This window comes from Triticum urartu, chromosome 7A (genome assembly GCF_056163025.1).
Source record: "Triticum urartu cultivar PI428250 chromosome 7A, HENAU_Tu73, whole genome shotgun sequence".
NCBI classification, from domain to species: domain Eukaryota; kingdom Viridiplantae; phylum Streptophyta; class Magnoliopsida; order Poales; family Poaceae; genus Triticum; species Triticum urartu.
In genome coordinates this window covers 225,902,840-225,974,928 of record NC_141879.1, presented here as the reverse complement: position 1 = coordinate 225,974,928, position 72,089 = coordinate 225,902,840, and positions in this window count along the sequence as shown.

Sequence of the window (72,089 nt, the reverse complement as noted above, 5' to 3'; positions counted from 1 at the left end):
AACACACACGCACCTCCTTTTCTTTCCTTCAGAGTGCGAGCTGCACGAGGTCAACCCCCAGCCACGTGTGAGCACTGCCTCCGTGATAGAGGCAAAGATGTCCCGATGTTTCGATGAGATAGATATTGTTTTCTGTGGTAGTCGACTTTGACGATCCGACTATGAACGTGCAAAGACGTCGCGCCTTAGCAATCGCTAAACCGACTTCCGAGGGTTATTGACCACGCCAGAGCACGATCAACCTGACCACGAGGGTCTATTTCCTGCGAGCAAAAGAAGAACAAGCGAGAAACTGAGATTGCAATCTGGATATTGCAAATAAAAGAGGAAAGCTTTCTTAATGAAGGTGGGGTTCTGTGACGTCTTGGTCTGGTCGTTGGACACAAACGAAGTACGCGAAGTTGCAGCAATGGCAAACTTTTAATCTAAACAAAATCCAAAGTCTAAACGACGCCCTAAGGGATGTATATATGGAGGAAGAGGGGAGGAATTTCGTGGCCCTTGGAGGAGGGGTCCGAAACCAACCCTAACTCTTGTTTCCCCACACATACGGACTCTAAAAAGAATCTATACTTAAGTATTTCGAAAATACATGGGCATGGCTTAATAATAAGGTGACGCAGCACCTCGAATAGCCTCTGGATGAAATTTATGAAGTGACATCTTGTATATTTTGTTCAAGGCTTCACGCACTCCTTATGGTGGCTTCAAAGTCCTGAAATCATCACTTGTAACTCCGTTCTGAATCCCCTTACGCATGCCATCATATCCATGCTTAGTCTTGCTCTAGTGTTCATCCCTCTTATCCATGCCAGGCCCTTCATTTGTAAGCAAAACGGATGTATCCAATTTAGGCAGCATCATATTCTCATGAACATTAGAATCATTACCAAGAAACGAAAGTACCTGATAATTTAATTGGCGCGCGCGAGCTCTAGTAATTGGTCCAGTATGTATAGCAGCAGGGGCTGTGGGTGTAACAATGGTATTGATGTCCTCGTCACCCCGCTCTTGATTAGTTGTCGTAGTGCCACGCATCTACGCCAACAAAGATGGGGAAACAAATGCAAATGTTACACCGAGTCAAAATCAACCATCCCATAGTCGTAACAATAGAAAAAATAATAACCAAAATTTAACAGAAGAACTGCTACTTGGCTCCAAGATCCATGTTGATAGCCCTTGATCTGGCTACTGAGGTTCTCCTAGCCGCCTCAACATCATGTCATTACCAAACATGCAGTGGATGCCTAGTGGGACAAGGATTAAGAAATAATATGAGGTGAGATGTGCAAGGGGGGTAGGAAGCTCACCACGCCGACGTGAGGGGGGTAGGGTAGGAGGAAGCAGAGCCATGAGGGAGGGAGGGAGGGCCGTGCGTTCGGTCGTCCAGCTGCTGCAGCAGCTGCAGGTTGTGCGTCCAGATCTGGGGCAGTCATCCTGCACACAAAAGAAAAGAAACCAAGGAAGGAATCACGAGCAGGGGGAGATGATGAATCTGAGGAAGAACATCCGCAGGTACACACTCTCCATGGCCATCACCGTAGATCCGCGGTCGCTGGCGCGCGTCCTTGAAGATTGAGGCGTCGTCCTTGAGGGTAGGGTTTGGGGCGTCTCCGTCCGTCCATGGCTGCTGCTGGGCCAGGTCGGACCTCCATGGCTGACCTCCCTCGAGGACGGACGCGAATCAGGTCGACGACAGTGCGCTGATGCTGCCGTGGATCTGGGCACTCCCTCTCCCTTCCCTTCCCTTGCCTTCCCTTCCCTTCCCTTCCCTTGGGAGAGGAATAGAAGGTTGGGGGCGGCGGCGTAGGGGGGCGAGGAGATCGCCGGCGGCGGGGTTGGATTGGGGTGCGGCGGTGGCTGCGACTGGATACGGGAGACGAGGTAGGGCTAGTGAGGGATTGGTTCTGTCGCGACGGTAAAACCAGTGGATGGGAGGCGGTGGACGGAACAAAAAAACCTACGAAAAAACCCAGACGAAAGTGGTAGGACGAAAGTTGACCAGCGGAGACTACCAACTACTCCATTAGGAGTAGAGATTTTTGTTTCTTGTTTTAATTAGTGTTTGTGCCAAGTAAAGCCTTTAGGATCTTCTTAGATGATTGTTGTTTGATCTTGCCATAAAAAACAAAAAGTATGCGCTCACGAGAATAATTTCATTTTTTAGCAGAGAGCGATAAAATACCAATTCCAACTGCAGTAGATCAATATACAAATTATTTAGGACGTCCTAATTTCTCATGATTTTTGGAGTTACAGAAGTATTCGAAACCTACAGATTTCTACAGACTATTCTGTTTTTGACAGATTCTGTTTTTCGTGTGTTGTTTGCTTATTTTGATGAATCTATGGCTAGTATTGGGGGGTATGAACCATAGAGAAGTTGTAATACAGTAGGTTTAGCACCAATATAAACAAAGAATGAGTTCATTACAGTACTTTAATGTGGTAATTTGTTTTCTTATACTAACGGAGCTCATGAGATTTTCTGTTGAGATTTGTGTTGTGAAGTTTTCAAGTTTTTGGGTAAAGATTTGATGGATTATGGAATAAGGAGTGGCAAGAGCCTAATCTTGGGGATGCCAAAGGCACCCCAAGGTAAAATTCAAGGACAACCAAAAGCCTAAGCTTGGGGATGCCCCGGAAGGCATCCCCTCTTTCGTCTTCGTCCATCGGTAACTTTACTTGAGGCTATATTTTTATTCACCACATGATATGTGTTTTGCTTGGAGCGTCTTTTATGATTTGAGTCTTTTCTTTTTAGTTTACCACAATCATGCTTGCTGCACACACCTTTTGGAGAGACACACATGAATCGGAATTTATTAGAATACTCTTTGCGCTTCATTTATATCTTTTGAGCTAGATAATTTTGCTCTAGTGCTTCACTTATATCTTTTAGAGCACGGTGGTGGTTTTATTTTATAGAAATTATTGATCTCTCATGCTTCACTTATATTATTTTGAGAGTCCTTTAGAACAGCATGGTAATTTTCTTTGGCTATAAAATTAGTCTTAAGATGATAGGCATCCAAGATGGGTATAATAAAAACTTTCATATAAAGTGCATTGAATACTATGAGAAGTTTGATACTTGATGATTGTTTTGAGATGTGAAGATGGTAATATTAGAGTCATGCTAGTTGAGTAGTTGTGAATTTAAGAAATACTTGTGTTAGAGTTTGCAAGTCCCGTAGCATGCACGTATGGTAAACGTTGTGTGACAAATTCGAAGCATGAGGTGTTTCTTTGATTGTCCTCCTTGTGAGTGGCGGTAGGGGACGAGCGATGGTCTTTTCCTACCAATCTATCCCCCTAGGAGCATGCGCGTAATGCTTAGTTTTTGATGACTTGTAGATTTTTGTAATAAGTATGTGAGTTCTTTATGACTAATGTTGAGTCCATGGATTATACGCACTCTCACCTTCCCATCATTGCTAGCCTCTTCGGTATCGTGCATTGCCCTTTCTCACCTTGAGAGTTGGTGCAAACTTCGCCGGTGCATCCAACCCCCGTGATATGATACGCTCTATCACACATAAACCTCCTCATATATTCCTCAAAACAGCCACCATACCTACCTATTATGGCATTTCCATAGCCATTCCGAGATATATTGCCATGCAACTTTCCACCGTTATGTTTATTATGACATGCTTCATCATTGTCATATTGCCTTGCATGATCATGTAGTTGACATCGTAATTTGTGGCAAAGCCACCATGCATAATTTCATACATGTTACTCTTGATTCATTGCCCATCCCGGTACACCGCCGGAGGCATTCATATAGAGTCGTACTTTGTCCTAGTATCGATTCGTAATCTTTGAGTTGTAAATAAATAGAAGTGTGATGATCATCGTTAATAGGGCATTGTCCCAAAAAAAGGGGGAAGGCCAAATGTAAAAAAAGGCCAAATAAAAAAAAGAAAATAAAAGGGACAATGCTACTATCCTTTTTCCACACTTGTGCTTCAAAGTAGCACCATGATCTTCATGATAGAGAGTCTCTTATATTGTCACTTTCATATACTAGTGGGAATTTTCCATTATAGAACTTGTCTTGTATATTCCAACAATGGGCTTCCTCAAATGCCCTAGGTCTTCGTGAGCAAGCAAGTTGGATGCACACCCACTTAGTTTCTTTTGCTGAGCTTTCATACATTTATAGCTCTAGTGCATCTGTTGCATGGAAATCCCTACTCCTCGCATTGACATCAATTGATGGGCATCTCCATAGCCCGTTGATTAGTCGTGTCAATGTGAGTCTTTCTCTTTTTTTGTCTTCTCCACACAACCCCCATCATTATATTCTATTCCACCCATAGTGCTATGTCCATGGCTCACGCTCATGTATTGCGTGAAAGTTGAAATAAGTTTGAGATTACTAAAGTATGAAACAATTGCTTGGCTTGTCATCGGGGTTGTGCATGATGAGAGCATTTTTGTGTGACGAAAATGAAGCATAGCCAAACTATATGATTTTGTAGGGATAAGCTTTCTTTGGCCATGTTATTTTGAGAAGACATAATTGCTTAGTTAGTATGCTTGAAGTATTATTATTTTTATGTCAATATTAAACTTTTTTCTTGAATCATTCGGATCTGAACATTCATGCCACAATAAAGAAAATTACATTGAAAATTATGTTAGGTAGAATTCCACATCAATTTTTTTATCATTTACCTACTCGAGGACGAGTAGGAATTAAGCTTGGGGATGCTTGATACGTCTCCAACGTATCTATAATTTTTGATTGTTCCATGCTATTATATTATCTGTTTTGGATGTTTAATGGGCTTTACTATGCACTTTTATATTATTTTTGGGACTAACCTATTAACCGAAGGCCCAGTGCAAATAGATGTTTTTTGCCTATTTCAATGTTTTGCAGAAAAGGAATATCAAACGGAATCCAAACGGAATGAATCCAAACGGAATCCAAACGGAATCCAAACGGAATGGACGCCAAGGAAGCAGCGAGGAAGCCACGAGGCAGGAGGGCGCGACCCCACCCTCGTGGGCCCCACGCAACTCCACCAACCTACTTCTTTCGCCTATATATACTCTTATACCATAAAACCATCAGAGAGAGCCACGAAACAACCTTTCCACCGCCGCAACCTTCTGTACCGTGAGATACCATCTTGGGGCCTTTTCCGGCGCTCCGCGGGAGGGGGATTCGATCACGGAGGGCTTCTACATCAACACCATAGCCTCTTCGATGATGTGTGAGTAGTTTACCATAGACCTTCGGGTCCATAGTTATTAGCTAGATGGCTTCTTCTCTCTCTTTGGATCTCAATACAAAGTTCTCCTCGATCTTCTTGGAGATCTATTCGATGTAATTCTTTTTGCGGTGTGTTTGTCGAGATCCGATGAATTGTGGATTTATAATCAAGATTATCTATGAACAATATTTGATTCTTCTCTAAATTCTTATATGCATGATTTAATATCTTTGCAAGTCTCTTTGAATTATCAGTTTGGTTTGGCCTACTAGATTGACCTTTCTTGCAATGGGAGAAGTGCTTAGCTTTGGGTTCAATCTTGAGGTGTCCTTTCCCAGTGACAGCAGGGGAAACAAGGCACGTATTGTATTGTTGCCATCGAGGGTAAAAATATGGGGTTTATATCATATTTCTTGAGTTTATCCCTCTACATCATGTCATCATGCCTAACGCGTTACTCTGTTCTTACGAACTTAATACTCTAGATGCATGGTGGATAGCAGTCGGTGTGTGGAATAATAGTAGTAGATGCAAAATAGTTTCGGTCTACTTGTCACAGACGTGATGGCTATGTTTATGATCATGCCTAGATATTCTCATAACTATGTGCTTTTCTATCAATTGCTCAATAATAATTTGTTCACCCACCGTAATATTTGCTGAGAGAAGCCACTAGTGAAACCTATGGCCCCCGAGTCCATTTTACATCATATTAGTCTCCTGTCAACTAGCTATATCTATCGCCGTTTACTTTGCAATCTTTACTTTCCAATATATACAAAAAAATACCAAAAATATTTATCTTATTATCTTTATCAGATCTCACTTTTGCAAGTGGCCGTGAAGGGATTGATAACCCCTTTATCGCGTTGGTTGCATGGTTCTTGATTGTTTGTGCAGGCACTAGGCGACTTGCGTGTAGTCTCCTATGGGATTGATACCTTGGTTCTCAAAGACTAAGGGAAATACTTATGCTACTTTGCTGCATCACCCTTTCCTCTTCAAGGGAAAACCAACGCATGCTCAAGAGGTAGCAGCTTATCAGGTTGAAGCTTTTTCACATAAGCATCGCAGCCCCAAACTTTCAGAAACGACAACTTAGATTTCTTGCCAAACCACAGTTCATATGGTGTCGTCTCAACAGATTTAGATGGTGCCCTGTTTAACGTGAATGCAGTTGTCTCTAATGCATAACCCCAGAATGATAGTGGTAAATCGGTAATAGACATCGTAGATCGCACCATATCCAATATAGAACGGTTACGACATTGGGACACACCATTACGCTGTGGTGTTCTAGGTGGCATGAGTTGTGAAACTATTCCACATTGTTTTAAATGAAGGCCAAAACTCGTAACTCAAATATTCGCCTCTACGATCAGATCACAGAAACTTTATTTTCTTGTTACGATGATTCTCCACTTCACTCTGAAATTCTTTCAACTTTTCAAAATGATCCAGACTTGTGTTTCATTAACTAGATATACCTATATCTGCTCAAATCAACTGTGAAGGTTAGAAAATGACGATACCCGCCATGAGCCTCAACACTCATCGGACCACATACATCGGTATGTATTATTTCCAATAAGTCAGTGGCTCGCTCCGTTGTTTCGGAGAACGGAGTTTTAGTCATCTTGCCCATGAGGCATGGTTCGCAAGTATCAAGTGATTCCAAAAGCCCATCTGCATGGAGTTTCTTCGTGCACTTTAACCCAATATGATCAAAACGGCAGTGCCACAAATATGTTGCACTATCATTATCAACTTTGCATCTTTTGGCATCAATATTATGAATATGTGTATCACTACGATCGAGATTCAATAAACCATTTACATTGGGTGTATGAACATAGAAGGTTTTATTCATGTAAACAAAACAACAATTATTCTCTGACTTAAGTGAATAATCGTATCACAATAAACATGATCCAATCATATTCATGCTCAACGCAAACACCAAATAACATTTATTTAGGTCCAACACTAATCCCGAAGATAGAGGGAGTGTGTGATGGTGATCTTATCAACCTTGGAATCACTTCCAACACACATCGTCACCTCGCCCTTAACTAGTCTCTGTTCATTTTGCAACTCCTATTTCGAGTTACTAATCTTAGCAACTGAATTGGTATCAAATACCCTGGGGTTACTATGAACACTAGTAAACTACACATCAATAACATGTATATCAAATATACCTTTCACTTTGCCATCCTTATTATCCACTAAGTATTTGGGGTAGTTCCACTTCCAGTGACCATTCCCTTTGCAGTAGAAGCACTCAGTTTCAGGCTCAGGTCTAGCTTTGGGTTTCTTCACGTGAGTGGCAACTTGCTTGCCATTCTTTCTTGAAGTTCCCTTTCTTTTCCTTTGCCCCTTTTCTTGAAACTAGTGGTCTTGTTAACCATCAACACTTGATGCTCTTTCTTGATTTCTACCTTCGCCGATTTTAGCACCGCAAAGAGCTCGGGAATCGTTTTTGTCATCCCTTGCATATTATAGTTCATCACAAAGTTCCAGTAACTTGGTGATAGTGACTAGAGAACTCTATCAATCACTATCTTATCTGGAAGATTAACTCCCACTTGATTGAAGTGATTGTAATACTCAGACATTCTGAGCACATGCTCACTGGTTGAGCTATTCTACTCCATCTTGTAGGCAAAGTACTTGTCAGAGGTCTCATACCTCTCGACTCGGGCATGAGTCTGAAATACCAATTTCAGCTCTTGGAACATCTTATATGATCCATGGCATTCAAAACATTTCTGAAGTCCCGGTTCTAAGCCGTAAAGCATGGTGCACTAAACTATCGAGTAGTCATCATACCGAGCTTGCCAAACGTTCATAATGTCTGCATCTGCTCCTGCAATAGGTCCGTCACCTAGCAGTGCATCAAGGACATAATTCTTCTGTGCAGAAATTAGGATAATCCTCAGATCACGGATCCAGTCCGCATCATTGCTACTATCATCTTTCAACTTATTTTTCTCTAGGAACATATCAAAAATAAACGGAGAGCTATAACGTGAGCTATTGATCTACCACATAATTTGCAAATACTATTAGGACTAAGTTCATGATAAATTAAAGTTTAATTAATCATATTACTTAAGAACCCCCACTTAGATAGACATCCCTCTAGTCATCTAAATGATCACGTGATCCATATCAACTAAACCATGTCTGATCATCACGTGAGATGGAGTAGTTTTCAATGGTGAACACCTCTATGTTGATCATATCTACTATATGATTCACGTTCGACCTTTCGCTCTCACTGTTCCGAGGCCATATCTGCATATGCTAGGCTCGTCAAGTTTAACCCGAGTATTCCACATGTGCAAAACTGGCTTGCACCCATTGTATGTGAACATAGAGCTTATCACACCCGATCATCACGTGGTGTCTTGACACGACAAACTGTATCAACGGTGCATACTCAGGGAGAACACTTATACCTTAAAATTTAGTGAGGGGTCATCTTATAATGCTACCGTCGTACTAAGCAAAATAAGATGCATAAAGGATAAACATCACATGCAATCAAAATATGTGACATGATATGGCCATCATCATCTTGTGCCTTCGATCTCCATCTCCAAAGCACCGTCATGATCTCCATCGTCACCGACATGACACCATGATCTCCATCATCTTGATCTCTATCAACGTGTCGTCACATGGTTGTCTCGCCAACTATTGCTTTTGCAACTATTGCTATCGCATAGCAATAAAGCAAAGCAATTATATGGTGCTTGCATCTTACGCAATAAAGAGACAACCATTGAAGGAAATATGCCCTAGAGGCAATAATAAAGTTATTATTTATTTCCTTATATCATGATAAATGTTTATTATTCATTCTAGAATTGTATTAACCGGAAACTTAGTACATGTGTGAATACATAGACAAACAGAGTGTCACTAGTTTTCCTCTACTTGACTAGCTCGTTGAATCAATGATGGTTATGTTTCCTAACCATAGACATGAGTTGTCATTTGATTAATGGGATCACATCATTAGAGAATGATGTGATTGACTTGACCCATTCGTTAGCTTAGCACGATGATCGTTTAGTTTGTTGCTATTACTTTCTCCATAACTTATACATGTTCCTATGACTATGAGATCATGCAACTCCCGAATACCGGAGGAACACTTTGTGTGCTACCAAACATGACAACGTAACTGGGTGATTATAAAGGTGCTCTACAGATGTCTCCAATGGTGTTTGCTGAGTTGGCATAGATCGAGATTAGGATTTGTCACTCCGAGTATCGGAGAGGTATCTCTGGGCCCTCTCGATAATGCACATCACTATAAGCCTTGCAAGCATTATGACTAATGAGTTAGTTGCGGAATGATGCATTACGGAACAAGTAAAGAGACTTGCCGGTAACGATATTGAACTAGGTATTGAGATACCGACGATCGAATCTCGGGCAAGTAACATACCGAAGACAAAGGGAACAACTTATGTTGTTATGCGGTTTGACCGATAAAGATCTTCGTAGAATATGTAGGAACCAATATGAGCATCTAGGTTCCGCTATTGGTTATTGACCGGAAGTGAGTCTCGGTCATGTCTACATAGTTCTCGAACCCGTAGGGTCCGCATGCTTAACGTTCGGTGACGATCAGTATTATGAGTTTATGTGTTTTGATGAACCGAAGGTTGTTCGAACTCCTGGATGTGATCACGGGCATGATGAGGAGTCTCGAAATGGTCGAGACATAAAGATCGATGTATTGGAAGCCTATGTTTGGACATCGGGATGGTTCCGAGTGGTTCGGGCATTTTTCCGGAGTACCGGGAGGTTACCGGAACCCCCCGGGAGAAGTTATGGGCCTTATGGGCCATAAGAAGGAAGCACACCAGCCCACAAGGGGCTGGTGCGCCCCCCTTAGGCAGGAGGCCAAATTGGAATAGGTTTGGGGAGGCGACCCCCTTTCCTTCTCTCCTACACCTCCTTCCCTTCCTCTCCTACTCCAACTAGGGAAGGGGGGAATCCTATTCCCGGTAGGAGTAGGACTCCCCTAGGGCGCGCCATAGAGAGGGCCGGCCCCTCCCCTCCTCCACTTCTTTATATACAGGGAGGGGGCACCCCATAGACACACAAGTTGATTGTTTCCAACCGTGTGTGGTGCCCCCCTCCACGATAATCCACCTCGGTTATATCGTAGCAGTGCTTAGGCGAAGCCCTGTTCCGATAGCATCATCATCACCATCATCACGCCATCGTGCTGACAAAGCTCTCCCTCGACACTCTACTAGATCGTGAGTTCATGGGACGTCACCGAGCCGAATGTGTGCAGATCGCAGAGGTGCCGTACCTTCGGTGCTAGGATCGGTCGATCGTGAAGACGTACGACTACATCAACCGCGTTGTCATAACGCTTCCGCTTACGGTCTACAAGGGTACATAGACAACACTCTTCCCTCCCGTTGCTATGCATCACCATGATCTTGTGTGTGCGTAGGATTTTTTTTTTTGAAATTACTATGTTCTCCAACAGTGGCATCAGAGCCAGGTTTATGAGTAGATGTTATATGCATGAGTATAACACAATGGAGTTGTGGGCGTGGGTATATACATATTTCTTGCCGTCACTAGTTGATTCTTGATTCAGCGGCATTACAGGATGAAGCGGCCCAGACCGACATTACGCGTACTCTTACGCGAGACTGGTTCTACCGACGTGCTTCACACACAGGTGGCTACTGGGTGTCTATTATTCCAACTTTAGTTGAATCGGTTTCATTGAACAGGGTTCTTTCTGAAGATCAAAAAGCAATCACTATACTATGTTGTGGTTTTTGATGCGTAGGTAAGTGCTCAGCCCGTAGCAGCCACATAAAACTTGCAACAACAAAGTAGAGGACGTCTAACTTGTTTTTGCAGGGCATGTTGTGATGTGATAAGGTCATGACATGATGAGATATAAATTGTTGTATGAGATGATCATGTTTTGTTGAAGTTACCAGCAAATGGCAGAAGCCTTATGGTTATCTCTTTATTGCATAAGATGCAAGCGCCGAATAATTGCTTTACTTTATGGCTATGCGATAGCAATAGTTGCAAGAGCAATAGTTGGCGAGACGACCATGTGATGACACGTTGATAGAGATCAAGATGATGGAGATCATGGTGTCATGTTGGTGACAATAGAGATCATGATGGTACTTTGGAGATGGAGATCAAAGGCGCAAGATGATCATGGCCATATCATGTCACGTATTTTGATTGCATGTGATGTTTATCCTTTATGCATCTTATTTTGCTTAGTGATACGTCTCCGTCGTATCTACTTTTCCAAACACTTTTTCCCTTGTTTTGGACTCTAACTTGCATGATTTGAATGGAACTAACCCGGACTGACGTTGTTTTCAACAGAATTGCCATGGTGTTATTTATGTGCAGAAACAAAAGTTCTCGGAATGACCTGAAACTTCACGGAACATATTTTCAGAAATAATAAAAAATCCTTGCAAAAGATGAAGACCAGGGGGGCCACCACCTATCCACGAGGGGGGGCTGCCCCCTAGGGCGCACCCCTACCTTGTGGGCCCCCTGGAGCTCCTCCGACCTCAACTCCAACTCTATATATTTGGGTTCGGGGAGAAAAAAATCAGAGAAGAATTCATCGCGTTTTATGATACGGAGCCGCCGCCAAGCCCTAAAACCTCTCGGGAGGGCTGATCTGGAGTTCGTTCGGGGCTCCAGAGAGGGGAATCCATCGCCATCGTCATCATCAACCATCCTCCATCACCAATTTCATGATGCTCACCGCCGTGCATGAGTAATTCCATCATAGGCTTGCTAGACGGTGATGGGTTGGATGGGATCTATCATGTAATCGAGTTAGTTTTGTTAGGGTTTGATCCCTAGTATCCACTATGTTCTGAGATTGATGTTGCTATGACTTTGCTATGCTTAATGCTTGTCACTAGGGCCCGAGTGCCATGATTTCAGATCTGAACCTATTATGTTTTCATCAATATATGAGAGTTCTTGATCCTATCTTGCAAGTCTATAGTCACCTATTATGTGTTATGATCCGTTAACCCCAAAGTGACAATAATCGGGATACTTACCGGTGATGACCATAGTTTGAGGAGTTCATGTATTCACTATGTGTTAATGCTTTGTTCTGGTACTCTATTAAAAGGAGGCCTTAATATCCCTTAGTTTTCATAAGGACCCCGCTACCACGGGAGGGTAGGACAAAAGATGTCATGCAAGTTCTTTTCCATAAGCACGTATGACTATATTTGGAATACATGCCTACATTATATCAATGAACTGGAGATAGTTCTGTGTCACGCTAGGTTATGACTGTTACATGATGAACCGTATCCGGCATAATTCTCCATCACTGATCCATTGCCTACGAGCTTTCCGTATATTGTTCTTCGCTTATTTACTTTTCCGTTGCTATTGCTATCATCACTACAAAATACCAAAAACACTACTTTTGCTACCGTTACCACTACTATCATACTACTTCGCTACTAAAAACTTTGCTGCAGATATTAAGTTTCCAGGTGTGGTTGAATTGACAACTCAGCTGCTAATACTTGAGAATATTATTTGGCTCCCCTTGTGTCGAATCAATAAATTTGGGTTGAATACTCTACCCTCAAAAACTGTTGCGAGCCCCTATACTTGTGGGTTAGCACTTAGTTCAGCGGTAGCATTATAAGATGATCTCTCACTAAATTTCAAGGTATAAGTGTTCTCCCTGAGTATGCACCGTTGCGACAGTTCGTCGTGCCGAGACACCATGTGATGATCGGGTGTGATAAGCTCTACGTTCACATACAACGGGTGCAAGCCAGTTTTGCACATGCGGAATACTCGTGTTAAACTTGACGAGCCTAGCATATGCAGATATGGCCTGGAACACTGGAGACCGAAAGGTCGAGCGTGAATAATAGAGTAGATATGATCAACATAGTGATGTTCACCATTGAAAACTACTCCATCTCACGTGATGATCAGACATGGTTTAGTTGATTTGGATCACGTGATCATTTAGATGACTAGAGGTATGTCTATCTAAGTGGGAGTTCTTAAGTAATATGATTAATTGAACTTTAATTTATCATGAACTTAGTCCTAATAGTATTTGCATAACTATGTTGTAGATCAATAGCTCGCGATGTAGCTCCCCATTTATTTTTGATATGTTCCTAGAGATAAAAATAAGTTGAAAAAATGTTAGTAGCATTGATGCGGAATAGCTCCGTGATCTGAGGATTATCCTCATTGTTGCATAGAAATATTATGTCCTTGATGCACCTCTAGGTGACAGACCTATTGCAGGAACAGATGCAGACGTTATGAACGTTTGACAATGCTCAGTATGATGACTACTTGATAGTTTAGTGCACCATGCTTTACGGCTTAGAACCGGGACTTCAAAAGCATTTTGAACGCCACGGAACATATAAGATGTTCCAAGAGTTGACACTAGTATTTTAGACTCATGCCCGTGTCGAGAGGTATGAGACCTCTGATAGTACTTTTCCTACAAGATGGAGGAGAATAGCTCAACCAATGAGCATGTGCTCAGATTGTCTGAGTACTACAATTTCTTGAATCAAGTGGGTGTTAATCTTCTAGATAAGATAGTAATTGATAAAGTTCTTTAGTCACTATCACCAAGTTACTAGAACTTAGTGATGAACTATAATATGCAAGGGATGAAGAAAATGATTCCTGAGCTCTTCGTGATGCTGAAATCGACGAAGTTAGAAATCAAGAAAAGCATCAAATGTTGATGGTTGACAAAACCACTAGTTTCAAGGGCAAGGGAAAGAAAGGGAACTTCAAGAAGAATGGCAAGCAAGTTTCCACTCCCGTGAAGAAGCCCAAAGCTAGACCCAAGCCCGAAACTGAGTGCTTCTACTGCAAAGGAAATGGTCACTGGAAGTGGAACTGCCCTAGATACTTGGCGGATAAGAAGGATGACAAAGTGAACAAAGGTATATTTGATATACATGTTATCGATGTGTACTTTGCTAGTGTTTATAGCAAACCCCTCAGTATTTGATACTACTTCAGTTGCTAAGAGTAGTAACTCGAAACGGGAGTTGCAAAATAAACAAAGACTAGTTGAGGACGAGGTGACGATGTGTGTTGGAAATGATTCCAATCTTGATAAGATGTAACACCCCGGACACACCCACCGGTGGTTGTTACTCCTGGCGAGATCTAGACTGGCCCCACAGATCAATACTAGTCTTTTCTGTGCACTTTGCACCCAGGAGCAACTTCCCGGTCGGTCACCCATCCCGACTACTCCAAGCCGAGCACGCTTAACTTTGGAGTTCTGTCCGAATGGGCTCCTAGAAAAGAAGGAATTCCTTATTGATATGAATGGGCTCCCAGATTGTCTGAGTACTACAATTGCTTGAATCAAGTGGGAGCTAATCTTCTAGATAAGATAGTAATTGATAAAGTTCTCTATTCACTATCACCAAGTTACTAGAACTTAGTGATGAACTATAATATGCAAGGGATGAAGAAAACGATTCCTGAGCTCTTCGTGATGCTGAAATCGACGAAGTTAGAAATCAACAAAAGCATCAAATGTTGATGGTTGACAAAACCACTAGTTTCAAGGGCAAGGGAAAGAAAGGGAACTTCAAGAAGAATGGCAAGCAAGTTGCCACTCCCGTGAAGAAGCCCAAAGCTAGACCCAAGCCCGAAACTGAGTGCTTCTACTGCAAAGGAAATGGTCACTGGAAGTGGAACTGCCCTAGATACTTGGCGGATAAGAAGGATGGCAAAGTGAACAAAGGTATATTTGATATACATGTTATCGATGTGTACTTTGCTAGTGTTTATAGCAAACCCCTCGGTATTTGATACTACTTCAGTTGCTAAGAGTAGTAACTCGAAACGGGAGTTGCAAAATAAACAAAGACTAGTTGAGGACGAGGTGACGATGTGTGTTGGAAATGATTCCAATGTTGATAAGATGTAGCAAACCCCTCGGTATTTGATACTACTTCAGTTGCTAAGAGTAGTAACTCGAAACGGGAGTTGCAAAATAAACAAATACTAGTTGAGGACGAGGTGACGATGTGTGTTGGAAATGATTCCAATCTTGATAAGATGTAGCAAACCCCTCGGTATTTGATACTACTTCAGTTGCTAAGAGTAGTAACTCGAAACGGGAGTTGCAAAATAAACAAAGACTAGTTGAGGACGAGGTGATGATGTGTGTTGGAAATGATTCCAATGTTGATAAAATGTAACACCCCAGACACACCCACCGGTGGTCGTTACTCCTGGCGAGATCTAGACTGGCCCCACAGATCAATACTAGTCTTTTCTGTGCACTTTGCACCCGGGAGCAACTTCCCGGTCGGTCACCCATCCTGACTACTCCAAGCTGAGCATGCTTAACTTTGGAGTTCTGTCCAAATGGGCTCCCAGAAAAGAAGGAATTCCTTATTGATATGAGTTGTCTATCATCCCTAATAAGCCAGGCTATCACACACACCCCCACTTGGAGGAACCGACGTCTTCGTCGGGCCACAGGAATGTTCCCTCTTGGCACAAACGTCTGTGCATCCAGCCCGGTACATGTGCCATGCCGTGTGCCACGACGGGTCACAAACGTCATGAACAACATGACCGCATACCTATCTGCAAACATCCGTGTAACCGCGAGGGTCGGCTCTGATACCAACTTGCAACGCCCCGGACACACCCGCCGGTGGTCGTTACTCCTGGCTAGATCTAGACTGGCCCCACAGATCAATACTAGTCTTTTTCGCACTTTGTCCTCACTCGTGTGCACCCGGGAGAAACTTCCCGGTTGGTCACCCATCCTGACTACTCCAAGCTGAGCACGCTTAACTTTGGAGTTCTGTCCGAATGGGCTCCCAGAAAAGAAGGAATTCCTTATTGATATGAGTAGTCTATCATCCCTAATAAGCCAGACTATCACATAAGATCACCATCGCACACTCCCTTTACCTTCGGGATTAGTGTTGAACCTAAAATAAATGTTATTTGGTGTTTGCGTTAAGCATAATATGATAGGATCATGTTTATTGCAATACGGTTATTCATTTAAGTCAAAGAATAATTGTTATTCTGTTTACATGAATAAAACCTTCTGTGGTCCAAGGTGAATGGTTTATTGAATATCGATCATAGTGATACACATATTCATAATATTGAAGCCAAAAGATGCAAAGTTAATAATGATAGTGCAACCTATTTGTGGCACTGTCGTTCAGGTCATATTGGTGTAAAGCGCATGAAGAAACTCCATGTTGATGGGCTTTTGGAATCACTTGATTATGAATCACTTGATGCTTGCGAACCATGCCTCATGGGCAAGATGACTAAGACTTCGTTCTCTGGAACGATGGAGCGAGCAACTGACTTATTGGAAATAATACATATTGATGTATGCGGTCCGATGAGTGTTGAGGCTCGCGACGGGTATCATTATTTTCTAACCTTCACAGATGATTTGAGCAGATATGGGAATATCTACTTGATGAAACATAAGTCTGAAACATTTGAAAAGTTCAAAGAATTTCAGAGTGAAGTGGAAAATCATCGTAAACAGAAAATAAAGTTTCTACGATCTGATCATGGAGACGAATATTTGAGTTACGAGTTTGGTCTTCAACTAAAACAATGTGGAATAGTTTCACAAATTCGTGCCACCTGGAACACCACAGCATAATGGTGTGTCCGAACGTCATAACTGTACTTTATTGGATATAGTGCAATCTATGATGTCTCTTACCGATTTACCACTATCATTTTGGGGTTATGCATTAGAGACAGCTACATTCACGTTAAATAGGGCACCGTCTAATCCGTTGAGATGACACCGTATGAACTATGGTTTGGCTAGAAACCTAAGCTGTCATTTCTTAAAGTTTGGGGTTGTGATGCTTATGTGAAAAAGTTTCAGCCTGATAAGCTCAAACCCAAATTGGGAAAGTGCATCTTCATAGGATACCCAAAAGAAACTATTGGGTACACCTTCTATCACAGATCCGAAAGGCAAGATCTTTGTTTCTAAGAGTGGATCCTTTCTAGAGAATAAGTTTCTCTCGAAAGAAGTGAGTAGGAGGAATGTAGAACTTAATGAGGTAATTCTACCTTCTCCCGAATTGGAAAGTAGTTCATCACAGAAATCAGTTCTAGTGATTTCTACGCCAATTAGTGAGGAAGCTAATGACGATGATCATGAAACTTCAGATCAAGTTACCACCGAACCTCATAGGACAACCAAAGTATGGTCCGCACCAGAGTGGTACGATAATCCTTTCTGGAAGTCATGTTACTAGACCATGATGAACCTATGAACTATGAGGAAGCGATGATGAGCCCAGATTCCGCGAAATGGCTTAAGGCCAAGAGATCTGAGATGGGATCCATGTATAAAGAACAAAGTATGGACTTTGATTGACTTGCCTAATGATTGGCGAGCCATTGAGAATAAATTGATCTTCAAGAGGAAGACGGACGTTGATAGTAGTGTTACTATCTACAAAGCTCGAATTGTTGCAAAAAGGTTTTCGACAAGTTCAAGGTGTTGACTACGATGAGATTTTCTCACTCGTATCGATGCTTAAAAGTCTGTACGAATCATGTTAGCAGTTGCCGCATTTATGAAATCTGGCAAATGGATATCAAAACAACATTCCTTAATGGATTTCTTAAAGAAGAGTTGTATATGATGCAACAAGAAGGTTTTGTCAATCCTAAAGGTGCTAACAAAGTGTGAAAGCTCCAGCAATCCATTTATGGACTGGTGCAAGCATCTCGGAGTTGGAATATATGCTTTGATAAAGTGATCAAAGCATATGGTTTTATACAGACTTGCGGTGAAGCCTGTATTTACAAGAAAGTGAGTGGGAGCACAACAACCTTTCTGATAAGTATATGTGGATGACATATTATTGATCGGAAATTATGTAGAATTTTTCTGGAAAGCATAAAGGAGTTTTTCAAAGAAAGACCTCGGTGGAGCTACTTACATATTGAGCATCAAGATCTATAGAGATTGATCAAGACGCTTGATATATTTTTCAATGAGTACATACCTTGACAAGATTTTGAAGTAGTTCAAAATGGAACAGTCAAAGAAGGAGTTCTTGCTTGTGTTGCAAGGTGTGAAGTTGAGTAAAGACTCAAAACCCAACCATGGCAGAAAATAGAAAGAGAATGAAAAGCCATTCCATATGCCTCAGCCATAGGTTCTATAAAGTATGCCATGCTGTGTACCAGTCCTATTGTATACCTTAGCATGATTTTGGCAAGGGAGTACGATAGTGATCTAGCAGTAGATCACTGGACAGCGGTCAACATTATCCTTAGAGGACTAAGGAAATATTTCTCGGTTATGGAGGTGATAAAAGAGTTCATCGTCAAGAGTTACGTCGATGCAAGCTTTTGACACCGATATAGATGACTCTAAGTCTTGATCTAGATACATATTGAAAGTGGGAGCAATTAGCTAGACTAGCTCCATGCAGAGTATTGTAGACATAGAAATTTGCTAAATACATACAGATATGAATGTTGCAGATCCGTAGACTAAACTTCTCTCACAAGCAAAAGATGATCACTCTTTTGGTGATAATCACATAGAGATGTGAACTAGATTATTGTAACACCCCGGATGTAACTTTCCCTATTTGTACTCCAACTCTTGCCGTCTTCGGCGTTAAGTTATATTTATTTCTTGGGTTCAGGTCTTTGTCTCCGTGTGTTGTTTTCGTTGTCATGCATCTCATATCATGTCATCATGTGCATTGCATTCGCATACGTGTTCATCTCATGCATTCGAGCATTTGCCCCGTTGTCCGTTTTGCATTCCGGCGCTTCGTTCTCCTCCGGTGGTCATTTCTAGCTTTCTTTCATGTGTGGGGATTAAACATTTCCGGATTGGACCGAGACTTGCCAAGCGGCCTTGGTTTACTACCGGTAGACCGCCTGTCAAGTTTCGTACCATTTGGACTTCGTTTGGTACTCCAATGGTTAACCGAGGGACCGAAAAGGCCTCGTGTGTGTTGCAGACCAACACCCCTCCAATTTGGCCCAAAACCCACCAAACTCTGCTCCATGTCCTAGAGCGTTCGATCACGATCGCGTGGCCGAAAACCGCACCTCATTTGGACTCTCCTAGCTCCACTTATGCCTATTTAAAGACCCCTCCGTTTTCGGATCTCCCCTCTCCCCGAAACCCTAAAAATTCATCCCTCCGCCGCCGGACATGTCCGCCTCCTAGCGGACGAAATCGCCGCCGCCGCCCCGCGCCAATCGCGCGCCAACACGTGGCACTCGTCGCCTCCCACCGCCGCCGGCCCGCGGAGCCCGATCCGGGCCCCCGCGAGCCCACGTCGCCCCACCGCCTCCTCCCAGCTCCGCGCCGCCTCTTCCCCGCCGGCGCCGCCGCGCGCCATTACCGGCCTCCGCCGCCGCCCGCAACTCCGGTGGACGGAGCCTCAAGTCCCGCGCCGCCCCGTCCTTCGACTCCGGTGGCCGGAGCCGCAAGCCGCGCCACCGCGGCGTCCTTCCCCGCTGGCGACGTCCTCCCCGACCGCCGCCCGCGTCCGGTCCGGCGAGCTCCCTCCTCTCCAGCGAGACCCCGACGCCGGCGTCCTCGGCTTCCGCGTCGACCGGTGAACAGTGCAGCGCCACGCCTCGGTTTCCGTGCAAACCCTAGATCCAGATCCAGAGGTTGTTTTTTTGCTAAGTCCCTAGATTTTTTACTCCATATGCTCCTGTTCAAGGCCCCGTAACTTTGCACCCGTAGCTCCGATTCATGCATATAGCATATCAAAGTGTTCGTCTCGAGGAGTACATATTTTCATTCCATTGCATCATTTTCATTTGAGTGCATCTTGATGCCCGAAATGCTGTTAGAAGGAGGCCTTGTGAGTTATTTGTCAGATCTGCTAGTTCATCTTAGACTTTTGTCATTTTTGCCATGATTGTTGTGTGCATGATATGCCTGTGAGTCCTACATATGTTTTGTTAAGGATTTTGTTATCTTTCCAGAGGTGCAACCCATGCATTTTTGTGATGTGTGTGGTGACTTGTGCAAGCTTGCAAAGTGAGGCACCCAGTAAATCTGTTTTTAGGGACTTAGTAGTTTTCACTAAGTCTGGGATTATTTAGTTCATGATGCCATATGTTCGGCTTGTTTCCTAGTGATCCGTGCCTCTTTTGAGGATGATAAGTAAGGGAGTTTTGTTAATATTGTTATGCTATATCCATCCATGTATTTTTTTGAAATTATGGAGCAACCTAGCTTGAGTCAATCGAGCTCTACTTTTGCTTCATTGTGAATCTGGGCAAATCGTCAACTCGTTTGCGATTTTGCCAATGTTATTGTAGTTGATCCGTGCATGCTATGCCATTGTTCTTGACATGTCTAGCTTGCATTTTGTGCCTTCTTAAAGGATGTATGCTTGTCTTGCCATGACTTACACCGTGGTGAGTGCATCGAGCTCGTAAACATGCCTTCGTGAGTTATGTTTCAGCATGTCTCAGTTTTCACGAAGTCTGAAAACTGATTGTGTTTTAGCTATGTTCGTGTGCCCGTTAGTATATTTTGTAAACCCTTTTGGCCCCAGGTCACTTTGGGTCTTTTGTTAAGCTTGTTGATTAGCTCCATGCCATGTTCTTACTTGTCTTAATGAGGTCATGTATCATGTTGTTTTGCTGCTCCGAAGAGGGCTTCGTGATCTGAAATTTCAGACAAGTGTTAATTTCACCAAGTCTGAGATCTGTTTTGCATTTGCATTTTTGCCATGCTTGTTTGAACCTCATAATGGATGAATTGGCCGTGGCTCAGTGCTAGTCTTTTGTTAAGAATATTGTGTGCATCCCTGCCATGTATTTTGTTGTCATGTTTGGTGGCTGTAGCATGTTCATCTTGTTGCATTTAGATGCCTACTTGCTGTAAATCGCAGACCGGAGTCGAGTCAATTTTGAATCGCTTGCCATTTCCAAACCGTAACTCCGATTCCAACGTTCTTTATATCGTTTTCAAGCGATTTCATCTCATCTTTCCAGTGTCACACTTGGAATTCCAAGTTGAGGCCAGGTTCATGCATTTCCTGTCATATCTTGCATTTTGCATCCCGCATCGCATCCCGCATAACATATCATCATTTCATCATATTGCTTGGTCTTGCACGTGGTTGATTGTGTCCTTGTTGCTTGTTTGTATTGTTTGGGTAGAGCCGGGAGATGAGTTCGCTACCGAGGATCTCGTTGAGTTTGCTTGTGAGGATCCAGTCAACTCTGACAACTGTGCAGGCAAGATGATCATACCCTCAAAATCATTACTATCTTTGCTATGCTAGTTTGCTCGCTCTTTTGCTATGCCAATGCTATGATGCCTACCTTTTGCTTGTCAGCCTCCCAATTGCCATGTTGAAACTCTAACCCACCATGTCCTAGCAAACCGTTGATTGGCTATGTTACCGCTTTGCTTAGCCCCTCTTATAGCGTTGCTAGTTGCAGGTGAAGATTGGAGGCCGTTCCTTGTTGGAACATCATTTATTTACTTTTTGGGATATCATTATATTGCCATGTTATCTTAATGCATCTATATACTTGGTAAAGGGTGGAAGGCTCGGCCTCTCGCCTAGTGTTTTGTTCCACTCTTGCCGCCCTAGTTTCCGTCATATCGGTGTTATGTTCCTGGATTTTGCGTTCCTTACGCGGTTGGGTTATAATGGGAACCCCTTGATATTTCGCCTTGATTAAAGCTTTTCCAGCAATGCCCAACCTTGGTTTTACCATTTGCCACCTAGCCTTTTCTTTCCCTTGGGTTCTGCAGACTCAAGGGTCATCTTATTTTACCCCCCCGGGCCAGTGCTCCTCTGAGTGTTGGTCCACCTGTCAGCTACCGGTGGCCACCAGGGGCAACTCTGGGCTGGCCTACCCGTACCTAGGACAATCTGAGTGTGCCTTGAGAAAGAGATATGTGCAGCTCCTATCGGGATTTGTCGGCACATTCGGGCGGTGTTGCTGGTCTTGTTTTAACCCGTCGAAGTGTCTTGAGTTACCGAGATACCGAGTCTGATCGGAACGTCTTGGGAGGAGGTATATTCCTTCGTTGACCGTGAGAGCTTGTCATGGGCTAAGTTGGGACTCCCCTGCAGGGTTTGAACTTTCGAAAGCCGTGCCCGCGGTTATGGGCAGATGGGAATTTGTTAATGTCCGGTTGTAGATAACTTGAACCCTAATTATTTAAAATGAATCAACTGAGTGTGTAGCCGTGATGGCCTCTTCTCGGCGGAGTCCAGGAAGTGGACACGGTGTTGGAGTAATGTTTGCGCAGGTTGCTCTCTAGTTTCTCGCTCGCGCTTTGCCTCCTCTTCTCGCTCTCCTTTGCGAATAAGTTATCCACCATATATGCTAGTCGCTTGCTGCAGCTCCACTCATATTTTACCTTGCCATACCTATAAGCTTAAATAGTCTTGATCGCGAGGGTGCGAGATTGCTGAGTCCCTGTGGCTCACAGATTACCATTACACCAGATGCAGGGCCCGATGATTCCGCTCCAGGAGACGCGTATGAGCTCAAGTGGGAGTTCGACGAAGACTCTCAACGATACTACGTTTCCTTTGCCGATGATCAGTAGTGGTGCCCAGTTGGGGGTGATTGGGACCATTGTCGCATGTTGGGTTTTCTTCTATTTTGGCGCCGTAGTCGGGCCATGAGTGTTTGGATGATGTATGTTATTTATGTACTCTGATGTGACGTGGCGAGTGTAAGCCAACTATGTTCTCCCCTTTATTATTCATGTTACATGGGATGTTGTGAAGATTGCCTAACTTGCGACAAATGCCTTCAATGCGATTATGTCTCTAAGTCGTGCCTCGACACGTGGGAGCTATAGTCGCATCGAGGGTGTTACAATTATTGACTCTAGTAAACCTTGGGTATTAGTCACATGGAGATGTGAACTAATCACACAAAGATGTGAACTATTGGTGTTAAATCACATGACGATGTGAACTAGATTATTGACTCTAGTGCAAGTGGGAGACTGAAGGAGATATGCCCTAGAGGCAATAATAAAGTTATTATTTATTTCCTTATATCATGATAAATGTTTATTATTCATGCTAGAATTGTATTAACCGGAAACTTAGTACATGTGTGAATACATAGACAAACAGAGTGTCACTAGTTTGCCCCTACTTGACTAGCTCGTTGAATCAATGATGGTTATGTTTCCTAACCATAGACATGAGTTGTCATTTGATTAACGGGATCACATCATTAGAGAATGATGTGATTGACTTGACCCATCCGTTAGCTTAGCACGATGACCATTTAGTTTGTTGCTATTACTTTCTCCATAACTTATACATGTTCCTATGACTATGAGATCATGCAAGTCCCGAATACCGAAGGAACACTTTGTGTGCTACCAAACGTCACAATGTAACTGGGTGATTATAAAGGTGCTCTACAGGTGTCTCCAATGGTGTTTGTTGAGTTGGCATAGATCAAGATTAGGATTTGTCACTCTAAGTATCGGAGAGGTATCTTTGGGCCCTCTCGGTAATGCACATCACTATAAGCCTTGCAAGCATTGTGACTAATGAGTTAGTTGCAGAATGATGCATTACAGAACGAGTAAAGAGACTTGCCGGTAACGAGATTGAACTAGGTATTGAGATACCGACGATCGAATCTCGGGCAAGTAACATACCGATGACAAAGGGAACAACGTAGGTTGTTATGTGGTTTGACCGATAAAGATCTTCATAGAATATGTAGGAACCAATATGAGCATCCTGGTTCCGCTATTGGTTATTGACCGGAAGTGAGTCTCGGTCATGTCTACATAGTTCTTGAACCCGTAGGGTCCGCACGCTTAACGTTCGGTGAAGAGCAGTATTATGAGTTTATGTGTTTTGATGAACCGAAGGTTGTTCGGAGTCCCAGATGTGATCACGGGCATGACGAGGAGTCTTGACATGGCCGAGACATAAATATCGATATTTTGGAAGCCTATGTTTGGACATTGGAATGGTTCCGAGTGGTTCGGGCATTTTTCCGGAGTACCGGGAGGTTACCGGAACCCCCGGGAGAAGTTATGGGCCTTATGGGCCATAAGAAGGAAGCACACCAGACCACAAGGGGCTGGTGCACCCCCCCTTGGGCAGGAGGCCGAATTGAAATAGGTTTGGGGGGCGGCCCCCCTTTCCTTCTCTCCTACTCCTCCTTCCCTTCCTCTCCTACTCCAACTAGGGAAGGGGGGGAATCCTACTCCCGGTAGGAGTAGGACTCTGATACGTCTCCGTCGTATCTACTTTTCCAAACACTTTTGCCCTTGTTTTGGACTCTAACTTGCATGATTTGAATGGAACTAACCCGCACTGACGCTATTTTCATCAGAATTTCCATGGTGTTATTTTTGTGTAGAAATAAAAGTTCTCAGAATGACCTAAAAATCGACGGAGAATTATTTTGGAATATATAAAAAATACTGGAAGGAAGATCCATGTCAGGGGGGGCTCCACCTGTCCACGAGGGTGGGGGCGCGCCCTACCCCTAGGCGTGCCCCCTGCCTCGTGGGCCCCCTGACGCTCCACCGACCTCAACCTTGACTCAATATATTCACTTTCGGGGAGAAAAAAACCAGAGAGAAGGATTCATCGCGTTTTACGGTACGGAGCCACCGCCAAGCCCTAAACTCTCTCGGGAGGGCTGATCTAGAGTCCGTTCGGGGCTCCGGAGAGGGGAATCCGTCGCCATCGTCATCATCAACCTTCCTCCGTCGCCAATTTCATGATGCTCACCGCCGTGCGTGAGTAATTCCATCGTAGGCTTGCTGGACAGTGATGGGTTGGATTAGATTTATCATGTAATCAAGTTAGTTTTGTCAGGGTTTGATCCCTAGTATCCACTATGTTCTGAGATTGATGTTGCTATGACTTTGCTATGCTTAATGCTTGTCACTAGGGCCCGAGTGCCATGATTTCAGATGTGAACCTATTATGTTTTCATCAATATATGAGAGTTCTTGACCCTATCTTGCAAGTCTATAGTCACCTACTATGTGTTATGATCCGCCAACCCCGAAGTGACAATAGTCGGGACCACTCCTGATGATGACCGTAGTTTGAGGAGTTCATGTATTCACTATGTGTTAATGCTTTGGTCTGGTACTCTATTAAAAGGAGGCCTTAATATCCCATAGTTTCCAATAGGACCCCGCTGCCACGGGAGGGTAGGACAAAAGATGTCATGCAAGTTCTTTCCATAAGCACGTATGACTATATTTGGAATACATGCCTACATTACATTGATGAACTGGTGCTAGTTCTGTGTCACCCTAGGTTATGACTGTTACATGATCGATCGCATCTGGCATAATTCTCTATCACCGATCCATTGCCTACGAGCTTTCCATATATTGTTCTTCACTTATTTACTTTTCCGTTGCTACTGTTATGACCACTATAAAACACAAAAAATATTACTTTTTCTACCATTACCTTTTGCCACCATTACCACTACTATCATATTACTTTGCTACTAAATACCTTGCTGCAGATATTAAGTTTCCAGGTGTGGTTGAATTGACAACTCAGCTGCTAATACTTGAGAATGTTCTTTGGCTCCCCTTGTGTCGAATCAATAAATTTGGGTTGAATACTCTACCCTCGAAAACTATTGCGATCCCATATACTTGTGGGTTATCAAGACTATTTTCTAGCGCCGTTGCCGGGGAGCATAGCTCTATTCTTTGAGTCACTTGGGATTTATATCTGCTTATCATTATGAATAACTTGAAAGATCCAAGAACGAAGATTTATCCCTCAACTACGAGGGGAGGTAAGGAACTGCCATCTAGCTCTGCACTTGATTCACCTTCTATTTTGAGTAAGCTTGCGACACCTATACCTGCTTCTGCTATTAATTCTGATATGTCGCATGTTATTGATGATGCCACTTCTACTATGCATGATACTTATGATGAAACTACTTCTATGCTTGATACTACTGTGCCACTTGGTGAATTTCTTGATGAACAACTTGCTAGGGCTAGAGAGAGTGAAATTATTGAAACTGATAATATTGATGAAAGTTATGATGAAGATTCTCCCCCTAGATATGAATTACCTGTTGTTCCTGAGAGTTATGTTATGGATGAAGAAACTGCTAGAGACTTTCTTGCTTGCAATGAGAGAAGTGATCTTAAGAAACTTTTAGCTAAGCTGAAACAAAAAACTTTGAATGGTAGAATGAAATATGATCCTACTTATGCTACTTCACCTATCTTTGTTACTGATAAGGATTATGATTTCTCTGTTGATCCTGAGTTAATTACTTTGGCTGAATCTGATCCTTTCTATGGCTATGAATCTGAAACTATTGTGGCACATCTTACTAAATTAAATGATATAGCCACCCTGTTCACTAATGATGAGAAAACTCGCTATTATTATATCCTTAAATTATTTCCGTTCTCATTAAAGGGTGATGCTAAGATATGGTTTAATTCTCTTGATCCTGGTTGCGTGCGTAGTCCCCAGGATATGATTTATTATTTCTCTGCTAAATATTTCCCCGCTCATAAGAAACAAGCTGCTTTAAGGGAAAAATATAATTTTGTGCAAATTGAAGAAGAGCGTCTCCCACAAGCTTGGGGGAGGCTTCTCCAATTACTTAATGCTTTGCCTGATCATCCTCTGAAGAAAAATGAAATACTTGATATCTTTTATAATGGACTAACCGATGCTTCCAGAGACCACCTGGATAGTTGTGCTAGTTTTGTTTTCAGGGAAAGAATTGTTGATGAAGCTGAAATTCTATTGAATAATATGTTGACTAATGAAAATAATTGGACACTTCCTGATCCAATTCCTGAACCAACTCCTGAGCCAACTCTGAAGAAAAGGGGTATTCTATTTCTCAGTCTTGAAGATATGCAAGAGGCAAAGAAATCTATGAAACAAAAATGTATTAAAGCTGAGGATGTTAAGAATTTACCTCCTGTTGAAGAAATACGTGGTCTTAATTTACCGCCTGTTGAAGAAACACATGGTCTTGATAACCCGACACAGGTAGTAAAGGTAAATTCTCTCTATAGATATGATAAAGCTGAAATCCCTCCTACTAAGTTTGCTAGCCAATGTTTGGATGAATTTGATAGCTTTAAGGTTAAGCAAGAAGATTTTAATGCTTATGTTGGTCGACAATTGAAACATAATGCTTATATGATTGAACACTTGAGTGATTATATGGCTAATGTTAAAGGTGAACTAAAACATGCTTCTATGGTTACCACTCAAGTAGAACAAGTACTTAAAGCTCAGAATGATTTGCTGAATGAATTAAATAGTAAGAAAAATGATAATGTTGTTAGAGTTGTGACTAGAGGTGTTAAAATGACTCAGGAACCTTTTTATCCTGAAGGCCATCCTAAGAGCATTGAGCAAGATTCTCAGAGAAATAATATTGATGTACCTAGTCCTTCTAAGAGGAATAAAAAGAAAAATAACAGGACTTTGCATGCTTCTAGTGAACCTGTTATTGACACACCTGAGAATCCCAATGATATCTCTATTTCTGATGGTGAAACACAATCAGGTACTGAGCATGAACCTAGTGATAATGTTAATAATGATGTTCATGTTGATGCTCAACCTAGTAATGACAATGAAGTAGAGATTGAACCTGCTGTTGATCTTGATAACCCACAATCAAAGAATCAATGTTATGATAAGAGAGACTTTGTTGCTAGGAAGCACGGTAAAGAAAGAGAACCATGGGTTCAGAAACCCATGCCTTTTCCTCCTAAACCATCCAAGAAAAAGGATGATGACGATTTTGAGCGCTTTGCTGAAATGATTAGACCTATCTTCTTGCATATGTGTTTGACTGATATGCTTAAAATGAATCCTTATGCTAAGTACATGAAAGATATTGTTACTAATAAAAGAAAGATACCGGAAGCTGAAATTTCCACCATGCTTGCTAATTATACTTTTAAGGGTGGAATACCTAAGAACCTAGGAGATCCCGGAGTACCAACTATACCATGCTCCATTAAAAGAAACTATGTTAAAACTGCTTTATGTGATCTTAGAGCCGGTGTTAGTGTTATGCCTCTCTCTTTATATCGTACACTTGATTTGAATAAGTTGACACCTACTGAAATATCTTTGCAAATGGCTGATAAATCAACTACTATACCTGTCAGTATTTGTGAGGATGTGCCTGTTGTGGTTGCAAACGTTACTATTTTAACGGACTTTGTTATTCTTGATATTCCCGAGGATGATAGTATGTCTATTATTCTTGGAAGACCCTTTTTGAATACTGCAGGGGCTGTTATTAATTGCACCAAAGGCAATGTGACTTTTCATGTTAATGGTAATGAGCATACGATACACTTTCCGAGGAAACAACCTCAAGTCCACAGTATCAATTCTATTGGAAAATTTTCAACTATTACCATTGGAGGTTTTGAATTTCATCTTCCTACTGTCAAGAAGAAATATGATATTCTTATTGTTGGGGACATGCATATCCTCGTTGAGGTAACCTAGTGTTATTCGAAAATTCTCCGGTTCCATGTTATTCGGAATGAGTTTGTTATGAAGACCTGATCAACCTTGTTAGTGGATTCCTTTTGATGAGCATGATATGGATGAATTTAGAAAACACAATTCTCTGTACCCTCTTTTTACTTTCTGTTATTTATATTAAATAAAGCAAAAATAGTAATTTTTGTCTGTTTTTTGAATTATCCATGCAATAAAAAATACCCTGAAAATAGAAGTTCTCCAAATGCCCTGAAATTTAAATATGATTTTTCTGGAATATTTGAGAATATCTAGCACTGAGAACACAACAGGGGGAGCAAGCACCTGGCCACGAGGGTGGAGGGCGCGCCCTACCCCCTAGGCGCACCTCCCTGCCTCGTGGGCCCACAGTGGCTCCCCTCCACTTATTCTAGCTACCACACACTCATTGTTCCTCCCAAAAACATCACTAGCCAGCTCAAACCCGAGCCCAAGCTCATCTTGCTGACATTTTCGATCTCCTTGCTCGAAGCTCCATTCACAAAACTGCTTTGGGGGATTGTTCTTTGGTATGTGACTCCTCCAACGGTCCAATTAGTTTTTGTTCTAGTGCATTATTCATTGCATATTTTTGCTGCTTAGGTGACCCTGTTCTTGAGCTTACATGTCAAATTTATATGGTCAAAAGTAGTTTTAATGCATGATATTTCCTCTAGACACTTGTAGGAGTAGTTGCTATCAATTTTGTTGAGTTTGGTTCACTTTTATTTTGAAGTTACTAAAAATTTCAGAATTTTTTTAGAGGAAGAAATATGTTTAGGAAAATGTACCAAGGTGGTCCTTCAAGGAAGCAAGGACCGAAGCTCGCAATACGTGATGCCGATGATGAACCATCGAGGGAAGCTCAGGTGCGGGCTTGTGAATGGTCGTCAGAGGACTTTATGGATCGAGCAGGAATCAAGGAAGAATTTAACGCGTATGTGTGTAATGCCGATCTTGAGAGCTTCGAGGCAGATAAGTGTCGCCAATACCACTACCTCACTGATTCCTTTGTGAGAAGGTTTGAATTTTCGTCATCACGCAATTCTCAAACTGTCCTATTTGATCTTTATGAAAATTCCTATGCTATGGACATAGAGGATTTTAATATTGCTTGCAAACTTCCACAATGGGGCAGCACTAGTGAGCCTCGCAAATATGATTTTAGAAATTTTCTTGCTAGTATAACTATGGTGAAATTTAGAGATATAACACAAGCTACCATAGGGAGCATTCATTTTCCTGCTATACATTATTTTGCTCTTTTCATAGGTAGGTGCATAAATGATAAGGATGAAGCATGTCACATGTGTGTCCCTGACCTCAGTGTTCTCAGGAGTGCTGTATTAGGAGATAAACATTATAATTTGGGAGCCATTGTTGCACGTAGGTTGCATAATAATAGATTTAATGGAGATTTCTTTGGTGGAATTTATGCAACCCGTCTAGCTAATTTTCTTGATATACGCATACATGGGTATGATATTGAGTTACCTCCTGTTTATTTAGATTATGAGGCTATGGTTCGTCATCAATTTGTTGAGAGGAACGATCAGTTTCTCCAATACGGACTAATATTTGACGGACGACGCACCTATCACGTCGCTCTCCCTGCTCCTACTTTATTTGACTTTCAGGCAAAAGGGAGATATGTCATAACCAGGGAAGAGGCGAACGAGTATGAGAGGAGGACTGAGACAGCTCGCCTCCATGCTGCAGCCCATGATGCAATGGTCGCTGCATCTCAGTACGAACCCAACTACAACTTCGGATATCCACCAGGCCAGCCATGGCTATAGACCAACTTAGGCCAAAAGCCTAAGCTTGGGGGAGTACGTATTTCTCACCGACATTACATTCATGTTCACACACTCATGCTAGTTCACTACAAAAAAAGACACATCTGTGACATTTTGGGTCAAACAAAAAAAATTCTGTCATACATATGACACTTCTATGATGATAATTGTGACAAAACCCGATATCATCATAGATGTGGTGGGCTCCTACTTCTATGACAAAAAATTATGACAGAAAATGGGCTTTTCGTCCTGGGCGGGCCGGAGATGCAGCTGCATGACATTCTTTGGGCCGTCCATGACGGAAAAAACCATGGTAGAAGCGAGGGGGAGGAAAATTTTGGGGAGTTCCCGGTTACGGTGGGAGGTCGGGGGCCGAGCGATGCGCGTTTCTCTCGTACACGTACGCGCATGTGTGTGAGGCGTTGGCTCTAACTGAACCCGAGCGAGGCGTTGGGCTCTAACTAAACCCGAGCGATTGCACTGCAGGCTACGCGTTACTGAACCCGAGCGATCGATCGATGGCTGTTAACTGAACCCGATCGAGCGATTCCTTCGCTACTGCTGCTAACTGAAGCCGATCGATGTTGTCTCTGGGATGAACAGTGAGCGTTGCGGGAGGGGGGCGGGGGGGGTGGATGAACAGTGAGCGGTGGTGTTGCCTCTGGATGAACAGGACTGTAGGATCTAGAAGTAGATGTGTCTAGAGGGGGTGATTAGACACTTAGTGCTAAAGTTGCAATTTTTAGGCCCTTTTGGTTTGAGTGGAGTTTTAGGCACAATTTCAACATACACAATACATATCAAGCAAGCATGCAAAGAGTATATGAGCAGCGGAATGTAAAGCATGCAACTTGCAAGAATGTAAGGGGAAGGGTTTGGAGAATTCAAACACAATTGGAGACACGGATGTTTTTCCCGTGGTTCGGATAGGTGGTGCTATCCTACATCCACGTTGATGGAGACTTCAACCCACGAAGGGTAACGGTTGCGCGAGTCCATGGAGGGCTCCACCCACGAAGGGTAATGGTTGCGCGAGTCCACGGAGGGCTCCACCCACGAAGGGTCCACAAAGAAGCAACCACCCACGAAGGGTCCACGAAGAAGCAACCTTGTCTATCCCACCATGGCCATCGCCCACGAAGGACTTGCCTCACTAGCGGTAGATCTTCATGAAGTAGGCGATCTCCTTGCCCTTACAAACTCCTTGGTTCAACTCCACAATCTTGTCGGAGGCTCCCAAGTAACACCTAGCCAATCTAGGAGACACCACTCTCCAAGAAGTAACAAATGGTGTGTAGGTAATGAACTACTTGCTCTTGTGCTTCAAATGATAGTCTCCCCAACACTCAACTCTCTCTCATAGGATTTGGATCTGGTGGAAAGAAGGTTTGAGTGGAAAGCAACTTGGGGAAAGCTAGAGATCAAGATTCATATGGTAGGAATGGAATATCTTGGCCTCAACACATGAGTAGGTAGTTCTCTCTCAGAACATATGAGTTGGAATTGTGTATGTGTTCTGATGGCTCTCTCCTCGAATGAAGAGGAGGTGGAGGGGTATATATAGCCTCCACACAAAATCCAACCGTTACACACAGTTTTCCAATCTCGGTGGGACCGAATCAACAAACTCGGTCGGACCGAAAAGGTAAACCTAGTGACCGTTAGAGATTTTCGGTGGGACTGACATGCAACTTGGTAGGACCGATATGGTTAGGGTTTGGGCATAACGTAATCTCGGTGAGACCAATTACACAAACTCGATGAGACCGAGTTTGGTAATAAGCTAACCAGAGAGTTGGTCAGGCAAACTCGGTGGGACCGATTTGCTCTTTCGGTGAGACCGAAAAGTTACAAAAGGGAAACAAAGAGTTTACATTGCAATCTCGGTGGGACCGATTCGCTCTTTCGGTGAGACCGAAAAGTTACGAAAGGGAAACAGAGAGTTTGCAATCCCATCTCGGTGAGACCGAGATCCCTATCGATAGAACCGAATTGCTAGGGTATGGCAGTGGCTTATGACAAGTGAAACTCGGTGGCGCCGGATAGAAAGAATCGGTATGACCGAGTTTGGCTTAGGGTTTAGGTCATTTGTGGAAGTGGGAAAGTAGCTGAGGATTTTGGAGCATATCATTAAGCACATGAAGCAAGAGGCTCATTAAGCAACACCTCATCCCTCCTTGATAGTATTGGCTTTTCCTATGGACTCAATGTGATCTTGGATGACTAAAATGTAAAATGAAGAGTCTTGAGCTTTAAGCTTTAGCCAATCCTTTGTCCTTAGCATCTTGAAGGAGTTCCCACAACCTTTAGTCCATGCCACTCCATTGTTGAACTTATCTGAAACATACTAGATAGAAACATTAGTCCAACAAGAGATATGTTGTCATCAATTACCAAAACCACCTAGGGAGCACTTGTGCTTTCAAGGACCCCGTGGTGTGGTGGAGGGCTGGATGAATAGTAGACGGTGGAGGGTTGCCCGTGGAGGGGTGGTTGAACAGGACCCCGTGGTGTGGAGGGCTGGATGAACAGTAGACGGTTGAGGGGTGCCCGTGGAGGGGTGGTTGAACAGTAGCTGGTGGAGTAGTGCGCGGTGGAGGCTGGATGAATAGGAGCCCGTGGAGGCTGGAGGAGGTTGACGGTAGCCCGTGGAGGCTGGAGGAGGTCGACGGTGGAGATGAACAATATCCCGTGGAGTCCCGTTTTGTGGTACGCCACATCCCTCCCGATGAATAGGACCCCGTTTCGACCGTAGGAGGTCCGTTTCGTCTGTTTTGCAGTACGCCACACCCCTCCCAATCAACAGGACCCCCGTTTCGACCGTAGGAGGTCTGTTTTGTTTGTTTTGCGGTATGCCACACCCCTCCCGATCAACAGGACCCCCGTTTCGACCGTAGGAGGTCCGTTTCCTCCGTTTTGCGGTACGCCAGACCCCTCCCGATCAACAGGACCCCGTTCCGAACGTAGGAGGTTCGTTTCCTCCGTTGTGCGGTACGCTAGGCCTCGTTTCCATCGTCTGTTCCGTCCAAGCCCTCCCGATGAACACAACCACACATTCCGTTCTGACCCAGCCGGTTGGCTCCCACGCGTTCCGTTGCCTCCTGATGAACACGACGCATTCCGTTGCCTCCCCATGAACACGACGCATTCCATTGCCTCCCCATGAACACGACAACGATGTTGTTTCTCCGTTCTGACCCAGCCATGTACACGAGCCCTGGTCGTACGTATGTGCGAGTAGGCATTCGATACCCTGCCCGTATGTATACATACGTGGCCGTATTTTCTTTCTTGCACCCTGGCCGCTGTACGTACGTGTACATGCTACGTGCGCGCCTCTACTATGACACGTGCGTGCATCTACATCCACCAGTATATATGTACGTACACGTTCGCGACCAGAATGACAATGCTACGTACGCGTCGACCAGGTGGGTCCCGACTGTCAGGCACTTCCTTGCCTGCGAAGATGTAGCTGGTGGGTCCCAGCAGTCAGGGGGGCGAATCGTTTTTTTTTGGACACACTTCCTTGCGTGTGAAGATGTAACTGGTGGGTCCCAGCAGTCAGGGGCAAACGTTTTTTCGCGAAATACGATGGCCCGTCCGGTGGGTCCCCACTGTCAGGTGGAGGAATAATTATTTTCCGCGTAATAAGAAGGCACTTCCTTGCCGCGGCCGTGGACCCAGCTATCAGCCTCTCCACGTACAGTCCACGTCCGATGGAAGCCGTTCCTTGACCACATTGACCACGCCGCGCCGAGAGCACCAGGGCGGTGGACGACGGCGAGGCCTAGGAAGGGGATGATGCGGAGCCGGGGAAGACGCGGCAATGGGTGCCCATGCGTAGAGGAGTACAAGGGTTCACTGGTTCACTGCGGTGTGAGGCTGCCGTTGCCGCAGAATAACAGGGGGTGTCAGTCGTTGACCATGTTGACCAGGCCGCGCCGAGAGCACCAGGGTGGTGGACGACGGCGAGGCCTAGGAAGGGAACGACACGGAGGCAGGGAAGACTCGGCAGTTGCTTCCCATGCGGAGGGGAGTACGACTGTACAAGGGTTTACTGGTTCATCTGCCGTCGCTGGAGAATAACAGCAGGTGTGGGTGAGTAGAGGGATGGCTAGGCCAGTGATGGGAGTACGATGGGCGGTGAGGCATGCGAGGTTGCACAGCCGGCCGCGGGGAGGAGGGAGCAGGCAGTCCCGCCGGTGCTTGTTTGAGTGATTGGAGCAGGAAGAGCAGAGATTGAAGAAGCATGACGGCCGTTCGATGGACATCCAACAGTCACTGCTTGTGCGTCAACCATTTTTAGGAAAGCCTCAAATCTGTGGAAAACAACATACAACCCATCTGCCATTATTTCTAATAATTTACAGCCCATTTGCTAATCCTTAAGGTTTTTTTGGAGTCCATATTCTTTTTGTTAGCATTACAGCCCATATTGTGGCCACGGTTAAAAATTATACGAAATTTTGCATATTTCGGTGCGGTCAGAACTGTTTTTAATCCCTAAATTTCGACTCACATTCAAACCGATTTTAAAAATAAATGTATATCAATATAAAATCCAACAAATTCTCCACGCATAAAAATTAATGTAATTTAAAATATCGAAATGAAAAAAAGATATTTGAAACTAATTGCCGGTTTGATGTGTTTTAAAAATGTACAGCCCATTTCTCATTACTGATGGGCCATTTTCTCGGCCAGCTGAATGAAAGCTCTCCTCATCTTGAAAGATTTGCAGCCCAACAGGCCTGACAAAGCGACTTACTTGGCAAATCACAAAAAAACTGGGCTGTGGCCGTGGACCCAGCTGTCAGCCTCTCCACGTACAGTACTCTTCCGATGGAAGTCGTTCCTTGACCACGTTGACTACGCCGCGTGGAGAGCACCACGTTGGTGGACGACGGTGAGGCCTAGGAAGGGGACGACGCGGAGCTGGGGAAGACGCGGCAGTGGAAGCCCGCGCGGAGAGGAGTACGAGGGTTCACTGGTTCGGCTGCGGTGTGAGGGTACCTTCGCCGCAGGGCCTGGCCAGCGGTGGGAAAAGTAGGGGCGGTGAGGCCTCCGCGCAGCACAGCCGGCCACGGGAGGCAGGAGCATGCGGCACGACCGGCGCTGCTTTGGGCGGCTGGAGCAAGAAGACCAGAGGTTGAAGAAGCACTAGGGCCGTTGGATGCACATCGTATGGTCACTGGAGCTAGAATCGTTCATATTGACTAAGTTGACAAAGCCCTTCATCCCCGTCAACTTAGTAGGCCCACAAGTCAGCCTCCCACCAAGGTGGGTCCTAGCTAGCCGGGGGAGTATTCATTTTTTTGTGCGTAATAAGGAGGCACTTCCGGTGGGTCCGAGCTGACAGCGGGGGGAACGTTTTTTTCGCGAAATATGGTGGCCCGTCAGGTGGTTCCCAGCAGTCAGGGGCAAACATTTTTTTCACAAAATACGATGGCCCGTTCAGTGGGTCCCTGCTGTCAGTTGGAGGAATCATTATTTTCCGTGTAATAAGGAGGCACTTACTTGCTGCGGCCATGGACCCAGCTGAGACTCTCCATGTACAGTATACTTCCGATGGAAGTCGTTCCTTGACCACGTTGACCTCGCCGCGTTCCATTGCATGCATGCGTCCATGGGCGTGGTGCGTCCCCACTGTCAGCCTCTCACGTACAGTAATCTTCCGATGACTCTCGGTTGTTGACCACATTGACCACACCGTGCCGAGCGCACCCAGACTGGAATGACCCAGAGATGGGGAAGACGGGGCAGTGGAGTCGCAGATGGAGAGGAGTGGGAAACTTCACTGGTTCGGGTGCGCGGCAGCACAGCCGCGGTGCCGCCCACGGGAGACAGGAGCAAGAACAGAGGTTGAAAAAGGAGCACGGCTGTTGGATTAACATCCAACGGTCCAGCTGCTAGAATCATTTGTTGATTAAGTTGACAAAGCCGTGCGTACACGTCCGCTTAGTAGGCCCACCAGTCAGTCACCCAATCTGACGGGTCCCAGCTGTCAACGGGATGAATAATTTTTTTCGCAAAACAAGGAGGCACTTCCTTCCGTATGAAGATACAGCCGGTGGGTCCCAGCTGTCAGGTGGAGGAAACATTATTTTTCAGCTTAATAAGGAGGAACTTTCCTTGCGTGCGACCATGAACCTCGTGGGTCCCAGCCGTCAGGCTCTCCACGTACAGTCCTCTTCCGATGACTCTCGTTTGTTGACCACGCCGCACCGAACACAGCGAGGCGGTGGACGACGGCGAGGCCCCGGACGGGAACGACTCGGAGATGGGAAAACGCGGCAGTGGAGTCACAGATTGAGAGGAGGAGAAGGGTTATAACTGGTTCTGTTGCGGTGTGGGGCTGTAGTCTGTGGAGAATAATAGGAGGTGTCGAGGGGTAGAGGGATAGCCTGGTCGGCGGTGGGGTAGCGCTTCGCAGAGATGCTTGCTAAGCAGAGCCGCTAGCCGCCGGAGGCCGGACCAGGCGGTCCCGGCGACGCTGGAGGAAGAAGACAAGAGATTGAAGGTGCATGCCGGCCATTGGATATAAATCCAATGGTTGTGGATGACACAATCATTTGTTCACCAAGTTGACAACGCCCTGCGTAGGCTTCGACCTATTGGCCCACATGTCAGCCCGCAAAAATGTGGCATATATTTAACCCATGTTTTCTAGAATGTACAGTCCATTTGTTGGGCTAGGTGAACAAATAATTTCGCATCAATCAGGCCCATTTATATTTTCTAAGAAATCCCATCCCATTTGCACTTCCTTTAAATACATGTATTAGGTGGGCTCCTTATATATATAATGTTATGTTAGAAGGAGCAATAATATCAAAGAATAAACCGGTGAGGCACATTATATATATATATATAATTAACAAATTAGCAAGTTATTCCTCAAAATAAAAATGAGCGCGTTATTATTAAATTGGTCCTTAAAATCTTCGCAAGCTTTTGTACGCAATCACTAGGATTTTCCTTGCCTGTGAGTCAAAAACAACCAGGATTTTCCTTGCCAACTTCTGTTAAACATTTACTTTTATAAGTTAATAACACGTGGGATGTTTTTATAATGTATATATAAGTCTCTATAAAATATACGATAATAGTAATAATATAAATCTTTCCCTAATAATAAAGCACGGATTGACTCTTTGGGTTCACCGTCACAATACGCTTCTTTCCGTGAATTTACGCTTTCAGTTTTTTTCTGTTAGTTTTGATCGACAGTCCATCCAATTGCTGCGAGGCGGTACTAAAAATTTTGTCCATCCAATTGGTCCACATCCACATTCTCTTATTGGGCCTGCACGCATGTTTTGGCCTGCATGCACGCTTCTGTATCTGTACCTTACCTGATTTTCACACATGTACTCGGAGTAATCCCACCTCGATTGCTTACATGAAAGTCTACCAGTTTATATACCTAGGAAAATTGCATATCAACAACGAGCCTCTTGAATCAACAAACACAGAATGAGAATGAAGGGAAATTGTACAACAAAACGGCAGTCCGGCGCAAAGTTGTTCAGTCCGGCGCTCTCCGGGGTGAGGAAGCGGAGGCGCAGCGCGCAGATGCCTGCGGCGCAGCCTGTCCCACACGCTGGCCACCTCTACACCACGCACGACATGGACACGAGCGCAGCGGCATGGTGGCTTGAGGCTCGTGGTGGACCGGATCCAGCGAGGGGAAGGTCGAATCCATCGGCTTGGAGAGGAAGGTGTGGAGGAGCACGCGGGACAGAGGGGTGGAGGAGGATGGAGGCGGAACACTGAGGTCGGGCTGTGGACTCAGAGTGGAGGAGCCACGGAGAGGCCCAGGAGCCACCACGAGAGCGAGATGGGCCTGGCCATGCTCGGCGGTCGTTAGCCGACTTCGTGTTTCTCTGCTGATGATCCCTGACCACCTGCTGCCCGGGGTCGGCTACATGTTGTTATCTCAGTTTTCTTGGTAGTTTCATTCTTGCTTAAGATTAGACCTAGCCGTGTAGATGCAGATGGACATTGGAGGTACAGTGTTGGCACTGACGACTTGGATAAAAATATTTTTGTATGCACTCCGAGTGGGTCAGTCTGTATACACTTAAATTTTCACATTTAGTTTCCTTCAGTTAGATGACAGCAAGGAGATAATGCACTCCTTTTTCTAAAAAAATATCATAAGGGACATCTTTTGGAAGAATGACGAGCCATGTTGGCCGTAGTTGGAGTGAAAGAATTACAACTTTTTTGTGCCAAATAATCAAATATAGCACTGGTTCAGAAAGAAAAAAATGAAACCATGAGAAATGTTGTTGTTGGATGTCAGTGCGCATCATATATCCTCTTGGCCATGCCGGTCATAACAGCAACAACTTTCTTCAGGCTGGTGATGCTCATATTGTCAATCATTCTCACTGTGGTGCCTGAGACAAAAACTCCTAAGGCAGTTTGTAGTTGTTATTACACTGGAGCACATGTAATGACAACACGGTAAAGAAGAATAGAACGTAAGTGTGTGCCATATTTTTTTCCGTTGCAACGCACGGGCCCTTTTGCTAGTATATATAATGTGGTTAGAAGGGAAAACATAAATTGGACACAACATTACTTTTATAAGAGACCTGTGTTTTATACCCCACAGTAGGCATACTAACAAGTTCACACACAAATACAACAGAAAAGGTAAATATTCATATCAAACTCAGGTTCACAGGACACGTTCATATTCATAGCCAACATTCACTATCAACAACTCAAAAGATTCATATATACACAAGCTCAACATATCTATGCATCCAAACGATTGATAGATCACACGATAATATTCATACATAATTCACAAAAAGATACAGATATACACATGTTCAGTATGTTTATGCATCCAAATGATTGAGATCACAGCCAATATGATCCATGTATGAACTTTAATTACCTAGGGTACAGACTGGTAAATGGTGTTCAATCAGAGGTACTTCTTGCTAAATTTAGTTCTTGTATGAGTAAACTTTCGAGTACATAAGAGGCAACACAGACAATCTGAACTTTGCTTGTAGGTTTATCCTCAAATAGTGGCCTCGTGCCGAGGGAGGTTTGAGCAACTTGGCCACTACTTTCATCCAACTAGTTTACTGGCTCATCTTGGTCCTGTATCTCGCCAAAATTCTACATTGCAGATGAGAAAGGAGGCGGTTGAGAAAATGAACCACCCAAATTTTTTGTGCAGTTCAACTGAAATGGAGCATCCTTGGCGTGCAGACTGATTAAGTGCCAGATGAATATATGCGTCAACCAACTTGTCTGGAATCTTTAGACTCCATGCCATATAGTTCGCTACCATATGTGCCGATAACAAAAAGGCACAAGTTGGGACCAAAGACTGGACTGCGTTTTTCTAGGCTATGCACCAAGCAATATTTTTGGCGTTCACTCTCCTAATACTTGGAGTTTGACAATTGGTTGACGCCGGTTGATACTCGAATGAATATAGGCACTTCTTGTCAACATCGATGCTTTTCTGAGTGAACTTTGGAGTACATAGCAGCAGCATAAGTACCTGTCCATCTGATCATTTTGTGCAGTTCTACTAAAATCACCCGACGTAATGATTTGCCTACGAGTTCAGGATCCAAATTACTCCTTTATGAAATCAGCAAATAGTAGCACAATACCAAATTACCAATACATATGGCAGGCACAATAATCAGGATAAAGGCCAGTACCAACCTGTGTGAGGTAGCATATTAATTACTATTTCTTTTGACTGGAAGCCGAGATAAGCCAAGCAACTGACAGCAAAGGAAGAAAGCAAGCAGAGATTGGCGACTGACAGGAAAGGACAGAAGCTGTCGAGGCAATGAAGCACCCAAAGTTTTTGTGCAGTTCCACCAAAATCGAGCATCCCTGATGGCACATATATTGAGAGAGTGAGATTACAGTAATAGTGGGACTAGTTGATGAAACACACACTAACAAATAGAAGCACCCTCATTATCTTAATGGGTAAAGTTAGCAACATAGTAGTCTTTCTTAAAGAGAGGTATTAGTTTATTTAATGGGTGCCAATTAGCTCAACTCAACACTCAAAGCATTGCCATTTATCATAGGTTGCAAAACTTTAATGTGCAAAGATAAAGGAGTTTCTCATGACAGTAGCATGATACAAATAGAGATGACAACAAACTAATATGGATGAAGGCCTTAGGCTCGTACCAACCTGAGAAAAAAAGCTTATTCATGTAGCCCCATAAGAGATGATAAAGCACTCACTGGAATCACACAATAGTATATATTTTTGTGCACTTCAAATGTATGGTTGAAATCACTCTTGTTTACCAGTGCTGAGATTATATCGAAAGATTATCAAGAACTTCCAGCAGAGTTAAAGCATTGGCTGGGATACATTTCATTGTATTGTCTTGTGTAGTTCCACTGAAATGTATGATTGGCACAACATGATCCCTATTTGCACAAGTAGGAACAAGGTGAAACCTTCATTAGCTTATTGAGAAAGGATATGAATACATTAGCATATTACTCAAACAGTAGCATCAAATTCATGATGGACAATACGCAAAACATTGCCTCATTGAACCAATGGCAATAAATTGACATGCAAAACAATAGCACTATTATGTAATGACACTAATAATATTCCCTCCCTGCTCCACCACATGATTCACCTCCATAGACAAACATACACATGTACATGATTCAGCATAGGGTCCTACTAAAGATTTTTTTAACTCCAACAGGAAAATTAGGCAGTAATAAATTAGTGGTACTTAAGTACTCCTAATTAATTAAGTGAGACAGCAGAAGTGGAAGGGCTCCCTGGAGGATCGTCTCACATGTAAGGTAGTCATTACCGGAGCCCTTAAATGGCCTCGACTGAGGCCTCTGGCTTCAGCAAGATCGCCTTGGCACTGTTTATTCTTCTTATTCTTCCTCTTCATGCTCTGTTTCTCTTTCTCCTCACCGGTTGGTGAAACCAAGTACATGATTGGCCTTCTAATTCAAAATTGGTTTTGTCAGTGAGGGAGTACAAGTGTACTAGTAAAAAATAGCATTATTTTCTCATGGCAGTCGAAAAATAGAGATGAACACATGCATTAAATATCATTCTTACCTAAAGGAAGGTTATGGCGCAAATATGGATGATGAGGATTGGAACACAGATCTCCCTTTGTGCAGTTCCACCAAAATGAACCAACTGTTCCATTCTGACATTCCAGTTAAATAGCATAAAAGTCACTTCTTTTAAGAAGAGTTTTGCGCAGTGCACCAAAAGGTCACAACAGCAACCAGGTGAATTGGATATCCCTGTTTGCACACAAAGGCACAGAGGAAACAGTCAGAGTCTCAAACAATTACAGGCAAAAACATTTGGCTAAACTTGTCATGGCTTATAACAGTGGCATGGCTTCATTTTTACCAGGGACATTAGATTAAGAACAGTGGGTGCACCAGCAGTCCAGCACCATGTACGTAAACAGGGGCATAAAGTGGTGATTCATAGTTTGTTGCCCCGAGAAACAAACATCCGAGAAACATATCTGGGTTGGTCCCATTTTTGTTCACTCTAGCCACCTACTCCTATGTGTGGATAGCAAATCTAGTCCTGGTCATACCAGTGTGTACAACGTTACCCCTATATTTCCCTTTTCAACCAAGAGACCGGTTGGCTGACCAGTCTGTACTACTTTCACCCCCTTTCCTTCTTGTTTGTACCAAGTCCGATGTACATACTAAATTCCCCCACCCCCACTTTATTTCTTGTTTGAACCAAGTACTCCATCCGTCTGGAATTACTTGCCATCAAAATGGATGTGTCTAGAACTAAAATACATCTAGATACATCCATTTCAATGACAAGTATTTTCGGACGGAGGGAGTACAAGATTCGACTCCATGAAGTAGCTTTACCTCTAACAATAGAAGAAAAAAATATGTGACGTTGGACCATCCGATCGAGAGGGGCTGAGAGGTAGAAAATGATGCACATGCAGCGACGTAGCGAGCTGGGGAAGTAGAGCTAAGGTGGTTTCGAACAAAGATATACCTGAAGGTCGTCGGGATGTGGATAGGTGGGCGGCGGGAGGCCAGATCCGCCCATAGGCAACGATGAAGGGATCGGTGGACCTCCCACACTGGCGCTCGGCCAGAGATAACGGTGCGGCCGACAGTGGGTCTCCTCCCTCGCTGTCGACGACAGCCTAAACGCTGCCCTTCCTCCCCTTCACCGGAGGAGGGGGATACGTCTGGATCTGTAACCAGCGGTGAGGATAGAAAGCCAGTGTTTTTTGAAGGGAGAAAGACAGTGTTACTAGCCCTATCTTGTTTAGATCTGGAGAGGATGAGAGTGTGTGAATAGAGCAACCCTAGCAAGCAAGCGCGGAGGCTCCGGCCTATATATACGTAGTGGGGTAGTTTTCCTTTTTCACTCCATCAAAACAATCATTTAAAATTGTGTACTACTACATGCCAGGTCGCGGGTTTTTTAGTTGTTGATAGTTTTTTGAGATAGCTACCCACTTGTTCCAAGTGGTGTTACGGTGTGCTAGCTCGCACTTTGTATCGTTCAAGTCTGGTACTACAAGTCCCTCCATTAAATGAAAAACCACCCCTTGTAAAAATTATGAACAAGCCCACGGCTAAAATTAGCGGAAACGTGGGTTGCCCCAACATGCATTATTATTTATATTTTCTACTCCCTCCGTTCCTAAATATAAGTCTTTTTTATTAGACACACCTAAGACAAGAATTTTTTTATTATCAGTGAACCCCACATGTCATAGACACAAAAATTGTGGCAAGATTCCCTTATGCAAGCCAAAGTGTGTCTAACAATTTGAGCAACTCAGGTTAGGCAAGTGTGGCAAGTGTGGGAAAAATAATGTGGCAACATAAGACAAACATAGTCACAATCCAAACAGCCCCGTAATTTTTCGTGACATGCATGAAAATTTGGTTAGTTAAATTTATAGTCAAAATTTGGCAAGGTGCATCAAATCAACACATGCAAGTATCAAAAGGAAAGTCACGGCATGCATGCATGCGTTGTACTCCCTCTGTTTCCAAATATAAGTATTTTTAGAGATTGCAACAAGTGGTTACATACGAAGCAGAATATGTCAACTCCTACATACGAAGTAGCCCATTTGAAATGTGTAAAAAGACTTATATCGAGTGTAGTGCTTTGATGTGTCGCGTCAACTCGTATAAGACCGAGAAATTTGATTACTACAACGCCCTCTCCCTCGCGGACTGAGCTCCGGTGCCTTAACTGCACCTGCCTTTGGCTGCATGACAGGAGGGCCAACCACCCGTTGGGCCCACCTGTCATAGACGCAAAGGAAGGAGCAGTAAGTAGAAGCTTTCGCTACACGCTATCCCTCCCACACGAGGTGGACGGATATGTAGTAGTAGATTCGATACTGTAGAAGTAGGAGTAACATCATTGTTCGTCTTCTCGAAGAGGCGAAGAGCCAAGCGCAACCTGAATGTGGTAGTTGCGAACGCTCGCGTGGTGCGGTTCCTTGGAGTAATGATGACCCACAAGTATAGGGGATCTATCGTAGTCCTTTCGATAAGTAAGAGTGTCGAACCCAACGAGGAGTAGAAGGAAATGATAAGCAGTTTCCAGCAAGGTATTTTCTGCAAGTACTGAAATAAGTGGTAATGGATAGTTTTGTGATAGGATAATTTGTAACGAGCAATAAGTAACAAAAGTAAATAAAGTGTAGCAAGGTGTCCCAATCCTTTTGTAGCAAAGGACAAGCCTGGACAAACTCTTATATGATGTAAAGCGCTCCCGAGGACACATGGGAATATCGCCAAGCTAGTTTTCATCACGTTCATATGATTCGCATCCGGTACTTTGATAATTTGGTATGTGGGTGGACCGGTGCTTGGGTGTTGCCCTTACTTGGACAAGCATCCCACTTATGATTAACCTCTATTGCAAGCATCCGCAAATACAATAAAAGTATTAAGGTAAACCTAACCATAGCATGAAACATATGGATCCAAATCAGCCCCTTACGAAGCAACGCATAAACTAAGGTTTAAGCTTCTGTCACTCTAGCAACCCATCATCTACTTATTACTTCCCAATGCCTTCCTCTAGGCCCAAATAATGGTGAAGTGTCATGTAGTCGACGTTCACATAACACCACTAGAGGAGAGACAACATACATCTCATCAAAATATCGAACGAATACCAAATTCACATGACTACTAATAGCAAGACTTCTCCCATGTCCTCAGGAACAAAGGTAACTACTCACAAAGCATAAACATGTTCATAATCAGAGGGGTATTAATATGCATATAGGATCTGAACAGGTGATCTTCCACCAATTAAACCAACTAGCATCAACTACAAGGAGTAATTAACACTACTAGCAACCTACTAGCACCAATCCCGGACTTGGAGACAAGAATTGGATACAAGAGATGAACTAGGGTTTTGAGATGAGATGGTACTGATGAAGATGTTGATGGAGATTGCCCTCTCCCGATGAGAGGAGCGTTGGTGATGACGATGGCGATGATTTCCCCCTCCGGGAGGGAAGTTTCCCCGGCAGAACAGCTCCGCTAGAGCCCTAGATTGGTTCCGCCAAGGCTCTGCCATGTGGCGGCAGAGTTTCATCCGAGAAAATGGCTTCTTAATTTTTTCCCATCGAAAGACTCCATATAGCAGAAGATGGCCACCGGAGGGCCACCAGGGGGGCCCACAAGGTACGGGGTGTGCCCAGGGGGGTAGGGCGCGCCCCCACCCTCGTGGGAAGTGTGTGGCCCCCCTGGTGAGGTTCTTGTGCTCAGTATTTTTTATATATTTGGAAAACATCATCCGTGAAGTTTCAGGACTTTTGGAGCTGTGCAGAATAGGTCTCTAATATTTGCTCCTTTTCCAGCCCAGAATCCCAGCTGCCGGCATTCTCCCTCTTTATGTAAACCTTGTAAAATAAGAGAGAATAGGCATAAGTCACTACAAAAAAATACACTTCCGTGATGATACGTGTTTGTCACAGTAGGTCGCTTTTTTGTCATGCATGTACATCCATGAAAAATTTATGACAGAATCAAGATAGTCATACCTGTGCTGTCGTAGAAGTGTTCCATGACATTACCAAAATTATCATCACGGAAGTGTCCACTTCCATGACGATAAATCGCTTGTCACAGAAGTGCTTTCGTCAAGGGTGACCGACACGTGGCATCCACTGTAATGGAACACTGTTAAGCTATCGGGCCGGGTTTTGGATCCGATAACCCGTTAACAGCCTCGACCAATGGGAAATTTCCACGTGTAAAATTCTTATTGGCCGGACGAAACACGTGTCAGCTTGTTAGTGGGTCAGATAGGCGCCTATGATATGTCGACATATGGCACGGCCCAACAAGTTTAAATGGGCCGGCCCAACTGAAGGCCCACAAGATTTTGCGGACCATAATGGGCCGGCCCAACTAAAGGCCCACGAGATTTTGCAGACCGTAATGGGCTGGCCCAGCTAAAGGCCCACAAGATTTTGCAGGCCATAATGGGCCGGCCCAAGTAAAGGCCCACAAGATTTTTGTGTGCCATAATGGGCCGGCCCAGGTAAAGCCCACAAGATTCTTGCGGGTCATAATGGGCCGGCCCAGCTAAAGGCCCATGAGATTTCACCGACATTAATGGGCCGGCCCAGCTGTAGGCCCACAAGATTTTGTGGACCCTAGTAGGCCGGCCCATTAACTGGCTGCCATGTTTTGGGCCAAATGCCGGCCCATATTTGATCCGGTCCATTAATGGCCTACCATGCTCCGGGCCTAATAGTGGCCCATATGAGATCCGGCCCGTTAAAAGCCTACCATGTTCTAGGCCAAATTACGGCCCAGATCAGGTCCGGCCCTTTAAGAGGCTTTGGGCTCAATTATGGCCCATATCAGATTCGGCCCGTCAATTGGACATTATGCTTTTGGGCCCACTTGCTAAAGGCCTACTTAGTAATTCGGCCTGATATTCGTTTTGGCCTGTTAACGGCCCGTTTAACGTTTCAACCCTATATTAATTCGGCCTGTTAAAAGACAGTCATATAGTTGGGCCTAACTACGGCCCTGTTTGCATCCGGCCTGCTCGCAGCCGATATCTGATTGGTCCAAACAAGGACCGAGACAATTTTGGCCTGTTAAAAGCCCGTGATTTGATTCGCACAATCATGGGCCGGGGTTCATTTCACGCTGCTGCGTAACTAGTATGAATTAAGAACAAAGCTACTCTATACAATAAAGAAATTATGGCATAGTAACTTAGAATAAACCTACACTATACTATAAAGGGTTTAAGGTATATTACATCCACTGGGCATCGAAGTTCGCCACCAGTGATCATAAGGCGCAATGTAGAAGCAGATTACAAAAACTGGGCACCATTCCAGCATAACAAAATAATACTGAACCGAGACCACTTCCAAGACAGTTCAAGAAAGGTTAGCCTTGCGGGGGAACTGCTGCGCAAGCTGCTGAGCAAGGCTGTGAGACCGGCCTAGCATGTCGGTCATAGCTTCCAGGTGTAGCTATTTAGCGATGAGGTTCTCATTGGTGTTCTCCGCAATCTTTCTTAGAGATAGGCCTTCAAGTCGAAGTTGAGTTGCCGAATGCCTTTCTGCTAGAACTTGGGACTGAAGAAGTCAAAGTGATTCAGACAACGAATTCTATGAGCTTGTCTGACTGTTAGTGTCAAGTAACTTGAACACTGCATCAAGACAAGACTCTAGGGTTGTCTCGCTATCTTCAAGATGTTTTGCCTTCTTTGCTGCAATATATGTTGGGTTTGTCTCACAGCCTTTAGCAGACATGTGCATGCCATCAGGCATATCACCCTGAAACAAAGCAGAGAGATGACAGGTTTTCCACGTGTATAAACAAAGATGATAACTATTCTGTCAATTCTATCCAATTTCAAATTAGAAAATAAAGAGTATGTTCAAAATATCAATAGCATAATTTGGCATTGTTCATAATGCGGGGAGCTTCACCACACTACTGGATTACCATGTCAACATAACAAGCATAGATGAAGGGCAAAGAAAATCATTGTATCTATTTTGGATAATGTGCATGGCATGTTGTTCATATCATCAGCCACATCAGCAAGATAAAACAGGAGATGACAAGGTGCAAACGTGGGCTGCTTCACCACACACTGGATTATAGATCCACAAAAACAAGCATACATATAGGGAGTATTAAGTAATGTGCATGGTATGAATAAGGAATTTGTTTTTACAAGTAAAACTTAGAACTTACGGTTCTTATGAACATGCATTTTGGTAGAAACAGCAAACTAAACAGCAGTAAACGATAGGGAGTATGAGCAAATTAAACAGCAGTTGAGGATAAAGGCTTTAGAAGGACTGACTTACATTAACTGTCGGGTGGTTGGTGCGACATATGCCAACGGGTGGCTTATCATTGTGGGAGCCAATAAAACATCGTCGGTGCCTGGAAACAGGATAAGGCGAAGACATGCACGCCGGCGAATCTTACCCAGCTTTAGGGCTCTTCGTGGAGATAACACCCCTACTGCTGCTCTGCGGGGTCTCCGCATGGTCACTAGATTGGCAAGTAGCTACAAGAGGCTCCTTGAGTTGTTTGGTGAATGGATGAAGAGGGGCTAGGCTTGCTTGCTCCTCCTCTCGTTGCGGTGTCTAAAAACTATTCAAAGAGAGATCCCCCTTGCATGGGTGCCCTGGGGGGTTTATATAGGCCTACCCCCCCCCCCCACCCCGGGGGGGGGGGGTACAATGGTAATCCGGCTGGGCACGGGCCCCAGCCGTCTGTGTCTACGCTGGCCGGCTTCTCTGCCGACCGATGGGCCCACCGCCTAGTAGGCCCCATCGGCTGCCGGCCCTCTGGTCGACAGGCCGGCCCCACCGCTCGGGAGTTTTGTCGGAGGCTGGTTACTGTTGCCTTGCCTCTGGTGACGAGGGCTTTGTCGTGGTAAGCATGGCTACAGTGCAGCTACGAGGTGGCTCATCACTGTAGCCTTACCTTGTCTTATCTCCTTAATGAGGCACCTCCTTCGAGGGAGAGAGCTGGCCGGCAATTGGGAGCCGGCCGTACCCCAGGCCGACTGCGGGAAGCCTGGCCACCTTTGGGGTCTCCCTGAATGAGGGGGCCTGCCACCCATGGGTCGTACTGACCGCCCGCCGTGGGTGACGTCATGATCAATGTGGCAATAGTGCTGCGCCGGACGGGTGATGGCCGCCCCGTACGACGCACTGTGGCCATGCGTGCCCCGGGATTCGGGGGTGGCAAGCTTCACTGTAGCCACGCCCCGTCTTGTCGCCGTTATGTGGGTGCAGACTCTGAGGGCACGATCTTGGCCGCCTGTTGAGGGGCCGGCTCCTGGGAGTCGGCCTTCTCATGGCCGGCTTCTTGGAGTCGGCCTCCTTGTGGTCTTGTTTCTCAAGGATTTCAGGGCTGGGCCGCCTTTGCGCAGCCGGCCTGAGAGGTAGCCAGCTGGGGGAAGGTAGCCCCACGTCTTGGACACTTAGAGGCTCAATCGGCCTATAATTTTTCTAAAGAACCAGGGGAAGCCGGCTAGGCTACCCGTGGTCATTTACTCCGACAGTAGTCCCCGAAGCTGGTTGGGCTCCGAGGCAGAAAAGAGTCGAGGAGCTCAGTTAGCTTTCTATCTTGAGGAGCCGGAAACTGGAAGCCGGCTTTGACTAGGCGTGCCGTCTTCTAGAGGTTTCAAAGCTTGAATGTGGGTACCAGTCGGCGCGCGAGTCAGGCTGCGAGCTGACTGTTCATCGCATGCGCACCACGTGGCACCCTACGGCTGGAGGGGCCAGCCAGCCCACGCGCGCGACGGGACGCCACCGCAGTCCGGGGCCCGCCACTATAGGGCCTCGGCCCACACGCGGATCTTCTGCGGCCCGGATGGACCGCGTGCCGCCCAGCGGCGGTTTCCTCACGCTGTGAAGGTGCAATAATCGCGGGGCGTGGGGGAGTGGGTGCAGTTAATCCCACGTCCCCCCACGCACTGCCTCCTCGGCTTCCCCGCACGAGGCTATAAGTAGGGGGAGAGGAGGGGAGCGCTAGACGCTCGCGCGCTCTCCCTCTCTCTGCCCCCTCCTTCTTCCTCCTCTCCGCCGCCACAGCTACCCGCCGCCGCTCGGCCTTCCCGCCAATATTCTTGGCTTGCCGTCGCTTCGTCGTTGCTGGGTCGCGCGCCTTTCTTTCGCCGCACCTTTCTCATCGCCGTGCCATCCCCATGGCATTGTCGAGCTCCTGGGACGGCTCCAACGTCCACGACGACCACATCGACTTCCTCCGTCGGACGCGGCGGCTGCCGGGCGCGGATTTCGTGTGGGTCCGCCTTGCGCCGGAGAGGGAGATTTCCCCGGTGCCGGAGGAGGACGAGCGGGTAATCTTCCGCTCGCACTGCCTGCGCAGCTTCGTCCTGCCGGCGAGCGGGTTCCTGCGCTCCTTCCTCGAATTTTATCATCTCCAGCCGCATCACCTTACTCCGAACACGGTGATGCTGCTATCGGCCTTCGTCGCCCTGTGCGAGGGTTTTCTTGGTGTGCTCCCCACCCTCGAATTGTGGGGAGAATTCTTCCAATGCAAGCTTGGCACTGTCGTCGCAGGCGTGCCCACCCCATGCGGCGCCTTCATCGCCATGCGGAGGACGAGCGACAACAACCCGTTTCCGCCCATCCCGCTGATCCAGTCGATGAAGCTCTGGCAGAAATCCTACTTCTATGTGAAGAACATCGCTCCTTAAGGCAACTTCGTCAATCTGCCGCCTTATGTAGCCGGCTGGGAGGCAGCCCTCATGGTCCTTCCGGGCCAGGTCGCTGTCTTAGGGTGGGGCCGCCTCCATTGCACGGCTCTGGGTGATGATCCAGTCGGAGGGCCTGTTTGGGTCTGACCTGGTGGCCGTCTTCGTGGAGCGCCGGGTGCTCCCGCTTCAGGGCCAACCTCATATGATCTGTCAAATGAGCGGCCGCTTCGACCCGTGCTGGCTAAGCACCAAGGAGATGCCTCACGCCGAGGTGTCTTACATGGTTAACTATATTTCCAATTGCAAGCTCACTGAGGAGTGGCAGTATGGCAAGGTGCCGTACTCTCGCGCCAATCCTCTGCCGGTAGTAAGTTTCTCTTCTTTTCTTCTTTCCTTGTCGCCGGGTTCATGATGGCCGACTCCTGACCAGTCGGCTTGTTTTGGCAGAATCCCATGCTTCCGCCGGCAACCGGGGCTGCGGGGGTGGAACGCCAGTTCCTCCCTGACCACACGATGGACGACATTGACGACCCGGACCTGGGGGCGGCCGCCATGGAAGAAGATGTCGCAGGGGAGGGCGGCGAGGCAGGCGGCTCTGGGCTCGGGGCCTCCTTCGAGGATTGGCCGGATGATGTCGAGGACGAAGTTGTTCCGCGCCGTCAGCCAACGCCCGATCATCAAGGCGCGGGCCCATCCGCTGCGTCGGCTCCTCATGGCGGTGCGCAGAAACGCCGGGCCGCGTCGACCCACTTCAGCAGTCGGCCAAAGAAGACCAAGAGTACCGTGGCGGCGACCAAGCGGGATGAGGCGGCCGCGAAGGCGGCCCGCTTCCGTAAGGTGGTGAAGCAGCCGCAGTCGGTTTCAGCGTAAGTGTTATTTTTCTTATGCCTTTCTTTTCTTCTTCAGTTGATATCTTTCTAAGCCTTCTTCTTGACCTATCAAACAGGGCCCCACTTTCTCTTGAACGGGCCCCTTCCGCCTCCGTAGTCGGACCCACGGGAGGGTCCTCAAGCTCCCGCCGTGTGGATCCCCGTGCCGATCTCCTAGAGGCGACGCAGTGAAACGCGCGGGAAGCGCGGGAGGAGCGGGAGGCGGAAGAGCGGAGGGCGGCTCGGGAGGCGAGGGAGAAGTCGGCGGAGGCATGTGCCGACGCGGCTGCCAAGGCCTAGGCGGAGGCCGCGGCCACGGAGGAGGAGGCGGAGGCCCAGCGGAACCAACCTCCGCTGCTCGTCATCCCCCTTCGCGCCACGGCACCCGACATTCCAGTGCCCCGACAGAGCAGACCAGCCGCGGCCAGCCGGCGAAGGGGAAGGAGGCGGAACCGACACCGCCGGCTGGAAAAGGCCAAGGTAGCCGGCCCGACGCGCCGCCCGCGCAGCCGGCCGGAGGTGAGCCGATTGTCGGGGCGGACCTTGTGGTCCTGTCGCCGTCCCATCAGCGCACGGAGAAGGCGACTTCAGCACCAGATCCTCACAACGCCGCTGGCACCGGCCAGTCGGCCCAGGACCTGGAAGCGGCTAGCGATAGCTCATCCGGGAGGACGCCAGGCGGTGAGACGGCCGTGCTGAACATGTCGGCGCAGGACATCTGGAACCGGCTTCAGGCCCAAGCTACCGCGCTGAAGCAGTACACCCAAGAATTTCTCACAAAGCGAACGGTGATCCGGGTGAGTCCTTCCATTTTTCATTGATTGCTCCTGATTTCTTCCGTGGGGGCGCGTCAGCGCACCCACTAGGTGTAGTCCCCGATTTCCGAGATTGGAACTTCTTGGTAGACTCTAATTGCCGTCTTGTTCTTACTTGTATCACTTATCTTGTCTACAGGAGTATCATAACCTTCGCGCGGCTGCCTTCAACTCCCAGGCCCAGGAGTTGAATTAGAGAACCACCGATCTGACCGAGAGCTAGAGTAAGTGCTTCATCCTTTGTCTCAAGTGGGGGCCCGTCAGCGCACCCATTGGGTGTAGTCCCCAAGATTCGGGCCGACTGCTGAGTAGTCTGGTCAGATCTTTTCCTGACGACTTATTTCTTCATATCTGCAGGGGCCAGTGCTAACTTGAGGAGCCAGCTGGGCGGAACCCAGACCGCCCTTCGCGCCAAGGAGGCCGAGTGCGCCGCCCTGGCTCAAGAGCGTGACCGCCTGGCCAAGAAGCTGGCCGACCAGGAGGAGAGCCACAAGGCGGCCCTGAAGGCGGCGCAGGACAGCGAGGCCGCCCTCAAAGCCGAATACGAGACTGAGGCGGCGAACTGGGCCGAGGCCAGGCAGGCGCTGAGTCAAGGCTACGGTCGGGTAGAAGACTTAATCAACGGTGAGCCGCCTTCTTCGTCGTTTCTTTGCCTGCCTCCTACTATCTGGTTCGTCTTTTGACTTTGTGCCATTGCTTTCTTCTTTGTGCAGATTACTTTCCCGGTTACTCTGCTGCCGCCACTCAAGCCATTGAGGCCTACCGCGACGCGTGACGGCAGGCGGGGGCCGAGGTTGCACCGGATGCCAGCCGGTCGCTTGAGGAGCAGCTTCTGGCGCTTCAAGCCCGCCTGCAGCCAGCCCACCGCATGCTCCGCCGTCTTCAGTGCGCCGGGGCGCAAGTGCTGGCCGCCCTCTGGCCCGGCGAGGTGATCCCGCGCACCCCAAGTCGGACCATTGACTGGCTGGAGGTCGCAGTCGGCCGCTTCGAGGCTTGGAAGGCGTCAGCGGCCCGGTCCGGCGCTGGGCGGGCACTGGAGTTCGTCTGAGCTTGGTATCCTAGGCTGAACTTGGACTAGGTGAGCACGTGGCGGCAGGAGGCTGACGAGGAGCTGGAGGCGGTGCGGCCGGCTATCATCCAGCGTGCCTCGGCGATCGCCGAGTACACCGACACCAGCGCCTTTGCTCCTGAGGTGGATGACGCCGGCGTCGCTCAGCCGGAGGAGTGGTTCGGGCTGAATCAGGCCGAAGGTGAGGACTCGGCGGAGGAGATTGCCTCCAGTGATGAGGGTGAAGGGGAAGAGGGAGAGGATGATGAAGACGCTGCGCCGGATGGTGAAGCGACCAGCCTGCCTCAGCCCGATCGTGCCTCTAGCAATGATGCCGAGACTCGCCAGCTGGTCACTCCTCCAGCCGGCACTGCCGACTCCACCAACCTGCCCAACTCGCCCGTCGTTCCCCTGGCTTGATCCGCCGTCCTTGCTTTCCTGCTTGTTACCCTTTTGAACAATCTTTAAATTTGCGCAGTTCCACCCACTGGGGGTGTATTCAGACTATGTTGAATGTTGGCCTTTCGAAGGTCTTTCGTGTAAATATTAAGCATGTGTTTGGCTTCCGTTCATGTTTGCTTTTCATCCGTTTGGCTTTTTCCTTTGCTGCCTTTCCTTAGCCTCCGCCTTCCTACACGGACAGCTGCTCTGTAGTCTGTGGCTGGAGAAGGACTTGGTTGTTTTGGGAAGGCAAGTACTCGAGCTTTCTTAGATTGCAGCAAGGTGAACGGAAGTCGGCCAGCCGACTGCTCTAGTAGCCGGCTGGCGGGGCGGGAGGCCGGCTCGCGTTATATAAGTTCGTTGGTCCTTAGCCATTTTTCATGTGGGAATCCTTTCCTGCCCTTGGCTCTTGCCAGTCGGCCAGTCGATTCTTCGAGCTGCAACTTTTGGCAAGAGGGGGCTTGGGTGCCGGCACACTACTTGTCTAACTGCAGGCAGAACTTTATATATAACTTAAGGCGGCAAGTGATGTAGACACAGACCTAGTGTAGGGTAATAGGCCTGACCTATATGCCCCACCTAAAGTCTTGTCCTAAGAACTAAGGAGTTCAAGAATCAGAAGCAGAGGACCAACAAAGGTGTCGAAGCAAAGTCCACTCGACCTATCAATCACTCGGAGACCTCCCTTACTCAGGTCACTCGACCACCAAACCACTCGACATATCAGAAGGCCTAAAGCCACTCTGCGCAGCAACGGTCAAGCATTCATTCGCATACTTAATGCTCATTTGTAGCACTTTAATGCAGGCGTTATCTGTAACGCCCCCTCTTAATGTATATTGGACCCTGCGTAACGGAGGGGAGCTGGGGTCCTGGCGCACTCTATATAAGCCACCCCCCCTCTGGGACAAGGGTTCACACCCCCTGTAACTCGCACATGTATAATCCAGTCGACCGCCTCTGGGCTCCGAGACATAGGGCTGTTACTTCCTCCAAGAAGGGCTTGAACTCGTAAACCTTGTGTGTACAACTCCTCCATAGCTAACATCTTGCCTCTCCATTCCTACCCCCATATTCTACTGTTAGACTTAGAACCACGATAGTTGGCGCCCACCGTGGGGCAGGTGTCCTAGCGACTTGTTGGAGAAGTTGCGATTTTTCTGATCCCCTTCATCATGGTTTAAGGTGGAGTTTTGGTGGAGGGCCACGAGATCCGTCTCGGCGCGCTCACGCTCATCGCCGATGACTCCGCTTGGCTTCAGGAGGCTCCGCTCGATGTCGACGCGCTCCTTGTCCGCGGGGCAACGCACTTTCACACGTGCGTCCACGGCGTCCTCTTGCTGCAGCGGTCGACCTAGTATCGGTCGGCCCCTGGGTCGTCCTCCCTCTCTGTTTCCCGCTGGTGCAAGTGCTCCGGTCGGTCGAGACTTCAGTGGTGGGTGAGAAACGCGGTGGCTCGCCAGTCAGCCACCCCCCAAGTCGCGGCGATCGAGCCCGACGAATCTCTCTACGGCATGTTTTACCTGTCGACTGGCTCCGCAGAGACTGCATCTGAGTGCGATAGCAGTGATCCAGCAGCAGAGGTTCTGATGGTCGATGAACCATGCAGTCCTCCCGGCTTTCCCCGCACCGATGGAGGCGACGGCGGAGGCGGTCCGTCGCATACCCATGAAGAGTATCTCCCCGAGCCCCTTACTTCGCTGTAGAGAGAAGAACTTCGCCGCTGGAACATGGATGCGCTGCACACTCCTATCATTGGAGAAACCCCCAAGGCTCGTGCCTTAGAGGACGCGCTCTTGGCCAACTTGGCTGAGCGCACTCGACTGGAGAACCTCCAGCGAGCACTCGACGAGCGTGCGCGACAACGGATTCCAACATCCAGTCGACGTCAGCTCTTTCCGCCACCGACTCAGGTATATCGAACTCTGATTTAGAATTTAGCAGCTGCAGCCCATATAGCAGAGTCGATTCAGCCTTCTCAGTCAGAGGCTGGCAGAGGCTTGTTGCAGATCAGAGCATTACTCCAGGCGGCAGGAGATCAGAATTCAGCTGTGTCACAGTCGCGAAAGAGGATCCACAGCAGATCCATCACTGCAGATACAGTCCAGTCGGCCCACAGCCAAAGATCGCCCCCGAGGCGTGAGGGACGTGGAGACCGGCGTGATCAGAACCGGAACCGTGAGCAGTATGATCACCGACTCGATCGAGATGATCGACGTCGAGTACCCACCCCTCCCCCAAGGAGTGGATCGTACGTGCCTCGACAGCAGGATGACAGACGTCCTCACAGTGTTGGGCGAAGGATTCCAGTCGACCCCAGGGAGCCAGGCTTTGATGCGAGATCCGTTCTCGTTCAGGGTTTGGTCGACAGGAACAGAGCCCACCGAGAAGGTCGAGACAGAGATGTACCCACCAGCAGCAGAGTACACGTCTCAGGACCGGAGTGCTTCAGTAGAGCCATCAGAGCCGCGGTGATTCCTCCCAACTTCAGGTTGGCGACTGCAGTCAGTAAGTTCACTAGTGAGTCCAAGCCTGATACTTGGCTTGATGACTACCGAGTGGTTGTTTAGATTGGCGGCGGTAATGATGAAGTGGCAATGAAACACCTGCCTCTTATGTTGGAAGGCTCGGCCAGAGCATGGCTGAATCAGTTAGCGCCTAGCAGCATTTACACTTGGGAAGATCTTGCCCGAGTGTTTGTCAGAACATTTGAAGGAACTTGCAAGCGACCAGCAGGGTTGACAGAGCTGCAATCTTGCGTGCAAAAGCCGAATGAAACTTTGAGGGCCTACATCCAGAGATGGATTACATTGCATCACACAGTAGAGAACATATCTGATCACCAAGTAGTCTGTGCCTTCAAGGAAGGCGTTAAGTACAGAGAACTGAACCTGAAATTCAGTCGAACCGGAGACATGTCTCTGAGTCGAATGATGGAGATTTCCACCAAGTATGCCAATGGTGAAGAAGAGGATCGGCTCCGAAGTGGCAAGCAGAAGTTAGTCGCCCACAAAACTGGAGGAGGGAACTCCAGTCAGAAGCAGAAGCGGAAAGCCGAGCCAGCTGCTCCTGGAGAAGCCTTGGCCGTGACTCAAGGAAAGTTCAAGGGGAAGCCCAAAGGGCCTTGGAACCCCAAGAAGGTGAAAGACCAAGACAAAAATTATGTGTTGGATCTGCCATGTCACATTCACACAAAGAAAGATGAAGAGGGTAAACTCATTTATCCAAAGCATACCACTCGACAGTGTTGGCTCTTGATCCAGCAGTTCCAAGGGAAACAGCCCAAAGATAAGGAAAAGGAGTCGGACAAAGTTGAGGACAAGGAAGATAGTAATGATGGGTATCCCCATGTCAATTCTACCCTGATGATTTTTGCTGATGTTGAAAGCAAAAGTCGATTGAAAGTTATCAACCGAGAAGTGAATATGGTCGCCCCGGCGACACCTAGTTATTTGAAATGGTCTTAGACTACCATCACATTCGACCAGTCCGATCACCCGACGCACATAGCCACCCCTGGGAGGCAAGCTTTGGTGGTCGACCCAATTGTTGAAGGCACTCGACTGACCAAGGTTTTGGTGGATGGAGGCAGTGGCCTGAATATACTGTATGCAAAGACGTTGAAAGGGATGGGCATTCCGATGTCCAGACTCAGTACCAGCAACATGAGCTTCCATGGAGTCATTCCTGGAAAGAAAGCTGAGTCACTCGGCCAAATTGCTCTTGATGTGGTTTTCGGTGATTCCAAAAATTACCACAAAGAAAAGTTGACATTTGAAGTTGTGGACTTCCAGAGCGCTTATCACGCTATTCTAGGCAGGCCAGCTTATGCACGATTCATGGCTCGACCATGTTACATGTACCTCAAACTGAAGATGCCTGGTCCCATAGGTGTGATCACTATTACTGGTAATCGAAAGAAAGTAGAAGAGTGCTTTCAGAAAGGCTCAAAGATCGCCGATGCTCAGATGGCAGTGGTAGAGCTGCTGGAATACCAGAAAACTGCAGACCCGAGTGATTTGTCGCGAGCCAAGAAGCCCGCTACGGAATCAACGTTTCAGTCGTCCGGTGAGACAAAGCTGATTCACATTCACCCGACCGACCCCAGTGCTGCTCCGACTCATATCTCTACGACACTCGACTCCAAATAGGAAGAAGCGCTCATCCAGTTCCTCCGTGAGAACTGCGACATCTTCGCATGGAAGCCTTCTGACATGCCGGGTGTTCCCAGAGGGCTGGCTGAGCACCATCTACGAGTCGACTCAAAAGTGAAACCGGTCAAAGAACATCTTCGATGGTCCACCGTCCAAAAGAGAAAGGCTATCAGGGAGGAGGTGGCTCGGCTCTTAGCAGCAGAGTTTATCCAAGAGATTTACCACTCCGAGTGGCTCACCAATGTTGTCATGGTCCCCAAGAAGGACAAGTCACTTCGCATGTGCATTGACTTCAAACATATCAATCGGGCCTGCCCGAAAGATCATTTTCCTCTCCCTGCATCGACCAGATAGTCGACTCGACTGTGGGATGCGAGCGCCTGTATTTTTTAGACGCCTATTCTGGTTACCATCAGATCCGTCTGTATGGTCCCGACGAGATCAAAACAGCTTTCGTCACTCCATTCAGGTGCTTCTGTTATGTTACCATGCCATTCGGCCTCAAAAATGCTGGAGCCACGTTCATGAGGATGATTCAGAAGTGTTTGCTCACTCAGATCAGTCGGAATGTGGAAGCATACATGGATGTTATTGTGGTCAAGTCATGGAAAGGTTCCGACCTGCTGACTGACCTTGCTGAGACATTTGCCAACCTCAGGAGGTATGATATCAAGCTTAACCCATCAAAGTGCACATTCGGAGTTCCTGGCGGAAAGTTACTTGGTTTTCTCGTTTCCGAACGAGGAATCGACGCCAACCCAGAAAAAGTTGGTACTATACTCTGAATGAAGTGCCCTGTGCACATGCACGATGTCCAGAAGCATACTGGTTGCTTGGCCGCTTTAAGTCGATTCATTTCTCGTCTCGGTGAAAAGGCATTGCCTCTTTACCGACTGATGAAGAAGTCAGACAAGTTCGAGTGGACTCCTGAAGCTGATGCAGCATTTGCAGAGCAAAAAGCCCTGCTCTCCACCCAGCCGGTGCTTGCTGCCCCAATCAGCAAAGAGCCTTTGCTGCTTTACATTGCAGCCACGGGACAAGTCGTCAGTTTAGTACTTACGGTCGAGCGGGAAGAAGAAGGAAAAACCTTTAAAGTTCAGCGCCCAGTATATTATGTTTCTGAAGTTTTGACCCCATCAAAGCAAAGATATCCTCATTATTAGAAGCTTGTATATGGCATTTATATGACCACGAAGAAGGTTGCACATTACTTCTCTGACCATTCCATTATAGTCGTCAGCGACGCTCCATTGTCAGAGATTCTGCACAACAGAGATGCAACTGGTTGAGTGGCCAAATGGGCAATTGAACTCCTTCCCCTAGATATCAAGTTTGAGGCAAAGAAAGCTATCAAGTCCCAAGCAATTGCAGATTTCGTCGCCGAGTGGATTGAACAGCAACTGCCGACTCAAGTTCACTCGGAGCACTGGACCATGTTCTTCGATGGTTCTAAGATGCTGAATGGTTCCGGTGTTGGGGTAGTATTGGTTTCCCCCCAAGGAGATAAGCTCAGATATGTTCTCCAAATCCACTTTGATTCCTCCAATAACAAAGCAGAATATGAAGCACTTTTGTATGGGTTGCGCATGGCCATTTCACTCGACGTCCGTCGCCTCATGGTCTATGGCGACTCAGATTTGGTGGTGAATCAAGTGATGAAGGAGTGGGACGTCAGAAGTCTAGCCATGAATGGTTATTGCAATGCAGTGAGAAAGCTAGAGAAGAAATTCGAGGGGTTAGAGCTGCATCATATACCCCGACTGAAAAATCAAGCAGCTGATGATTTAGCAAAAATAGGTTCCAAGAGAGAAGCCATTCCCAGCAATGTGTTTGTGGAACACATCCACGCACCATCAGTTCAAGAGGATCCTTTCACCGAAGAAGCCCCGCAACCAAAAAGTGCCACGGATCTGACTGAAGTTGAGGTTCCAGCAGTGGTCGACCTCATCATGGAAGTTTTGGTTATCACTCCCGACTGGACAGTGTCGTACATCGCGTACATCCTAAGGAAAGAACTCCTAGAGAATGAAGAAGAGGCTCGACAGATCGTTCATCGATCTAAGGCCTTTACTGTGAGAAAGGGACAGTTGTACAGGGAAAGCGCGACTGGAGTCGGTCAAAAATGTATAACACCAGAAGAAGGTCAAATAATTCTTGATGATATCCACTCGGGGACCTGTGGCCATCATGCGTCCTCTCGGACCATCGTGGCTAAAGCATACCGAGCGGGATTTTACTGCCAAAAGCAAATGAGATGGCGAAGGAGATAGTCGACAAACGTGAAGGATGTCAGTTCTATTCCAATATGTCGCACAAACCTGCCTCAGCCTTGAAGACCATTCCACTCGTCTGGCCCTTCGCTATTTGGGGATTGGATATGGTTGGACTGCTGAGAACTGGCAGGAGCGGCTTCACCCATGTGCTGGTGGCAGTCGACAAATTCACTAAATGGATTGAAGCAAAACCTATCAAGAATCTTGATGCCTGCACCGCTATCAGCTTTATCAGAGAGTTGATATTCAGATATGGTGTTCCTCATAGCATCATCACTGCCAATGGGTCAAACTTCGATTCCGACAAGTTCAGAGCTTTTTCCGCCTCTCAAGGCACACGAGTCGACTACGCGTTAGTCGCTCACCCCCAGTCGAATGGACAAGTAGAAAGAGCAAATGGTCTAATTCTCAAAGGACTAAAACCTCGACTGATGCACGATCTCAATTATGCAGCAGGCGCATGGGTCGACGAGCTTCCGTCAGTTCTTTGGGTATTCAGGACCACCCCGAATCGGTCGACTGGACGAACCCCATTCTTTCTGGTCTATGGAGTTGAAGCAGTTTTGCCGAGTGACTTGCTTCACAATGCACCCCGCGTCGAACTCTACTCTGAAGATGAAGCAGAACAAGCCCGGCAGGACTCAGTCGACCTCCTAGAAGAGGAAAGAGAGATGGCCATGATCTGATCGACCATCTATCAATAGGACTTGCGTCGATTCCATGCCAGAAATGTGAAGAGTCGAGCGTTCCAAGAAGGAGACTTGGTCCTCCGAGTGGATCAACAGAAACCACACAAGCTCGCTCCTACTTGAGAAGGTCCTTTCATCGTCACCAGAGTTCTCCACAATGGAGCATACCATCTTTACAATGTCGATCGCCAGATTGATGAGCCATGAGCCTAGAATGCGGAGCTGCTCCGCCCCTTTTATACTTAAGTACTCACTCGGATGAGATGTAATAAGAGATACCTCTGTAGTTTGTTTATCAAAAGACAAAAGTGTTATAATTTTCCCAGTGATTGTTGTTGCTTTTGTTTACGTGAGAAATCCCCCAGTGGGTGGCTTAGCTGCGAATCCATTTCGCCTAAGTTCTAAAAAATCCTACCGAGTGGTGAGCCAGCCTCCCACTCAGGGGCTTAGCTGCGAATCCGTTTCGCCTAAGTTTTTTTTTAAAAACTACCGAGTGGTGAGCCAACCTCCCACTCGGGGGCTTAGCTGCAGTCCAAGTACACGCCTAAGTTTTAAAAAATCCTACCGAGTGGTGAGCCATCCTCCCACTCGGGGGCTTAGCTGTAGTCCAAGTACTCGCCTAAGTTTTAAAAAAATCCTACCGAGTGGTGAGCCAGCCTCCCACTCGGGGGCTTAGCTGCAGTCCAAGTACTCGCCTAAGTTTTTAAAATCCTACCGAGTGGTGAGCGATCCTCCCACTCGGGGGCTTAGCTGCAGTCCAAGTACTCGCCTAAGTTTTAAAAAATCCTACCGAGTGGTGAGCCAGCCTCCCACTCGGGGGCTTAGTTGTAGTCCAAGTACTCGCCTAAGTTCTAAAAAATCCTACCAAGTGGTGAGCCAGGCTCCCACTCGGGGGCTTAGCTGCAGTCCAAGTACTCGCCTAAGTTTTAAAAAATCCTACTGAGTGGTGAGCTAGCCTCCCACTCGGAGGCTTAGCTGCATTCCAAGTACTCGCCTAAGTTTAAAAAAAACCTACCGAGTGGTGAGCCATCCTCCCACTCGGGGGCTTAGTTGCAGTCCAAGTACTCGCCTAAGTTTTAAAAAATCCTACCGAGTGGTGAGCCATCCTCCCACTCGGGGGCTTAGCTGCAGTCCAAGTACTTGCCTATGTTTTAAAAATCCTACCGAGTGGTGAGCGATCCTCCCACTCGGAGGCTTAGCTTCAGTCCAAGTACTCGCCTAAGTTTTAAAAATCCTACCGAGTGCTGAGCCATCCTCCCACTCGGAGGCTTAGCTGCAGTCCAAGTACTCGCCTAAGTTTTAAAAATCCTACTGAGTGGTCAGCGATCCTCCCACTCGGAGGCTTAGCTGCAGTCCAAGTACTCGCCTAAGTTTTAAAAATCCTACCGAGTGGTGAGCGATCCTCCCACTCGGAGGCTTAGCTGCAGTCCAAGTACTTGCCTAAGTTTAAAAATTCTACCGAGTGGTGAGCGATCCTCCCACTCGGGGACTTAGTTGCAGTCCAAGTACTCGCCTAAGTATTCTCCACCTTAGAGTTGCATTCCAAGCACAAAGAGTATTCCGAGCAAAAAAAAATTCCAGTCGAAAGCAAACACCAGCATATTCAGAAATAAACCAAGTTCGGATAAACCCCAAGGTCCCAGACGGCAGATCAAAAGTATTCGAGCATCAAGCCCGAAGAAGTTTAACGGTTACACAATCACTCGGCATTCCGAGGCAAATAAAAGTGGAGCACAATGTTTTTCGGTCACGCATCAGGACAAGGACTGGCTGGGTCACAGAAACTGTCGAGGTCAATGCTGTCTGCAATGCGAGTGGCGGCATCAAGGAAGGTGTCCATGAAAGACTGAAACGTATGCTTCCTCGTGTTGGCAACCTTGAGCTCCGCCAGCTTGTCTTCTTTCATATCCTTGCAGTGCACTCGAACCAGAGACAGAGCGACGCCAGCGCCACAGCGAGCAGATGACTTCTTCCATTCTCGCACGCGTTCAGGGATTTGATTCAGTTGAGCCATCAAAGACTCGAGATCTTGAGACAGCTCCACCTGAGGCCAAAGACCAGCATCAACCGGAGTCATTGCAGCTTTCAAGCGTGCCAGATAAGCAACCGCGCTGTCTATGCGAGACTCCAACTACAGCACGTTCATCGCAACATCATCTTTGACTGGATAGTTGATGGGATCGAGACCCGTCTCAACCCGCTCGGTTCCCGCTTCAAAGTCTTGGCAAAGTTCTGCATGATCGAGAGAATTATGAGTCGACGGCACCATTAGACTTGTCAGTCGACAGAAATAAGACAGATTAGTCAATACCTTCAAGTTTCAAGACTAGCTTTGCAGCAAGTTGGCCTAGATAAGACTCTAGCTCACCATTCTTAGCCTTGAGGCTTCCAAGTTCGTCGGTCAACTTCTCTTTATTCTTCTTCAGTCGCTCGACCTCTTGATTGGCGTCAGATACAGCAGTCTTCAGCTTGGAGTTTTCTTCTTCTAACTTGCCAACTGAAGCAAGCTTCTTATCAGCAAGCGCAGTCTTCTCGCGTGCCTCCTTCTGAGCTGCGGCAAGATCCAGATCCTTCTTCTCCAGAGCTTCCTTCATTTTCTCTAAAGAAATAACATTCTTCAGGCAAGCTTGGAGTTGGCGGTTTTCACTACATACATCTGCTCGAGTGAAGCCACTCGGTTCAAAGATGGAAAGGAAAAGTGCCAGTGTTGGGATATGGAGCGGTCGATTGGTTACCTCCCATGGCAGCTAATTCATCACAAGCGGTCTTGAGGTTCTTCTTGGCCAGTTCCAGATCAAGGTTGAGGCTGATTTGTTGTTTGTTCATGTCAGAAAGTTGAGCCCAAAGATCACAAGATTTCTGCAGTCACAACCATATCAGTTGACAAAGATAAAAGAGATAATTATTCTAAGACTACCGCCGAATCAAACATTCAACGGCAGTCTCGGGGACTACACCCAGTGGGTGCACTTAGCGTGCCCCCACTGATTTCCAGACCACAGTCGACGGTCGACTTTCCTTCAAAAAAAGAAGACAGATCCAAATTCTCAGACCACAGTCGACTGCCCATAGTCAACTACGGTCTCGGGGACTACACCCAGTGGGTGCACTCAGCGTGCCCCCACTAGTGCAAACAATCAGTTTGAACCGACACAAAGAGATATACTATTTCCGAACAGCCACACTCCAGTGGGTGGTCAGACAAAAAACGGTCGATCGAAAAATCAACTAACCTGGACATTGGTTTGCATGGCAGCCCCGGCGTTGAAGGCCACCTGACTGGCCTCATGCACCACCTTCAGCTGCCCCATCACAAGGTTCAGTTGAAGAAGAGCTTCTCTGGCAAAAAGTGACGGAGGTAGAGCAATCAAAGCAGCCGCCGGATCTGAAGCATGCAGTGACGTCGGCGCAGCAGGAGCCTAAGAAGCTGATCACGAGGGACAATCAGTCGACAGAGGAACAGCGAAGGTGACATTGGTTCGAGCTGGGTCTGTCGATCGCCCGACCGTCGCCGCAGGCGTCCCAGTCGACCGAAGAACTTGGGCTTCGGTCGCCTTCCTGCCCGGCTCCTTGTCCTTCCTCCTCCTTCCTCTCAGCGGTACTTCCTCTTCGTCGTCTGGGAGCACAACAATGTCTCATGGAGCTGCAATAAACAGAGAGAGCCATAAAGACAACTGACCAATATTCCAGTCGACCAAACAAACTTCGAGTCGGGCAAACTTACTGGCTTTGGAGGTAACAGCATCATCAGCTTCCTCATCGGCAGGGGTCTTGTCAACATCCATATCAGTCGCAGCCGAGGTCGGGCTATATAGGTCCATCATCCGCTCAGTCAGAACAAGAAAACCGATCGGAACGAGAAAATATGAGAAGAACATTTACCCAGAGGCAACAGGGACGTCCATCTTGATCCTGGGTAAGGTCTTCCGAGCCTTCGAAGGATTAGCTTTGGGCTGCTTGGGGACCGTCTCGGTCAACTCTAGAGTCGGAGACCGAGCGCGCTTGTGAGATGGAGCACTCGACGCCCCCGCTTTGCCGCATCTGCTCACGGGGTCGTGCCGCTGCTTGGATCGACGTTCAGAGTGAGGCGGCGAGTCGGCCACCTCCTCATCGTCAGACTCGTCACTCTCATCATCTTAACCATCAGCTGGGGACTCCCACTCGCCGCTCTCCTCGGCTGTCCCCGCCCTCTTGGTCTTGCTCCAGAGCTTATTCACCATTGGGCATCGAATACATCTCCGTGTAGATCTGCAAAACAAGGAACCGATTATAAGTCAGTCGGAACCTCAATCAGTCGGAAAATATGTTCAAAAATTTAGTTATGACGACCAGACCTTGTCTGGCAGGTTGCTGTCACTGAAAGGGTCGACTCTCCTAGCACCGCTGGGGTTTTCTTTGTTCCCAGTAATGCCCATCAGCCAGTCGGCCACGGTTTTGGCCTCCACTTCCTTCGGATGAACCCGAGCAGTGTCACCAGCCCCGGAGTACATCCACATAGAATGATCGTGATCTTGGAGGGGTTGGATCCGCCGACTGAGGAACACCTCGAGCAGGTCCATACCAGTGACGCCCTAATTGATCAGTTGTACTACTCTCTCAACTAGCATGCCTGTCTCTGCCTTCTCAGCAGCGGTCACTCGCAAGGAAGATGGAGTTTGGACACGATCAAAAGAAAAAGGGGGAAGTCCGGTCGACTGGCCTGGGGTCGCGATATCCTGGTAGTAGAACCAGGTCGACTGCCAACCCCTGACCGATTCAAGAAGAGTCATCGGAGGAAAAGAGCTCCTCTTCCTCTTCTGAATGCCCAGGCCCCCGCACGGTTAGGGATCAGATGGTAAAGATGTGTTTGAAGAGGCCCCAGTGCGGTCGGCACCCCAAAAAATTCTCACACATAGAGACGAACGCAGCAAGGTACGTGATGGTATTGGGAGTAAAGTGCTGGAGTTGGGCATCGAAAAAGTTTAAGAAGCCCTGAAAGAAAGGATGTGGTGGAAGCAAGAAACCACGGTCGACATGAGTGGCGAGCAAGACACAGTCGCCCGGTTGCGGCTGCGGCTCCGATTCCCCCTTCGGCAGGCGCGCGGAATCATGGACGGTCAGCCCTAACTCGGCCAAATCATCCAAGTCCTCTTGCTGAAGCGAAGATCGGATCCAGTCTCCCTGGATCCAACCCGACAGTAGCCCCGAGCGCGATGAAGACCCCCGATTCATCTTCTTGTTCTTCTCCGCCCCCGTCGCCTTCTTCGCACACTCTAACGCCGCTGTTTTGTCCTTCCCCATGGCGGCAGAACAGCGGTGTCAGGAGTGGTCGTGCTAGTCGAGGTGGCGACGCGAGAGGAAGAAGGGAAATGAGCACGCACGGTGTGAATGCCTCGGCTTCGCCGCTTTTAAAGGCCTACTTCCGAGTGGCTAATGCGTGGGCCCGGTCAGTCCTGTCAAATCCCCCCAACAGTTGCGCACATGATACGTGGCGAAAAAGGTGGCACGGAAATCGAAACGTCCGATTTATCTACTCCACTTACCGTGGGACGCTCCGCCTGGCGCGCTTCCACCCAAATTTCGAATCCCGTGAGATCCGGGATCCTCTGTAACCGATCTCACCAAAGATTCCAATCAGAGATATCACTCGACAGAGGTCACTCAACAAACCAGTCGGTGATTTTTGAATTGATCAAGGCGATTGAAACGAAGTCGAAAGTTTCAACAGTTGTCCTCCACTCGGAGAAGGAGACAAGGCAGATCAAGGGCGAGAACCAGGTCAACTACCGTCCTTCTTTTTCACTCAAACCTCAATCCATTTGGGGGCTAATGATGTAGACACAGACCTAGGATAGGGTAATAGGCCTGACCTATACGCCCCACCTAAAGTCTTGTCCTAAGAACTAAGGAGTTCAAGAATCAGAAGCAGAGGACCAACAAAGGTGTCGAAGCGAAGTCCACTCGACCTATCAATCACTCGGAGACCTCCCTTACTCAGGTCACTCGACCACCAAAACACTTGACATATCAGAAGGCCTAAAGCCACTCTGCACAGCCACGGTCAAGCATTCATTCGCATACTTAATGCTCATTGTAGCACTTTAATACAGGCGTTATCTGTAACGCCCCCTCTTAATGTATATTGAACCCTGCGTAACGGAGGGGAGCTGGGGTCCTGGCGCACTCTATATAAGCCACCCCCCTCCTCTGGGACAAGGGTTCGCACCCCCTGTAACTCACACACGTATAATCCAGTCGACCGCCTCTGGGCTCCGAGACATAGGGCTGTTACTTCCTCCGAGAAGGGCCTAAACTCATAAACCTTGTGTGTACAAATCCTCCATAGCTAAGATCTTGCCACTCCATTCCTACCCCCATATTCTACTGTCAGACTTAGAACCACGACAGTGAGTCCCCGGGCCGACTGGTCAGGCCTGGTGCCGGACGAAAGGACAAATGTAGTAACATATTCATAGGCATGATACCCATTATCCATAGATAAAAAAGGTTAGCGTGATACATACTGCTTTTTAACTCTAAAATCTTCGGAGGAGATTGGCGTTCCATGGTCGTTCCGACTCCTTGCCGGAATCATCTCTCTTGCATGCCTTCTGCTTCTGCGCGTCAATTAGGTAGTAGGAGTCGTTGCCTAGAGCTCTGCTGATGACGAAGGGGCCCTCCCAAGGGGCTGAGAGCTTCTGCTGGCCGGCTGTTTGCTGGATCAGCCGGAGCACAAGATCGCCCTCTTGGAAGGATCTTGGCTTGACTTTCCGGCTGTGGTAGCAGCGCAGACCCTGCTGATAGATGGCGGACCGGCTGAGGGCTAACAGCCGGCCCTCTTCCAGCAGGTCGACGCCGTCTTCACGTGCTTCCTTGGCCTCTGCCTCCGTGTACATGGTGACCCGAGGTGAGTCGAACTCGATGTCAGTTGGGATGACCGCCTCGGCGCCATATACAAGGAAGAAAGGGGTGAAGCCAGTTGACTTGTTTGGGGTAGTGCGCAAACTCCAGAGGACAGCCGGCAGCTCGTCGAGCCAACAGCCGGCCGAACGCTCCAGTGGCACAACCAGTCGGGGCTTGATGCCGGAGAGGATGAGGCCGTTTGACTGCGGGTGGGCGACGGATGCTAGGTCCAGCCGGATGTCATGTGTTGCGCAGAAACGTGCCAGTGCTCCCTTTGCAAAATTTGTACCATTGTCGGTGATGATGCTGTGCGGTATGCCGTACCGGGTTGTGATATCTGCGATGAACGTTACGGCAGTCGGCCCATTCAGCTTCTTGATCGGCTTTGCTTCGATCCACTTGGTAAATTTGTCCACAGAGACGAGCAGATGTGTCATGCCGCCGCGTGCCGTCTTGAACGGGCCCACCATGTCCAGCCCCCAGACGGCAAAGGGCCAGTGAGGGGATGGTCTTGAGTGCGGAAGCCGGCAAATGTTGCTTGGAACTGAAAACTTGGCACCCTTTGCAATGTTTGACTAGCTCCTTGGCATCATCCAAAGCAGTCGGCCAGAAGAATCCATGGCGGAAAGCTTTGGCGACGAGTGACCGTGAGGCCGCATGGTGGCCGCATTCGCCTTGGTGGATGTCTTTGAGGATTGCTATGCCCTTCTCTGGCCTGACGCAGCGCTGGAAGACTCCAGTGACACTGCGCCTAACAAGCTCTCGATTTACTATTGTGTATGCTCCGGCTCGGCATTGAACTTGTCTTGCCAAGATTTCGTCGATTGGCAACTCTTTGTTTACTAAGAAGTTGAGGATGGGCTGCGCCCATGATGGGGCTGTGACTTATTCTATTGTCAGAACTGCTACTGTGACCAGGGCGGGTGGGTTGGGTGGTGAAGAGTTGGAGTCGGCCACCGCCTGCTGCGTCGATGCAGTCCTCGGGCCGGCTGCAGTAGCCCCTGGGCCGAGTTTCGAAGTCCCCGAGCCGGGTGCGACTACGGCAGTCCCCGGGCCGCCTGTCGAAATCCCCGAGCCGCCTGCTTGGTTCCCCAAGTCGGATCCTACTGCGTCGGGGTCAGGCGGCATGAAGATAGAATCAGATTCTGGAGACGGCTTGATAGACGGCTTGAGGAGGCGGTGGAGAGAAACGCCGGCTGGAATAGCTTGCCGGGTGGACCCTACTCGTGCCAGGGCATCTGCTAGCATGTTGTCGGCGCGTGGTACATGAAGGAACTCGCAACCTTCAAAATATCCACTGATTTGCTGAACGAGGAAGTGGTAGCTCACCATGTTCGCGTCCTGGGCGTCCCAGTCGCCAGATGACTGCTGGACCACCAAATCCGAGTCGCCATAGCACAGGATCCTGCGGATGCCGAGCTCCTTGGATAGCCGGAGCCCGTGTATGAGAGCCTCGTACTCGGCCACATTGTTGGAGGCAGCAAAATGAATTTGCAATGTGTACTTGAGCTTGTCGCCTTTGGGGGAGGTGAGGATGATGCCGGCTCCCAAGCCGGTGTGCATCTTGGACCCATCGAAGTGCATTTGCCAATGAGTGGAGTCGGGGGCCGGTGGCAGGTACTGGGTTTCGGCCCAGTCGACGAGGAAGTTGGCCAGTGCTTGGGATTTAACGGCAGTGTGGGGCTGGTAGAAGATCGTGTAGGGAGCCAACTCAATGGCCCATTTTGCCACTCGGCCGGAAGCATCTAGGCTGGCTATGATCTCGGCGAGCGGGGCAGTACATACGACCGTGATGGGGTGCTCTTGGAAGTAGGTCTTGAGCTTCTTGGCAGTGAAGTACACACCGTAGCACATCTTCTGGTAGTGTGGGTAGTTCTGCTTCGAGGTGGATAACACTTTGCTTAGATAATACACCGGCCTCTTGACCAGCTGAGCTCGGCCTTCTTCTGGGCGCTGGACCACGATGACTGTGCTGACCACCCGGCTAGTAGCGGCAATGTAAAGGAGCATGGGCTCTTTTTCAGTCGGTGCCGCCAAGACAGGCGGTGTGGTCAGCATCTTCTTTAGCTCGTGGAAGGCTTGGTCCGCCTGGTCGTTCCACTCAAAATGAGCGGACTTCTTCTTGAGTCGGTAGGGGGGGAGAGCTTTCTCCCCGAGCTGGCTGATGAAGCGGTTCAGGGAAGCCAAGCATCCGGTGAACTTCTGGACGTCCCGCAGCTTGGTCGGAATCTCCATTCTCTCTATGGCCTTGATCTTCATCGGGTTGCACTTGATGCCGCGTTCGGAGACCAGGAAGCCTAGAAGCTGGTCGGCTGGTACTCCGAACACGCATTTCTCGGGATTGAGCTTGATTTGAAATCGGCGCAAGTTTTCAAATGTCTCTCTGAGGTCTTCCAGCAAGGTGCGTGCTTCTCCGTCTTCACCACAATATCGTCTACATAGACGTGGGCATTTCTGCCGAGCTGCTTGAGGAGGCATTTCTGCATGCAACGCTGAAAAGTGGCGCCGACATTTCTCAAGCCAAATGTCATAGTCAGGTAGCAGAAGGCTCCGAATGGTGTGATGAAGGCGGTTTTCAGGCAGTCAGCTGGATCTAACTTTATCTGGTGGTAGCCTGAGTAAGCATCCAAGAAGCTCAACAACTCGCATCCGGCTATGGAGTCTATTACTTGATCAATCCTTGGCAAGGCGAAGGGATCTTTGGGGCAGGCTTTGTTGAGGCTGGTGTAGTCTATACACATGCGCCATTTGTTATTTTTCTTCAGCACGACGACCGGGTTGGCAAGACATTCTGGAAAGAAAACTTCCATAATGAAGCCGGCTGCCAGAAGCCAGGCTATCTCTTCTCCTACAATCCCTCTCTTCTCTTTTGACAGTCGGCGGAGGGGCTGTTTGACTGGTTTTGCACCTTCTCGGACATGTAGTTTGTGCTCGGCGAATTCCTTCGGAACACCCGGCATGTCCTTGGGGGATCATGCGAAGATGTACCGATTCTCATGGAGGAAATCGGCGAGCTCGCCTTCCTATTTGTTGTCCAGGTTTGCCCCGATGGTGGCAAACCTATCTAGGTGCTCCGGGTCCAATGGTACCTTCTTTGTTTCTTTGGCCGGCTGGAAAGAACCTTGGGCATCACACTCCTTGGGGTTGGGGGACAGGGCCGGCTGTTTGCTGGCCATAGCCACAACTCGGTACAGTATCTTCTTCTCTTCAGCAATCACGAGGGACTCGGCCAGCCGGCTGCTGGCTGCCACACACTCGGAGGACTTCTTGTAGTCTCCGGGTATGGTGATGATGCCCTTGGAACTTGGTATCTTCATCTTGAGGTAGGCATAGTGGGGTACAACCATGAACTTGGCCAGGGCGGGTCGACCAAGCAACGCGTGGTAAGGGCTCTCCAGATCCACTACCTCAAACCACACCGCCTCTCGGCGGAAATGATCCTTGTCCCCGAAGAGGATATCTATCTCGATCTTGTCGATTGGGGAGCAGGACAGGCCGGGCACGATGCCATGGAACACAGTCCGACTAGGCATGAGTTGCTTCGTCTTGATGCTCAACTTTTCCATGGTGTCTCGGTATAGGATGTTGATGCTGCTCCCACCATCTATCAGCACGCGGGAGAAACGGGTGGCTCGCCTTTCTGTTGCGAGGGTGGCATCCAAAACCAATGCGTAAGAGCCGGGAGACGGCATCACCTCTGGGTGATCAGTCCGGCTCCAGCTGATAGGCCTTTCTGACTAGTGCATGAACTCGGGGTTGTTGGAGGCAACTGCGTTGACTTCTTGATGTTGTCGGCGCCGGCTACGCCGATCTTCTGGTAGGCTCGTAAAGATGACGTAGGCGGCATGCTCGTCGGGGAATTTGTCTTGAACATCCCCGACTGCCGGTTGAGCAGCCGACTGTGGAGGGGCCAGAGGCGGCAGACCAGCAGGCGGAAGCGGCGCTATCCCCTCACCCTTAGAGATCCGTGTGAGCCAGTGGCACTTTTGGGTTGTGTGGTTTGAAGGCTTCGCGCCCTGTGAAACTTGCAGGGGGCATCAAGTGCTTGCTCGTAGGAGAAAGCCGGCTGCCAAGCCGGCATGCTGCCCTTCTGCTTCTTGGGCGTGGGCCGCCCTTCTGGTTGTTCATCTTCGGCGGTGGCCACCAGCCGACTGATGGGAGGCGGCGGGGGAGCCTTGTGCTTGTGGTCGTTCTGGTACGGGCGTCGGCTGGAGTCTCCTGCCGGCGTCTTGGGACTCGGAGCGAGTACCTTCCCGGAGGCGTCTACTCGGAGCTCGGTCTTCATTGAGGAATCGGTCATGGCGTATTTGTCAGCTATGATCAGCAGCTCATCGAGGGTAGTCGGCTCGTCGCAGAGGAGTCGGTGCTTGAGGAGGGTGCCTTCTCGGCACCCAGCGGTGAAGTACTCTATAGCTTGAACCTCGTGCACCCCTTCGCAGGAGTTGTGGAGCTCGGTCCAACGCGTGAGGTAGTCGCGGGTTGATTCACTGGGCCCTTGCACACACAAGGAGAGCTATCAG